Source organism: Amblyraja radiata, chromosome 3 (assembly GCF_010909765.2).
Source record: "Amblyraja radiata isolate CabotCenter1 chromosome 3, sAmbRad1.1.pri, whole genome shotgun sequence".
NCBI classification, from domain to species: domain Eukaryota; kingdom Metazoa; phylum Chordata; class Chondrichthyes; order Rajiformes; family Rajidae; genus Amblyraja; species Amblyraja radiata.
In genome coordinates this window covers 77,131,869-77,203,957 of record NC_045958.1, presented here as the reverse complement: position 1 = coordinate 77,203,957, position 72,089 = coordinate 77,131,869, and the positions used below count along the sequence as shown (strand labels likewise).

The following is a 72,089-nucleotide window of genomic DNA, read 5'->3' as shown; positions in this document are numbered from 1 at the left end:
GGTGCTTTGGCTTGAAGTTGAAAGTCACTACTTGCTGCAAATGGCGGCTTGGGTGCTTTGGCTTGACGTTAAAAGGCACTACTGCAAATGCACTTACTTCCTGTTTGCACTGTATATTGATTTAAGATAAAATGCTACCACTTACGACTGTGATTTTTGGCCATCTTACTCAGTCCCCCTCCGCTAAGCAGGTGCAGAGAATTCTTCCCATCAATGAAAAATAAAAGTGTTATTAGTGTTTAAAAAATGTTGAGAATCTCTCCTGTCAATCACGCCCTGAAAGCCACACCTTTTCCGGTGGGAGGGGGAGGGGTTATAAAACCCGGAAGTGTGGGTGTGGCTCAGTCTCTGCATGATGGGGGAGGGAGAGGTCATGACTCTGTCTGAGCTGTGAATCAACTGAACACACTGAATGTCTACTGAACTGTGAGTTTGGTGTTTTGTGTGTTTTTATGGTGGTTTCAACCAGCTGAAAGTGGCATGAAACTGCACTTGAATTCGGTGGCATTGCACCCTGCTTGAAGTGGTTGGAAACTGCACTTGAATTCAGTGGCCTTGCACCCTGCTCATAGTGGTAAGAAACTGCACTTGAATTTGGTGGCCTTGCACCCTCCTTGAAATGGTAGGAACATGGATTTGAATCTGGTGGCCTTGCACCCTGCTTGAAATGGAATTTCAAGGAATAGTCATGAGTCAACTGCCAGCCCACCAACCGTGAGTTAGCTGCCAGCAGATCAGGCTTGAGGGACTGAGCTGCCACCCCAAGAACCCATACCAGCACTCCAGAAAGCCCCCCCACTGGCCACCAATATTGGAATTGGTGGAGAGGTGGAATATTGCGTCGGGGACCAGCCCTCCCGTGTGAACATGGGACCCAACGGGTCCCACTTAGTCTAGTTTTATCTAAATCTGTGCCAAATTTCAAGTAGATACCAGACATGGGTCAAGAAAGTTACATTTTCGATGCTCGGCCTACTAGTACTATCCACGTTCAGATCAGATTTCCAGTTTAAATGCAAAGTTTTAGCTTTAGATGGTCTATTGCCATATGTACTAGAATTTGGCACTGGTGTTTTTTGTAGATTATCTCTTTGGCAAATGACAAATGTTGACCTTTTGATGAAATGCATTGAGGGGACTTACTGTTTTGTGAAGCTATCATGCATTTAGACCTAATTGGTAATTTAAGAATCTCGTAGTTGCATTTTCCTGCAGACCAGCTTTTTATTGTTGCCAGTATCTTTTTGTCATTAAACCTTCCTGCTGTCCACCTGATTGTGGGTATTGTACTTGATCAATACAGTCCCACAAAGACAGTGTCAGTGCTGTGACTTTTCCTGTTCAGTTAATCCCATGCTCCTTCCTAAATTTGGGTGGAAAAGAGAGAATGTGGGTACATTATAACAAATTAAAAACAAGGGTAAACTCGTATTTACAACGGCGAAGGAAACATTCATATTTAATAAACATTTGATAGAATAGTGTAAGGTATTGTCATTTGAATGTCACTGAATCAATCCTGTGATGCTTTTCAGAAAGATTTTGAAATGGTGATAAAGGAAGCAGGATGCAAATTGGTCGTCATTGACTTCCAAGCAACATGGTGTGGACCTTGCAAAATAATCGCTCCCACCTTCCACGTAAGTATAAATAAAATCATAATGTTTCCAGAACGCCTTAATAACAATTCAGAGGTTGCTGCATCATGAGCTCTGTTTTACAATAAGAATGTCCCATGGCTGCTTAGAGGTATCCTTGATCCTGGCACCAGAAAGGCAACACATCATTCTGGAGTCTGACTTGCAGCCACAGAAACAACTGCGCGCCCCTGATTTAAGAGTCCCCTATCACTATTGCTGACCTGACCAAACCTTTGATGTTACCAGCTCCGCTAAACTACTATCTATGAAACACACTGCCTCTTGTAGAAGTTTATAAAATCACTTGCTTGTCATAACCACTGCCGTCCCATGAGTCCCTTCACTTGCTGTTCCAGTTTCCTGTTCTAATTGTAGAGGGGTAAAGAGAAAAAGTGACAGAACCAGAATGGACAGGAAAATAAATGGGGTCACCCATTGCATATGATATTTGATATCTTCTTTGTTCATTGTGTTACAACTTTTGACTTTGGGTTATGTACTGAGAATCATCCTGTCTGTTGAGAGCACTGCATTTTAGAGTACAATTTCTCGGTTCTGTGTTTTTAAAGAGAGAATCTTTGATGGTTCAGAAGAAGCATGTTAAAAAATTGAATCGGTTGGTGTTTGACTCATTGCTTTTCACATGCATTTTAACCACACGCGAGTTTTGTGTCACAGGTGCCAGTTGAAAAAAATGTGATAATTCTATGTAAATTCCAAATGTGGTGGAATGCATAGTGGTTGAATATTTGAAGCAGAAAGGCAGAACTAAAGTAGGAAACTGTTTTACAATGTATATTCAAAATATAATTTTTCAGTGAAGTGAGCGGCTAAAAGAGGCTCAAAGATTAAGGTGTTAAGAATCAAAGTATGTTAATGGAGGAATTGGGAACAGGAGTATCTCTTTACTTTCGTCCATTTGGTTGGATCAAAGTCCATCTGCATTTGAATTCTTTGCATGCCTTAGTTCCATAAGTTGTATTGCACTTGAGCAGTAACCTCTTCCCATGCTTCAATGGCCTTGCGTTTGTGTTTCTGCCCAATGCAGTGAGCCTATATAAAATACCTAGCAGTTGGGGAGTGGGGGATGGGATAGGAGAAAGAGTTGTCTTATCTTCACTTCGACGTATTTCCTGCAAATGTGGTTAACTGAAAATATTTTATTTCTACAGAAACTGGCAGAAAACAATCCAAATGTCATTTTCTGTGAAGTTGATGTGGATGATGCAGCTGTAAGTAGGAGAATACCATACTGGATATTTCAAATATTTTAGATTAGATTAGATTAGATATAATTTATTGCCACACAGCCAGGCTGGTGGAAATTTGGGTTGTCTGCAGCGATACAATAATAAAGAACACACAATCACAATAAAACTGTAACACAAACATCCACCACAGCATTCAACACTGTGGTGGAAGGCACAAAATTTGGCCAGTCCTCCTCCTTTTGAATTTAGATGTACAGTATACTATGATGAAAAGATTCATTGTCAAATTTTGGGGGTGTAGTATGGAAGGCTACATAATAACAGCTAATATCCCTTTACTGCAGTAAGTGTGTCAGAGTCCCTGTAAATCCTGATCCCAAACGATAAGAACAACCCGAAACGTCTCGACCCGAAACGTCACCTATTCCTTCGCTCCATAGATGCTGCCTCACCCGCTGAGTTTCTCCAGCAATTTTGTCTACCTTCAATTTTTCCAGCATCTGCAGTTCTCTCTTAAACAGAACAATAGCAGCAGTGGCTAACATCACCAATGCCTCAAAGTCTGAACCATACTTGTATATTTAAGACTGCCAAAAAAAAAAAAATTGTGCTTTTTTTTTTTTAAAATTTGTTCACCTTGCAGTATCTGAATTAGAATGCTGCTTAATCTTCTGCACTGTTTGGGGATTGGATACATTTACAGCATTGCAACTTGTTAGTAGATGCAAGGAACTGTAGATGCAGAGCTGGTGAATGATGGGTGAAGGTAGAGAAGGGAGGGATGATGGAGTCAGGTATTTGAGGGAATAGAGAAGGTGAACCACGAGAGAAGAAACCCTGGTAATGGATATGCGGGTGATGGGATAGGTGGGAGAAGGTAATAAGGGGGAAGAGATAGAACAAATGGAGAGAGAACTGAGTGGACCAATATGAGCAAGAAAGGAACACCAAGAATGAGTTATCAAAAATAGGAACATTTAGCGTTCATACTGTTGGTATGGAGGTATACAGTACAAGGTATAATTCTGGTATAATGTTTGGCCTTGCCATGACTGGTGAATGACCAACAGGTCAAAATGGGAAGGGGGGTTGAAATAACATGCAACTAGAAGCTCAAGATGGCTGATGCAGACGGAGCCAAGTTGCATGGCAAAAATGTTGCCTTGTCTACACTGGGTCTCACCAACGGGGAGGATGCAACATTGAGAACATCAAATACAATATCTATTTGATAGATGAGCATCGACAGGTGTGCACTGAATCTCTAACTCACCTGGAAACGTTGTTTAGGTGATGAGGGAGATGGTGTAGAGACAAGTGTTACACCTTTGGTTTGCTGGGGAGAGTACTATACTGTATGGGGAGAGGGTAATTAATGAGAGCTAACGCATTAAATGGAGGAAATGTGTGGCTCCAACCATGACAGCACATTTTAGAAATCCTCATGTAAATCTTGTCTTGAGAACAGATGTAGTGGAGAAACATCACCCCCATGCCCATCACCTGGGTTTACCTTTCCTATTCCCTCCCACACCTAGTCTCATCTTCCTATCATTTAATTCCCTGTCCCCCATAACATTATCTGGTTCTATCTATCACCTACCAGCCTCTGACTCCCAATCACTCTCACTTCCACATACTGGCTATCTTCACTCTTGTCTTTGCAGGGACTTGACTTGAAACCTCAACCATGCCTTTGCCTCCACAGATACTGCTTGACCCCATTGAGTTTTACCCAGTATTTTTTTTCTTTTTGTATTAAGCTCTGTTGAATTAATGTGTGCTTTGTTCTTTTCAGGATATTGCCGAACACTGTAAAATAAACTGTATGCCAACGTTCCTTTACTACAAGAATGGAGAGAAGGTAACTAGATTTTGAATGAAGTCGTTAAAATTATCATAATTGTCACCTGGGATTTGCTATAACTTGAGCACTGATATATAAATGACTTGGATATAAACATCAGTCTGAAGAAGGGTCCTGGACATAAACATAGATGGGTTGGTTTAGTTTAGTGTAGAGTTACAGCGTTGAAGCAGGCCCTTCGGCCCACTGAATCCACGCTGACCAGTAATCACCCTGTATACTAGCTTTATCCTACACACTACGGACAATTTACAGAGGCGAATTAACCTACTAACCCACACAACTAGGATGTGGGAGGAAAACTGAGCACCTAGAGGAAACCCACACAGTATTTGGCCAACTGGTGCCTGTACTGGGTCTATCTGATGCAAAAATCCCTTTTAATCCCCAACAAACTCCACTCCAACAGGAATCCCATAGGTTTACCATGGGTTTGCCTTTGCAAACTTAGCCAGAAGCTTTTGTGTCCTGTTCCACTGAAGGTTTATCACTGACCATTTTGATGCTATTCATTCTGTTCCCCTGACTTTTTTAACAATAGACTCTACCGATAAGATAGTTGAGAATTTCGAGAGCTTCCATAGTGCAGTTTAGTAACCCTTAAAGTGAAAGTAGCGCTGTAAAATGTCCTTTTGGCCCTGAATATCTTAAGATGAAATCATATTAAGGTGATTGAAATGCAGTCTTATTAGGTTTATTGAAATGCATGTTTTTAATGTTAGTTTTATTTTCTCTATTTCTTTAGTTGTTCGAGTTTTCTGGAGCAAATCACACAACTTTGGAACAAAAAGTTAAAGAGTTGCAGTAATGGTCATGCCCGCTATGTGAAAATGTTTCAGTCGAGTTTCCAAGTGCAAAAGATTTGCTTCCTCTTTGCAAGAAATGATTCTAAAATCAGATTTATTTGTCCCGATTTTTCTTCAGAATATATGATCATTGATCACATCTAATCTGATACAAAAAGTTCCAGGTGTGCATAAGCATAAAATACCAGCCCAACTAGTTGAATGCTGAACAAAAAAAAACGCCTGCTTAGCATTAGTACCTACACATGTCTTTAAATTGGATCACTGTGTAATTTGTTTTGAACTAAAGCATTGCAAATTTTTCTTTTTGAAACAGATCAATTAACTAGACTATTTGAGGAATCTTTTTGAATTGTAAATTGGTCTCCAAGGTATTTGCTAAACATGCAATATAACAGTGTGCGCTGGATCTGAAACTGTTCTATTGACTTCCATGGAACTAAATTTGAGGTGGAGTAGCAGCCTTTGTTATATTAAATGTGTTGTATGCGCAATGGGACCAATTTCTCTCCAGCTTACACACAGTCCTTTTTTTAAGGAATTACTTTCTGTTCTATAATTTGATAAATCACCGATCTAATTTTGAAGAGTCCTGTCTTGCAAATCACAGCTGATATTTTGCTTTTTTTTTTGTGCATTTCCCCCCCATAAACTCTATTTCAGCTAGTTTCTATTTAATGTAAGTCTCTTGAAGGATAGTCAACTGCAAGAAAAAATCAATATAAATAGTTGATAGCTGCAGTTTCCACCTGATTTAATTTTAAAATATTGGGTTGGTTGCCATTTACTGTTTCAACATTCAATTATTTCTCTGTGAAACAATTTGTATTTTGTTCTATTGTCCTACCTTTGGGGTGCTCTTTTCTGACAAATGCATAGATCCTGTTAGAATTTTCCCTTTCTTTAGTTGGCTCATGCACAAACTAATATTTAATGTAAATTTGATGTGCAAAATCTACACATTTATTCAAATACTACACATATACCCAGTGTCTCCTGAGAATTCCACCAGATACAGTTGAAGATTATGTGCCTGCAGCAAATGGATAAAATAGTTTATTTAAATGTTGTTTCCTGCCTCATTCTCTTTGTTGTGGGTAGTTTTGTGTTTATACACATCATCTATTTAAGAATGCAAGCGTCACCTCAGAACTTCAATAATTTAAATAGTGATCATTGAATGAGGCTCTTAGTCATCAGTGTCCTGTTCTGGTCAAATAGAATTGTCATTGCCATTTTCACCTAAGCCTGTACCTTCTGAATGTAGCCAGCTTATTGGTAAGTTTATTTAGGACCAGTTGTTGAATTTGCCCATTGCATTTAATATGATGTATGTTATTAAACACAAACTTGATTCACATTGTGTAGTTCTTAAACATTTTTAACTGAATGCTGACGTATATATTAAAGGATATTTAGAGCATTTTGAAAAGTGTTTTCAAATTCCCTGCACGGCCATTCATAAGTTCAGGATTCCTTGTCTGCACCTTTCCCTCCACTAGCTTCAAGGGGGGACTAATTTTTTTGTTATCCATCTTGTGGCATGCTGTCAAGTTTTGTTCAAGCTCTGTGGGTTGGTTTACACCATGTTAAAGATGTCAAATCTAGCTGGCATTAATATAATGAGAGTCAAATTAAGCCATTTTGGGAGTCAAATGAAATAATTTTGGGAATCAAATGAAACCATTAGCTCAAGCCAACACCATATATCCAGATTAAGTCCCTATACAAGCAGTTTGCTTGTCTGTCCCTTTTTAATAATGAGAATAGTGTGTGAAAGGCTTAACTTACAATTAACACAAAATTTGTAATGCATTTCCAAAGACTGATACAGTATTATATAAGCAGAGTATCTGTGACAATTGTTTATTCATTAAATTCCAAACATGCGATCACCAGAGGTTGTTACATCATGTAAAAAACTGATATGAAAAACTTGGGTTTCTTGTTGTTGGAGTTCAGTCTAGAGATGCAGCTCAGAAACAGGCCCTTGTGGCCACCGAGTTCACGTCAACGACCAATCACATGCACACCAGTTCCATGTTTTCCCCACTTTAGCATCCTACACATCAGGGGCAATTTACAGAAGCCAATTAATGTACAAACCTGCATGTCCTTGGAATGTGCGAGGAAACCACAGCACCCAGAGAAAACCCACACAGTCACAGGGAGAACTCACAAATTCTGCACAGACAGCACCTGCAGTCAGAACAAACCTGAGTGTCTGTCGCTGTGAGGCAGCAAGTCTACTGCTGCACCAGTTGAAATATTTGAATTGTGTTCAGTCTGTTTTAAAATGATGTCCAGTCAACTTGTAGGTAAACAGGAAGAAGAGTCCCATCCAATTTAAAACGATTACCGTAAAGGTAGCTACCAGCATCAGTATTGGGGATCTGCTGCCAATCTTTTTTCTTTTTTTTTTTTTTGCCAGAAGCAAATTTGTTTCAGTCTGTTCATTTTAGTGCTTAAATGTTTCCATTCTTCTAGTTTCTGCTTTCAAATTATCTTCTGTGTTCCTTCACTATAGTTGATCATGCTCTTGACTGTGTTGCATCTCATACATCTGTCCCCCACCTCTCAATTGGAGCAGGATAGATTTCCTCCTTGTGGTCCTCTTCCAATCCATCGGTCTCCATGTTCATCACATCATCCTCTCCAACAATCTCTGCTCTTAATGTGTTAATACCAGCAGCCATATTTTCTCCTCCAATTTCAGAAGAGAATTTTCTGGTTCTCTGTCATTGGCACCAATACCCACTCCACATCTCCCAATATCTTACTTGTGACCTCAGAAGATGTAATCCAACCGCTTCCCTTCTCACCACACGGACCCAGATGGTCCTTCCAGGACAAGCAGCCATTTTGGTGCTCACTATGTGACAGTCTCTGTGTTGAGGAAATCCCAAAGGCAAATTGGGTAACTGCTTCACAGGACACCTATTCGGTTTGCAAGGTTGAGTTTCCGTCCCTAGCCACATTTCAGGAAATCTGATCACCTAGCTGTGCTTTTACCCCTTGCCTACAAACAAAACTGAAGCGGGAAGATCCAGTACAGAAAGTTCTTCAGTGCTGGTTTACAGAAAAAGATGACATCTAATGAGACTGCTTTGAGTACATAATCGGGAAATCTGCCACAAACCCAAATGAGTACACCACTGCCATGACTGACTTCACTGGTAAGTACAAAGAGGAATGCATGCTGAAGAAGACAATCTGAGTGTTCCCCAATTGGAAATCTTGGATGAACCATGAGATCCATTGCCAAGTGAAGGCTAAGACTGTTGCGTACAAGTCAAACGATCCCGAGCAGTACAATAAATCTCGCTACGATCTTTGCAAAGACATCAGGCATGCCAAGAGACAATACTGGGAGAATCTCGAGTCCCAGTATAATCACTCATAGGCACCCATTAACTGTGGCATGGCCTGAATACTATAACTGGCTGCAAAGTCAAGTCAGGCAGTATTGCTGATGATAGTGTGGCCCTGCCTGATGAACTTATGTTCGCTCTGAGCAGAAGGCCAACAGGACGATTACATCTGTCCAATCAGACTAGTGCGCCTTTTCCCTTATTCACTGATGCAGAAGTTAGATCGCCTTTTCTGAGGGTGAACCCACAAAAGGCGATTGAGTCCCTGGCTGCGTTCTTGGGAACTATGTGGACCGAATAGCAAGAGTGTTCACAGACATCTTTAATCTCTCCCTACTCCGTTCTGAGGTATCCACCTACTTCAAGAAGACATGTTTAAGAAGGAACTGCAGATGCTGGAAAATCGAGGGTACACAAAAAGGGTACACAAAAATGCTGGAGAAACTTAGCGGGTGCAGCAGCATCTATGGAGTGAAGGAAATAGGCAACGTTTCGGCCCGATTTCTCATTTTTTTAAAAAAGACTCCATAAAGGGCACCATAAAAAGGTCCTAAAAAGATAACTTTTTTTTTATCAGTGAGAGACCTCACTCACATTTACCACATTTTAGTCCATCTGTCACGCCCTGGCTTGTTGACTTAACCTGTCTATTCCTCTGATGCGTCATCCTCACAGACTGCATTGTCATTTTGCTTAGTTGTGGGAGTAGATGTGCATATGTTTCACTTGACCCCCTCATCCAAATCAGTGACCTCGAATGTGAATCGCTGGGACCCCCACCACCAACCTCCATAGTACCCATATGTCACATCCTATCCAACACAACAATGAACCATTTATTTCAAATGTTTCTGACCATTAACCAATCCAAATTTTGTTGCACTCTTGTGTGACAGCTTATCAAAGGCCATATGAAATTCCAAAGTAACTGGCTCATTCTTAATCATTTGCAATCTGAAAGAAACAATAGGTTTCTCAACGACACAATTTCCTTTGCCAGTCATTGTTAGTTTCAAATATTTTCTTATCACTTGCTTAATAATACATTCCAACAAATTCGCTGCCATTGATAACAGGCTATCTGGTTTAAAGTTCACTGTTCACTCTCTCCCTACAATGCAGACCAGTATAGATGTGTTGAAGGATGAAGGGCAGCATAAAGTTAGCTATTGGGACCAGAATCAATGGCTTATCTTTACTGATATTTAACTTCTCTCAATATTTAACTTCTTAATCAATTCCTGGCTTCAACTGGCTGCTACGACAACTTCCAGTCAGGATTTCGACCTCTTCATAGCACCAAGACCGCTCTTATTAAAGTTGTAAACGACATCCGTCTTAACACAGACTCTGGCAAAGTTTCAATATTAATGCTATTAGATCTCAGTGCTGCATTCGACACTGTTGATCACTCAATACTTTTGGACAGGTTGGAAAAATGGGTGGGGCTCTCAGGCACAGTCTTAAGTTGGTTCAGGTCATATTTACAAGATAGGAACTATTTGTTTCCATTGGCGACTTTGTATCAGAACCAACCAACGTGACGTGTGGAGTACCGCAAGGTTCGATCTTGGGCCCTCTTTATTCAACATCTACATGCTCCCACTAGGGCAAATCATGCGATATAATAATATTGACCACCACTGCTATGCCGATGACACTCAAATCTATGTAGCGCTATCACCAAATGACTATCGCCCCATAGATCTGTTGTGCCAGTGCATTGAGCAAGTCAAAGACTGGATGTGCCAACATTTTCTCCAACTAAATAAGGACAAAACGGAGATAATTGTTTTTGGTGCTAAAAAAGAAAGGCTTAAAGTAACCCAACACCTTCACTCTCTGTCCCTGAAAACTTCAAACAAAGCCAGAAATCTTGGGGTCATTATGGATTCAGATTTAAATTTCGACAGTCACATCAAATCAGTAACAAAATCGGCCTACTATCACCTCAAAAACATAGCAAGATTAAGAGGACTCATGTCAGCTCAAGATTTAGAAAAACTTGTACATGCCTTTATTAATAGTAGGCTAGATTATTGCAACGGTCTCCTTGCAGGTCTTCCAAAAAAAAACTGTCAGGCAGCTACAGCTTGTTCAGAACGCTGTTGCTAGAGTTCTAACAAAGACCAAAAAATTTGAGCATATTACACCAATTCTTAAATCCTTACATTGGCTCCCTGTATGTCAGATAATTGATTTTAAAATCCTGCTGCTCACCTATAAATCACTACATGGTTTAGGGCCAAAGTATATCACTGACATGCTTCCACTATATAAGCCTTCTAGACCGCTAAGATCTTCTGAAACCAATCTGCTAGTGATTCCCAGAGTAAATACAAAACATGGGAAAGCAGGATTTAGTTACTATGCAACAAATAGCTGGAATAAACTTCCTGAAGATTTAAGACTTGCCTCAACTTTGACCACTTTTAAAACAAGACTGAAAACTTTTATGTTTACTTTAGCTTTCAGCTAAATCTTAACTACATTGCACTTTTAACTTTTGCACTTTTTATAATGCATTTTTAATTTTGCTTTTCTTTTCTTTTAGTTCTTCTATTTTATTTCATTTTATTATTTCATTTATTGTATGACATGTTTTTATGTGAAGCACTTTGAGTCTGCCTCGTGTATGAAATGTGCTATATAAATAAAGTTGCCTTGCCTTGCCTTGCCTTCTCTCCCAGGAATCCTGACACCTCTCCCAGGAATCCTGACACCCCAGAGAGTAAAGGCTGAGAGGTAAACCAAACAATTGTCTGGTAGATGTGGAACTATAAGCCCATGCCTTTCGATGGTGAAGCAGAGGTAGACAGGTTTAAAAAAATAAGATAGTCTCGGGGTAATACTTCAGTGATACAGCATATCAAGCAGCCTTCTCTATGGCTTTAATCAGTGGAGAGGGTAAAATTAAGTGTAGGCTGACCCACAAGCACAAAGGCATTGGGCTGCATCCAACTGGAATGATGCATCATCTATCTTATCTATATTACTAAAACTCTGTTCTTGACCGCTTTTGGCGATCTGTGCTTCGATTTCCGAGAGAACGCCGCCACCTACGGCCGTCATTTTTGGCCATCTCGCTCAGAGCCCCCCTCCGCCGCATGTGTGCCGAGGATTTTTCCAGTCGATGAAAAATGACAGAGATATTAATGATTTTACAAAATTCCACATTATCTCTGCTGCCCCCGCTGGCGGCAGGGGGAAGGACTATAAAAACAGGAAGTGGTGTGCCTCAATTAGTCTGCAAGCTGGAGGAAGGCAGAGGATCACGTTTCTCTGAGCTGTGAATAACACTGAACACATGTCCACACAACTGTGAGTAAGTACCCTTAATGTGGTTTGAAAATGAAAATATGGTTAAAGTAAAAAAGCACTGCCTGCAAATGGTTGTTTGGGGGGTTTGGGTTGAAATAAAAAGGCACTCTCTCCCCCCCCCCCCCTCTCTCTCCCCCCCCCCCCCCCTCTCCTCTCCCCCCCTCTCCTCTCCCCCTCCTCCTCTCCCCCCCTCTCCTCTCCTCCCCCCCCCTCTCCTCTCCCCCCCTCTCCTCTCCCTCCTCTCCCCTCTCCTCTCCCCCACTCCTCTCCACTCCCCCCTCTCTCTCCCCTCTTTTTCTCCCCCTCCTCCCCTCCATCCCCTCCCCCACCGTCCCTCCCCTAAACCCCCCTCCCCTCCACACACCCCTACCCCCTTCCCTCCACCCCCCTCCCCCTCCCTGCTCCCCACCTCTCCCCCTCCCCTCACCCCCCTCTCAGCACACCCCCTCACTCTCCTCTCTCCTCTCCTCTCCCCCCTCTCCTCTCCCCCCCTCTCCTCTCCCCCCTCTCCTCTCCCCCCCTCCTCTCCACTCCCCCCCTCTCTCTCCCCTCTTTTTCTCCCCCACCGTCCCTCCCTAAACCACCCTCCCCTCCACACACCCCTCCCCCCTTCCCTCCACCCCCCTCCCCCTCCCTGTTCCCCCTCCCCCTCCCCTCACCCCCCTCTCAGCACACCCCTCACTCTCCTCCCCTCTCTCCTCTCCCCCCCTCTCTCTTTCTCCCTTTTTCTCCCACTCCTCCCCTCCATCCCCTCCCCCACCGTCCCTCCCCTAAACTCCCCTCCCCTTCACACACCCCTACCCCCTTCCCTCCACCCTCCCTGCTCCCCACCTCTCCCCCTCCCCTCTCCCACCCTCCCCCTCCCCCCTCCCCCTCCCCCTCACTCACCCTCTCTCTCCTCCCCTCCACCCCCACCTTTCCCCTCTCACCCACCCTCCCTCTTCTCCTCCTCGCCACCCCCTCTCCCTCTTGCCCCTCTCTCTGTGTCTCTGCCCCTTCTCTCTGCTCTCACTCTCTACACCCCCCCCCCCTCTCTAGATGTGACTGCAAGTTGGGGGCTATGCGTCAGTAGATAGGGTGGTTATGCGGTAAAAGGAGCAAATTAATAATATTAATATAATATCAAGGGGGGTAATTAGCGTGAGTGCGGGGGGAGGGGATAGTTAGTGTGTGTGATGCTGCATGCCGCCTCCCCCCCACAACCGCACGTTGGGGGAACAGACCCAACGGGTCTGCACTTGGTCTAGTATATTACTAAAAGTCTGTTCTTGACCGGTTTTGGCCATCAGTGCTGCGATTTCCGAGAGAATGCCGCCACCGACGGCCGTCATTTTTGGCCACCTTGCTCAGAGCCCCCCTCCGCCATATGTGTGCCGAGGATTTTTCCTGTCGATGAAAAATGACAGAGATATTAATGTTTTTACAAAATTCCCCATTCTCTCTGCTGCCCCCGCTGGAGGCAGGGAAAGGGACTATAAAACCAGGAAGTGGTGTGCCTCAATTAGTCTCTGCAAGCTGGAGCTCTGTCAATTAGTCTCTGTCACTGAGCTCTCTCTCTCTCCCCCCCTCTCCTCTCCCCCCCCCTCTTCCCCCCCCCCCCCTCCTCCCCCCCCCCCCCCCCCTCCCTCCCCCCCCCTCCCCTCTTCCCCCCCTCTCTCCTCTCCCCCTCTCCCCTCTCCCCCCCCTCTCCTCTCCCCCCTCTCCCCCCCCTCTCCTCTCCCCCTCTCCCCTCTCCCCCCTCTCCTCTCCCCTCTCCCCTCTCCCCCTCCTCCTCTCCCCCCTCTCCTCTCCCCCCCTCCTCCTCTCCCCCCTCCTCCTCTCCCCCTCCTCCTCTCCCCCCTCCTCTCTTCCCCCCTCTCCTCTCCCCCCCTCTCCTCCCCCCCCCCTCTCCTCTCCCCCCTCCTCTCCTCCCCTCCCCCCTCTCCTCTCCCCTCCCCCCTCTCCTCTCCCCCCTCCTCCCTCTTCCCCCTCTCCTCTTCCCCCGCGCCTCTCCCCCTCCTCTCCTCTCCCCTCCTCTCCTCTCCCCCCCTCTCCTCTCCACCCCTCTCCTCCCCCCCCCTCCCCTCCCCCCCCTCTCCTCCCCCCCTCTCCTCTCCCCCCCTCTCCACACACCCCCCTCTACCCACCTTCTCCTCTCCCCTCCCTCCCTCTCCTCTCCCCCTCTCTCTCCCCTCTTTTTCCTCCCCTCCATCCCCTTCCCCACCGTCCCTCCCCTAAACCCCCCTCCTCCTCCACACACCCCTACCCCCTTCCCTCCACCCTCCCTGCTCCCCACCTCTCCCCCTCCCCTCATCTCACCCCCCTCTCAGCACACCCTCTCTCTCCCCCCTCTTTCCTCCCCCTCTCTCTCTCTCTCTCTCTCTCCCCTCCTCCCCTCCATCCCCTCCCCTAAACCCCTCCCCTCCACACCCCCTACCCTCTTCCCTCCCCCCTCCCTGCTGCCCACCTCTCCCCCTCACCCCCCTCTCAGCACCCCCTCTCTCTCCCCCTCACTCTCACCCTCTCTCCTCCCCCACCTTCCCCACTCACCCACCCTCCCTCTTATCCTCCTCACCACCCCCCTATCCCTCTTGCCCCTCTCTCTGTGTCTCTGTCTCTCTCTCTGTCTCTGCCCCTTCTCTCTCTGCCCTCACTCTCTACCCCCCCCCCCCCCCCCCCCTCTCTAGATGTGACTGCAAGTTGGGGGCTATGCGTCAGTAGATAGGGTGGTTATGGGGTAAAAGGAGCAAATTAATAATATTAATATAATATCAAGGGGGGTAATTAGCGTATGCGGGGGGGGCGGGGGATAGTTAGTGTGTGACGCTGCATGCCGCCTCCCCCGCCTCCCCCCCACAACCGCACGTAGGGGGAACAGACCCAACGGGTCTGCACTTGGTCTAGTATTCATTAAAACTGAGTTCATATTGACTTGGGTTGGGCCATTTCAATGCAATAGAAGGTTTGCATTGGATTGGAACAATTTCAAGGAGTGGCAGGGCAAATTCTGAGATGGCGACACCCTAACCTCCGTGTTTCAATAGCACTTAATTGTCTCTGCGCTATGTTTTTAGGGTGATTTGAAAGGTGCCACATGAACACATGCACTTCGGTTAATACAAATTTATAACAGAGTTAACTACAAAGTTGCTGCTTCATTATTCCGAGTTTTAACAAATGTGATCTACATAGAAAGAGTACAGTACAGGAACAGACCCTTCAGCCCACAATGTCTGCTGAACATAATGCCAAGATAAACTGACTTAATCTATGCCTATACATGATCCTTAGTTCTCTCCGGTATATCCACGTGCTTATATGAAAGCCTCTTAAACGTTAGTATTGTATCTCCCTCCACCACCAGCCCTGTGTACAAAACTTTGACGCTCTCACTTTTAAGCTATGCCTTCTAGTTTTTGAAATATACATCCTGGGGAAAAGGATCTGATTATCCACCCTATCTATGTCTCACATCAATTTATATACCCTTTAGCAGGTCTCTCCTCAGGCTCTGGCATTATAGAGAAAGTCCAAATGTATCCACCTCTCCTTAAAGTTAACACCACCTAATCCAGGCACCATTCTGGTAAACCTCCTGAACCCTCTCCAAAGGCTCCACATCTTTCCTCTAATGAAGTGATTAAAATTTTAATCAATATTTTAATCAATATTTTAATGAATAGAAATGTGCGTGATTCTATTTAATCAATAGGCATACATGCTATTTTTAGACATTGGCACCAACAAGCCATTTCTAACTGATGTTTAACCATCAACAGACTTCATGGATGCATTTTTTGTCAGATTTTGGTGGTTACCTGTTTCAATATTGCAACACCCAAATTATTAACAGTGAGCCTCTAAAGATTAAAGATACCCAGCTGTGATAAAAGTGTATGAATTCAGTAAAGTCTGCCCAATGGTTGTAAACTTAGAAAAACATTCCTGGATGTTTCATCACGGGTTCCAGCATTGACCCACTCCTGCCGCTGGTTGACTGGTGTGTTGGGAAGGGAGATTGCAACCTTCACGTAGTCCGCCCTGTTTCAATGAATGCAACCAACCTGGCATAGACAATCAAATCAGATCAAATAGAACAAGTTGTCCTACAAGTTTAGGCTGTGCACGCCACACGCAAGAAGAAGAAGACTGGTGTGTCCATTTTCATGGTGTCCCGCCCACTTCCGGACAATGAATGCGCTGCTTTCCTAATCGGATGTTTGTTGACACATCAGTCAAAATTCCCTCTCCCTCGCTTCTTCACTCTAATGGATTTTAAATCTAAATAAATCAAAGCATTTGAACCTGTAAAAACTTTGTTTTCATATAAAAGTCCCTGCATTTATTATCTCCTAAGTTTGCCCTGAACATGACCTGGACTTTCGCCTTCGTTTCATGAGCACAGAGATCGGTCGCTGCAGAGTGGAACACAGCCAAACATTTCACTGATGGTTATAAATCTTGCAATGCAATATAGTTGTACATCTTGCTTGTACGTCTTACTCGTGCTTTGGATGTTGCAGCTCGCTCTCCTTTCCTCTAAATCTAAATTCCTTCAATTCCACCGTGCCTCACCTTCGCAATAAAGAAGGAAATTGATGCAGAATCCTTCGGGTCTTGTTCCACTGCGCATATCTTGTTTGCATTACATGATCAGCGGCCAAGCCACATGCAGGTCAAATTCCAGTCATTGAAAGGGATCGGCAGAATAAATTAATTTGCCTGACAACCAAAGGTCAGTCTCTGAAACTACAGGCAAAACAGTGGCCAGTGCTTTTGAAGCATTAGAGCAAGCAGAAACTCTAGAGTATTGTGGAATTCCCCTCTAAAAACTCAAGAGCCGGATATCATTGCCAAAAGCCTCATACGTACATGACCTTTGATTGAAAAGATGGCGCCACGCATTATTTTAATATAAGCAATTTGAGAAACAGAATTGCCAGTGTTGCCAGGATCCGGTGCCAACTTTCACTTGAAACTCTTGTTTTAGAGATACAACACGGGCTTTCAACCCACCAAGTCCGTGCCAACCAGCGATCCCCGTACACTACCACATACTACACACTAGGGACAACTTACAATCTTTACCTTCTTACTCTTGCGTAAGGTGTGCACAGCCCCATGTAAGACAACTTGTTCTGTTTGATCTTCTGTTTGTGCACGCCAGGTTGATTGCATTTGTTGAAACAGGGTGGACCATGTGAAGGTTGCAAGCTCCCACCCCACAATCTTTACTGAAGCCAATTAAAGGGCCTGTCCCACTTGCCGATTTTTTTGACGACTGCTGAAAAATGTTTTGGACATTTCAAAATCCAGCGACGGCAAAAGAAATGTTGCGACACTTGAAAAAACACCACACGTCATACGTCATCACGCCACAAATATTTCGGTGACCTGATACGTCAGTCAATGATGCTGGCGGTCGCCGAAAAACTAGCTAAGTTGGACAGGCCCTTTACTCACTGGGTCAGGCATCGTCTCTGAAGAACATGGATAGGTGAAATTTTGGGTCGGCACCCGTCTTCCGGTTAATTGTAGTAGGGTGGGAGAAAGCTGGAAAAGAGACGGGAGCAGGATTAAGCCTGGCAGTGCTCAGTAGAGGGGAGGGGGTTGATAAGCAGATGGATGGACAAAGAGCAGAGATACAAATAAGACAGAAGCCTGCAGGAGCAGGTGAAAAACATAAAGTTCCTGGGAGTGCATATAACGGATACCTTAACTTGGTCTACAAACATCACATCTCTGGTAAAACGGGCACAGCAGCGTTTGTACTTCCTCCGCAGGATGAGAAGATCACACCTCCACCCTTCCATCCTCACCACATTCTACAGAAGCACCATTGAATTAGTCATGACCAGCTGCATCTCTACGTGGTGCGGCAGCTGTACAGCTGCGGACTGGAAGTGCCTTCAGAGAGTGGTGAGGACAGCGGAAAAAATCATTGGGACTTCTCTTCCCTCCATCATGGACATTGGTTACAAACGCTGTCTGACAAGAGCTAAGGGCATTACCAGAGCCCCCACACACCCACAATATGGACTGTTTACACTGCTGAACTCTGGGAGGAGGTACCGCAGCATGAAGAGCGGGACAACCAGGTTCTGCAACAGCTTCATCCCCCAGGCCATAAGACTATTGAACTCACAATCAAACCGATGCTAGAACTTTCTTATACATTGCCACTTTTAAAAAACTTTCCTACATATCTATTTTACAGAACTATGCACATGAAGCATTTTTTATGGACACACTAAGCACTTTTACTGATCGCTTGATATAAATGTTATATTCTGCTGCTACTTTGAAGAGTCAATGCAACGAAATTTCGTTCAATGTGCACTGTGTCTATGTGTATACCTGAATGACAATTAAAGTTAATCTATCTAATCTATCTAATCAAGGATAAGGAAGGAGTGAAATGTGAAGCAGAGGAAGGGATATTGGGAGAAATGGGTCCTCATGGGACACAGGGAAAAAGTGGGGAAAAAGAAGGGGTGGGTGGGTGGGCAAGGGGAATGTGTTGATACCTAAAATTGGAGAAGACAATGCTCATACCATTGGGTTGAAAACAACCCACGGAATCTGAAGTGCTGTTCCTCCAGATTGCATCTATCTAGCCTCACTCTAGCAATGGAGGAGGTCCAGGACAGTATGGGAATGGGAAGGGGAGTTTAAATGGTTAGCAGCCGGAAGATCCAGCAAACTGAGTGCATCTTCTAGGCAAACTGAGTGCATCTTCAGGAAAAATGGCACCTATGCACCTGGTCTGGCCAATATAAATGGGGCCGCATCAGAAGCACCAAATGCAGTAGCTGAGTTTTGACAAGGTGAATGTGAATCTCAGTTTCACCTGGTGGGGCTGCTGGGGTCCCTGGATGGATTTGAGAAAGGGGGTGTAGGACAGGTGTTAAAGTAGCCGGGGAGTGGGTGGTTTGGGTGCAAAGGGATGTGTGAGACAAAGAGTTGTGGAACAAGTGGTCTCCAGGGAGAGTGGAAAGGAGTAAGAATGCAAAGATGTGACTGGTGGTGAGGTCATGTTGAAGGTGGTAGAAATGTTGGGGAATAGATACATAGATATAGTGGTGTAAACGGTAAGGAGCAGGGGACTCTATCCTTGTTCCTCATGGATGGAGGGGGAGCAACAGCAAAGCTACAGGACCTAGAGGAGTTCATGGGTGAGGGACCCATCTATACAGTGGGGGGAATCTATGTTTACTAAACTAAGAGGACATCTCAGTTGGCCTAAAGTGGGAAGCCTCATCTTAGGAGCAGATGCAGTGGATACAGAGAAATTAGTAGGGGGTGGCATCTTTGCAAGATGCAGTGGTGGGAGGAGGTGTGATTTTGTAAATAACCTGCCCTTGTGAGGGAAACAGAGAGATCGAGAAAGGGGAGAGAGATGTCAGAGATAAGGAGCTGTACTTGGGCGAGTCCAGAAGAGTGCCTTCGACCTTCAAGCTCGAGAGCACTCGCCTGGAAAGCCTCGAGCTGAATCGACCGGCCGCGTTGAAACCGCGAGTTGGATCGACCGAACCGTGAGCTGCATCGACCGACCACGCACGCACGCATGCACGCACGCACGCACGCACGCACACACACACACACACACACATCCACGCACGCACGCACACACACACACACACACACACACACACACACACACACACACACACACACACACACACACACACAAACACACACACACACACACACACACACACACACACACACACACACACACACACACACACACACACACACACACACAAACACATCGCGAAGGCGGGGGCCAGGGAAAGGGGAGGAAGAGAAAGGTAAACGGCTGCCACAGTGTACAGTACATGGGCTGTCACACTTGGGTGACCTAATCTGCGAATTTAGAAGAGTGTCTTCGACCTTCAAACTCACAGCATGATCGACACGTGGTCCTAGGAGGTCCTATGAGGTCGCTGGAACTCTCCTTCATGCTCGAGGGAAGTTCCCGAATACTCGTGGCCTCAGCTAGGTCGCAGAATGGTTCTTTTTAACTTGTAGTGCAGAGGAGTGTGGTCGCTATTTACTTTCAGGCAGTCAAGGGCAGCCGTAGGCAATCTCCTTCGCTGACTGGCTTAATTTTGATTGGCTCATTGGAGTTTCAGGACCCAGGAAAACCAACCGGTAGGTAAAATGCCCGCTAAACTTTATTATACTTCTTAAAAGTGTCTCCACTCCTGTATAGAAATATAGAAATACCATCGTCAGATGCAATAAGAAGAGAATGGGAATAAGAATTATCTATAAAAATTTCTAAAGACAGATGGGATAAATACTTGCTATATGTACATAAATACTCGATTAATGTAAGACTAATCCAATTTAAAATTTTACATAGACTATATTACTCGAAAACCAAACTGAATAAAATTTTTCCAAATGTTTCCCCCATCTGTGATAAATGCTTATCTCAAGAAACAACTATAGCACACTCCTTCGTCTCTGCATAAAACTTCATAAATTTTGGAAAGACATTTTTGAAATCTTTACAAAACTATTTAAAATAAAATTGGACCCCAACACAGAATTGATTATTTTCTGAACAATGGAAGCCTGCTCTGAGCTAACTTCATTTCAAAATTGTTTCCTTAACTATGGCTTGATAACGGCAAAAAAACTAACACTCAAATTTTGGAAAAATGCACCCACCCCAACGCTTAAAATGTGGATCACAAGCATGTCTGAAATGTTACATCTCGAAGATATGAGATGCCGACCAAATTTTTTTTTTTTTTTTAATTTTATTTTTATTAGAAGTACGGTAAATTACAATAACACACAACACATATATCTTAGTACATTTTTTGTACCGCTTCATTTTTTTTTTTAAGCTTTAAGAAAAAGATAGAAGTAAGGAAAGTAAAGAAGGTGCGCAAGAGTCGTGAAGTGCAAGAGAGTGTTGGGAAAAGAAAGCCCCTTAGAAAAGAAGTTAGAGAAGGAAGTAAAGTAAGAAAGTAGACCCTAGAAAAGAAAGAAAAAGAAAGTAAGGACAATCGCTCTATTATAACATTAAACTCCGCAGAAAGACTACCAACCAAGTCTGTTTTTGTTGTTTTACCTCCCATTACCAGGTCCTGATACCATTTATTTATTTATTTATTTTTAAAATTACTATTGCACCTCATGCTTGTAATAGGTCCATAAACGTAGACCACGTCTTTTGGAATTGGTTTTCTTTTCCTGCTAAGAGGAATCTCATCTCTTCCAGATGTAATGTTTCAAACATATTTGATGTCCACATTTTTATTGTTGGTGTGGGCGCATTTTTCCAGAATTTAAGTATGAGCTTTTTTCCCATTATTAGCCCGTAATTGAGTAAATTCTTCTGATACACGTTTAATTCAGGGATACCTTCCGATATCCCAATAATGATCCATTCTGGTTTTGGTACCAGTTTTATTTTAGTTAATTTTGAAAAAATATCAAATATTCCATGCCAGAATTTTTGGATTTTTGTACAAAAAACAAAAGAATGCGCTATGGTAGCTTCTTGACACAGACATTTATCACAGATTGGTGAAACATTAGGAAAGATTTTATTTAATTTAGTTTTTGAATAATATAGTCTATGTAATGTTTTGAATTGGATAAGCGTATGTCGTACATTGATCGAGCATTTATGCACCTGTAGTAAATGATTATCCCAGCTCTCTTTTGAAATTTTTATAGCTAATTCTTGTTCCCAGTCTCTTCTAATTCCATCTGTTGTGGGTATTTCTATGTTTAAAATGATATTATATAAGTACGATATTAAATTAGCTGATTCCGCCTTTGTCTTCATTGCTTCATCCAGTAAGTCGGAAGGCATATTATGATAGTCTTTTGTGTATTTTTTCAAATAATCACAAATTTGAAGATATTTAAAATATTAGTTATTTTTCAAATTATATTTCAGTTGTAGTTGTTGAAATGATAGTAATTTTCCCACTTCATACAGATCTTCGAGCGTTTTGATTCCCATTCTTTCCCATTGCCGACCAAATTTTACATGCGGAAAATTCTTCAACATGCTGAAAATTTTTCCGCAACCTAGCTGAGGCCACGAGCATTTGGGAACTTCCCTCGAGCATGAAAGAGAGTTCCAGCGACCTCATAGGACCTCCTAGGACCACGTGTCGACCATGCTGCGAGTTCGAAGGTCGAAGACACTCTTCTAAACTCGCAGATTAGATCGCCCACGTGGGACAGCCCCTAAAGTCCAAGTGAATTTGAGGACAGGGCGGAGGTTGGTGGTAAAGTTGATTAAATCAACAAGTTCAGCACAAATGCAGGACGTAGTCCAGATGCAGGCATCGATGTAGTGGAGAATGAGACGAGGGTTGGTGCCAGTGTATATAAAGAACATGGACTCCTGAATCACTGGTGAGCAAATAGGTGGTAAATGAAATGAGAGAGTGAACAGAATGGAAAATACTTTTAAAGATCTGCCATGCGCATAATTCATATAGGAATGAGACTACAGGTCATTGAAGCTGAAATTAAATGGATTCATACAGCGTTATGTGTCAGCACCATCTTCCTGCCAAACATTAATGGGTGTAAATAACATTGAAACCTATCAGTTTTTAAGAATGTTTGGGTTAAACGCAACTGTGTGAACTGGGTTAAACGTTAACTGCCAACTGTGTGAGCAATTTGTGATATTTTCCGTTTCACACCGTGGCACTTCACTGCTGACGCATGAGAGTTTTTTTAAATCTGAAAAATGACTTCCTGAAGTAAACCACGAATTTTACAGATTAAACTGTGTGCCGAAGTTCAATTCATTTATGTGACCTCGGAAAATGCACAATCTCATAAACATTGACTTCTCTAACTTCAAATAGCCCTTGCTTCCCCTCTCTATCCCCTCCCCTTCCCATTCTCCCACCAGTCTTACTGTCTCCGACTACATTCTATCTTTGTCCCGCCCACTCCCCGCTGAGTTACTCCAGCATTTTGTGTCCACCATCGAACAGTACAGCACAGGAACAGGCCCTTTGGTCCACAATGTCTGTGCTGGACATGTATGCCGTGACAAACTGTTGTCTTTCTGCACATAATTCATATCCCTCCATTCCCTCCATTCCCTGCATTTCCGTAGGCTCTTAAATCCCACTATTGTATTTGCCTTCACCACCACCCCTGGCAGTGAGTTCCAGGTACCCACCACCCTCTATGTAACTTGCCCTGCACACCTCCGTTAAACTTTGCATCTTTCACCTTAAAGCTATACCCTCTTCTGTTGAACATTTTCATACTGGGTAAAATGTTCTGGCGGCCTAGTTTTATAAGACTTTGTGTGCAATGTTCAGGCTTGGTCGCAGTTTAGTTGTTTTTGTTTTAAACTAGTCCAGTGAAGTCTGAAAGTCAGTTTCCTACAATGTGCTGTTGGACAAAATGATTTCATAACATCTCAAGGACCCATTGCATTTAGAAGGAGTGGTCTATCTTGCTCGCTATAGGATCTTTGATCCTCACCACACTCACCACATTTCTTGCCAAGGAGTGAGGGCCTGTTCAGCAATGATAGTTCCAGGACCTATCTCAACACAATTAAGTAGAGTTATGAACATCAATTTTAACATGTAGGATAGATCTTGCTAGCTAATGCCAGTACTTCTGCAAGGAACTGCCAGTTTCAACCTTTTAAAAAGCTGGAGGTCCAAGATGCATGTATTCCCTCCACGGAAATCCTAAACTCAATGACTGATTTGGAATGTTGAATGTAGAAACACGGAAAAAAAACAAAGAACTATACAGGTCATCCTCAGCATTGTTTCACCCTAAGCAAACACCATCAAAAAATGATTAACTGTTCATCCATCTCATTGCTTTCTATGTGTAGTAAGGAACTGCAGATGCTGGTTTAAAATGAAGATAGACACAAAATGCTGGAGTAACTCAGTGGGTCAGACAGCATCTCTGGAGAAGAGGAATAGGTGATGTTTCGGGTTGTGGCCCTTCTTTTGGTGTTGTAGCAATGCAACCTGTATCTCTGACATGATGATCATGAAATAGCAGCCAGCAACCCCCTTTATATGCGAAAATGACGTCACGCACTGTGTGACGCATGTAGATGCGTGAAGGTCGCTCGACCTTCGCACGACCGCCACTTCTGGCCTGTCGCGCCAATCGCACGCAAGTGGTTCAGGCCCTTTACTAAAATCAACTGTTTGGAATATCATTAAGAAGATTTGTCAATGACCACTGTCCGCAGAAGACTTCATGAACAGAAATACAGAGGCTAAACTGCAAGAAGCAAACCACTAGTTAGACGCAAAAATAGGATGGCAAGGATACAGTTTCCAAAGAAGTACTTAAAAGAGCAACCACAGTTCTGGAAAAAGGTCTTGTGGACAGATGAGACGAAGATTAACTGAATTTACTGAAGCCAATTAACCTACAAACTCACACAACTGGAATATGAAAGTGGAGCATCTGGAGAAACTGGAGCTTCCAGAGAAACCCATGTCGTCACGGGGAGAACGTACAAACTCCATACAGACAACACCCGTAGTCAGGATTGAACCCATGTCGCTTGCACTGTGAGGCAGCAATTCTACCGCTGCACCACAATAGACAATAGACAATAGGTGCAGGAGTAGGCCATTCGGCCCTTCGAGCCAGCACCGCCATTCAATGTGATCGTGGCTGATCATCCCCAATAAGTACCCCGGTCCTGCCTTCTCCCCATATCCCCTGACTCCGCTATTTTTTAGAGCCCCATCTAGCTCTCTCTTGAAAGCATCCTGAGAACCTGCCTCCACTGCCCTCTGAGGCAGAGAATTCCACAGACTCACCACTCTCTGTGAGAAAAAGTGTTTCCTCGTCTCCGTTCTAAATGGCTTACTCCTTATTCTTAAACTGTGGCCCCTGGTTCTGGACTCCCCCAACATCGGGAACATGTTTCCTGCCTCTAGCGTGTCCAAACCCTTAACAATCTAATATGTCACAACATCTGGAGCCTGGATCGCCTCGGCGCAGAGGGAGAACAAAGAGGGAAGAGACAGAGACTTTAAGATTTTGCCTTCCACCACAGTGAGGGGGCGTTTGGTGAACTCACTCTGGTGGATGTTAAATTTGTGTTGATTGTGTGTTTTTGTCATTTTTATTATATGTATGACTGCAGGGAAATGAAATTTCGTTCAGACCGAAAGGTCTGAATGACAATAAAGGAATCTAATCTAAATCTAATCTAATGTTTCAATGAGATCCCCCACCATGCCATCCCTGTGATGGGCCAGGCAGTGCCCGGTCAGTGTCCTAATATGGAATATGTTGCCTGAGTAAGTGGTGGGGATGGGCACAAGTACAATGTTTAAAATACATGTTGATAGATACATGGATAGGAATGATTTAGAGGAATATGGGTCAAAAGCAGGCAAACGGGACTGGTGCAGGCAGACAACTTGGTCAGCACGGTTAAATTGAGCTGAAAGGCCTGTTTCCACGCTGTATAACTATGATTCTATGACCTTGCACAGCAGCACAAACTATTTTGTGAGACTTCTAGGGTTGACACAGGGAACTGAAAATGCTGGTTTAACACAACGGGGGAGATGCTGCCTGAAATTCTTATGTTGCTTTACCTCATCTCCAGTAGATGGCAGTGGGGAGCTTCAATCCGATCACAGATCAAGTGGAGAACTATGTGGGAAGACACAAAATGCTGGAGTAACTCAGATGTTCAGGCAGCATCACTGGTGAACATGGATAGACAATGTCTTGGCACAGGACCCTTCTTCTGGCTGATTTGCAGGGGCGGGATAAAAGAAGTTAGAAGACTGGTTTTCATCCCACATCTGCAATCAGTCCGAAGAAGGGTCGCGACCCGAAACGATGCCTCTCCAAGTTCTCCAGAGATACTGTCGACCCACTGAGTTACTCCAGCACTTTGTATCTTTCCGTGGTAAACCAGCCTCTGCGGTTCCTTGTTTCGGTTATGTATATTGGACCTGGATGTGTTTCAGAGCTCCTTCAGTATTGATGGCTTATCCGTAGAGCAACGGTAACTTCACGTTTTGCCGTTTAAGCCTCGTCGTGTAGGGTCAACAACAGAGGCACTGCATTGATACTTTTGCTGTGTTTGTGTACAAGTTGACATTTGCTCCATTATCTGCTACCAGAGTGGTTGTCCTTGTTGGCGATAAATGAACTCAGCCCCAGCACATAGCCGCAGCGGTTCCACAGGGCAGTGTCGCGGAGCAGAACCATCCTCAGCTGCTTCATCCATGACCTTCCTTCATCACACAGTCTGAAGTGGGGGATGTTCGCTGAGAGTTGCACTATGTTCAATTCCATTTACAAGCGGCTTCTTCTGCTTGACAATGAAGCATTAACCAAAGGAATAGTTAGATCTCAAGCCAGGTGTTGAGCAGCCAGGTTGTTATCTCTGCATCAATGTCTGCCAGGCTCTAATCTCCATTTGGTGGGTGGTAGAGCCAAGAGGGGAACTCACTATCAAAACATGCGCACACTCACTCACACACACGAGCGAGGCTTCGGAGGCTCAATCCAGCGCTAAAACTGCGATTTTAAAATCGGGATCACAAAGACTTGGGGGGGATGTCCCCCACCTCTCAAAACATGGGGGGGACGTGTCCCCTCTGCCCCCCCCCCCCCCCCCCCCGGTTTTCCGCCCCTGGGTAGAGCGGGCACCCAGAGATGACATGGTTGGCTGTCTGTTGTTCTGCACCGCTGGGCTCTGGCGGAGCCCCCATCTCCACATGCTGGCATTAAAACGCCCAACTCCAGTACGAAGTCGAAGATATCTCTTCAAGGTATGCCTACTTTGAAGAAGTTCTCCTCCTCTCTCCGGAGACAGTTTCACAACCTCCTCTCTAACTATTTCCTTCGCTCCATAGATGCTGCTGCACCCGCTGAGTTTCCCCAGCAATTTTGTGTACCTCCAGTACGAAGTCTGTTGAGCTTCACCTCTCCAAGACCTGGAGAGCTTTCAGGCAAGGAATATTCATTCCACACATGTGCCAGTTCATGACCATCTATCTCACCATCTCCCTATGCTTGGGATTCAGTTGTGTTACTATTGCCAAGTCCCCCAGCACCCACATCTAACAGGTTAACATTGAGAAGAAACTTACTTCAACCACCTATATAAGTTCTGTGCTGACAAAGTTAAGTTAGAGGCAAGGTATGTTGTAGTGAGCAACTCACATGTTGATCCACCAAGAGGGGGGGGGGGGGGGGGGGGGGGGGAGAGAAGATTAAAGCAAAGATGTGCAGTAGAAAGTAAAACTCGAGTGAGTAAAAAGTAGTATTGGTAACAAGATGGATAACAATACGAAGAGTAATATATGTTACTAGTTACGTGTCCATGTCACTTCAACTGCACCTCCCAAACCCACACCTCTACCACCAAGGAGGACACCTTTAGCAGGTGCATGACAATAGCATAACTTAGAAGTTCTCTCCACATCACTCGGCTTCCTAACTTGGAAATATCTCCTTGTCCCTTTGTTTGCGCTGGGACTAAATCCTGGAGTGCTCCCATTTGAAGGGCGGCAGCAGTTGAATAATTCGGCTCACTGCCATCTTCTCCAGGGTAATGAAGGATAGGCAATAAACATTGGTTTTGCCATTAATGGTTAGATCCCAATAACAAGTTGAAATATGATTAAGGGGAGGGGGGTCCTACTATCCTGCTCCTGTGAGGAGCTGTGATTTGGTATATTATTATCCAGCCCACGATGACTGTAGAAAATGGTTTGGAAGTCCAACCAAACTCTCCCAACATTTTCCCCAATCCACGTGGTTTTGGTGAGAAACCTGTATAGTCCAGTGAAGCCCGTATCTGCCATGATCTGTGCTTAGTGGACACCCATCTCCCTTCTCTGGCTGAATTTTAAACGAACTTCACATCTGATGAACCACACACTAACAGACTTTGGGTTGCCACTTCGAAGGGGAGTGTGGGTGAAATGGTTGGATCTCGTGATCCAAGTGCCGGAACTGAACTGAAAAGGCAATTATCGATGGATCTACAATGTTCCGTGGATCTACACTGGTCCATGGATCTACCATGGTACACTGCCTATCTCTCTCTCTCTCTCTCTCGCCCCCTTCCCAACCTCTGTTCCCGACTTCGACGCATGCTCCTCCGAGCCGGGCTGAGCTGCATCGCACGGTCAAAGCAATCGCAGGTTTATATGTTGTTTTATTTTTAAATGCAAACTGTCCATCACCGATAACTGGATTCATGTGGCTTTACACAGCGCTGCGGAGAGTTATGCCAGCATCGAAGTCGGATAGATTGTCTTATTTCGTTATTTCCTATCTGCTGGTAGGTATTCATTCATTTAAGCAAAATTCAACGTTATATCCCCTCTACAGAATTCCAAGGCTCTGCATCAAAATATGTTTTTTTTTCAATAAATGAACCCAGTGGGTGTAAATTAAATGTACCCGTAAATATAGATTGCCATTGAAAAGTTAGGAAATACATGTATTTCGTTTGCAAAAGTAATCGAAATATCATACGATTATAAAACTTTCAGCTGAGCAACAACTAGAATAGATTTCAGTCCCTTTCGCCGGGGACTGCCATTGGAAGAAGAGACATTTATAACCAGATTGTTTCAGCTTCCCTTTTCTCTCTCTCTTTCTCGATCTCCCTCAAGGCCATCCGAACGACAAGTACCCGAGGATGGCATGATTTGGACAACACCGACTACGACTGCTGGCCTTTGGAAAACCCGCATGAGTACAACATGATAAATTGCCAGGGTGAGTTTCCATTTTATTTTCATCACCGTCGGCAATTCAACAGAATGGTACAGCGTTAAAAGAGGCCATTCGCCCCATTGCTCACCTGTTGGTTCTTCTGTTAAATCCGGCCCGTTTGCCCCCGCTGCCCACTCCCCAAAGCCCTTCAAAAGTTCCTCATTGAACCTGCTGCCGACTCTGCCTTTCAACTTGAAGCCTTCAAGGGCAATGTTTCCGGAACGGCCACTGATCGACGTTTCTTTTAATTCCCCTCTCATTATATTCAGAAAATGGCTTAAAAACGCCAAGACACAACTTGAGACAGGCCGAAAAATGATGATGCTAGGTATATCTCTAGGATATGCATAGAAGGTCATTCGGCCCATCAGAACTCTGCTGGCTCCTGGTATGTATATATATATATGTATACCAGGAGCCATATCTATATATAGATATATATATATATATAGATCTATATATAGATTATATATATGTATATAGATAGACCAACTATCTATATATATAAAGATAGATATACACATGCACACATACGTACACACAAAAATAGTTCAGAGCTTATTTGAGGTTGTAGTGTTTAATAGCCTGATGGCTGTAGGGAAGAAGCTGTTCCTGAACCTGGACGTTACAGTTTTCAGGCTCCTGTATTTTCTCGTTGGCAGTGGTGAAATGAGTGTGTGGCCAAGTTGGTGTGGGCCTCTGATGATGCTGGCTGCCTTTTTGAGGCAGCGACTCCTATAAATCCCTTAGACGGTGAGGAGATCAGAGCCAGTGATGGACTGGGCAGTGTTCACAACTTTTTGCTATCGTCTTCGCTCCTGGGCATTCAAGCTGCCGAACCAGGCCATGATGTAACCAGTTAATATATTCACTACTGTACAACTGTAGAAGTTCAAGAGAATCCTCTCTGCCATACCAAATCCCCGTAATCTTCTCAGGAAGTAGAGGCGTTGATGTGCTTTCATCATAATTGCATCAGCATGCTGGGTCCAGGAAATATCTTCGGAAATATGCATGCCCAGGAATTTGAAGTTTTTGACTCTCTCCACCATCGTCCAACAATGATGGTGTCATTGGCGAACTTCCATGTTCCCACTGCTCCTTTCTAAGTTTTTCTCTTTCCACCTCCCTGACAAGCAGATTGAAACTATTCTTCACATTAAAAGCATTTCTACTTATCCCCTGTGTGTTACTTGTCCAACATTTTACAACCTGTCCCTGGCAGATGAATGTGCGCTAATAGAGAAATATTTCATCTATTTACCCTGCCCGAACCCATCATGCTCTTGCACAGCTCTCTCAAATCTCTCATTCTTTTCCCCTTTGGTGAAAACAGCCCCAACTCCCCCAGACTAACCTTGAAGTTGAACCCCCCCCCCCCCCCCCATCCTTCTTTGGAATATTTCCTGCATCCTTTCCAGGATGTTCACATCCTCCCTAAACCCCCTTTAGTGGAATTAGACAGAATATCCAAGTAGTGCCCTAACTGGAGTTTTATAAAGATTTTCAGCATAATCTCCCTGGTTTTGTAGCTCATCACCTTCCCCTTTATCATGTACCTGTACACTGTGTATGGCTCGGTTGTAATCATGGACAGTCTTCCCACTGACTGATTAGAACATGACAAAAAGCATTCCACTGTACCTCGGTACACGTGACAATAATCTAAAACTATACCAAAATAAAATTGTGATTCCTAAGATTTGTTCTGTTTTACTCACCATCCACATAATGCCCCCTGCGCCTTTTAAGGTTCCTAAGCCCTACACTGTTGCCTGTTCTTTGTTTACTGCACTGTAACCTGTTGATTTATTATTCATTGGTGCATTGATAAGTGAAAAAAATCGGGGATGTTTTGAATGTGGGTTGTTGCTACCTGACAAACAGTCTGTTGCAGGGAGCTTTTGTGTGCCTTCTGAATGCTCAGTATTTTAGCTTTAGTGCAATTTTTTAAATATTATTTACATGGAATGATTCTGCATTGGTGATAAAAATTGAGATTTTCAATTCAAATTAAACAATATATTTTACAAGTAAAATATTATAATAATTAGACAGAAGAGGCAGAACATTAAATTACACCCTGGATGTTGATTCTTTTGGTGAAAGGTTTATGTTATCCTTGGCATCGTTGATGCACATGAGTTAAATAATAGACTGTTTATGATGGTTTTACACATTAAGAGTCAGTGAGGCAATGACATATTTTTAGGAACAGTGCTAATTATTTAATATTCTGTCCATCGAATGATTCTGATGATGAATTTTGATGCAAATTTCAGAATTTCATTTCGAGGCAAATCAAATATTTTACCAAATGTAATATTCAGATTGTAATAACAATTAGGCTGTACAACTACTCACAATAAAAACACAAAATGAATTAATTGTAATTTAAACCCCAGATCTTGTTTCTTTTGGTTAAAGGTTGATGACTCTGATGAGTTATCCTTGGCATTGTTGGTACACATGGGTTAAATAATGGTCTGTGGAGAGTATACAAAATTGAGGGACAACAAACCAAAGACAAAGAGATGAGTGTAGATCAGTGAAGCTTGTACTCACCTTCCACACCATCGGCTGCTTGTCTGTTAGCCTCTATATAGAACATGAGTTCCCAACCTGGGGTAGGTTTACCCCCAGGGGGTAAATGTCACCTACCCAGGGGGTAAATTTGTTGATTCTGGACTTGTACATATTTGTTCTCATTGACTGACTGTGTTTGGTTCTGGTATACTGGTATCTGTTCATCATTAGTTGTTCATAAATGAGTGAAATAGCATTGTTATGTGCTATTAAAGTTGCCACGGGTAAACAGGACGAAAAAGTTTGGGAACCCCTGATATAGAACATTGAAACTACAGCATAGGGGCAGGTCCTTCGACCCACAATGGTTGTGCCAAACATGATGCCAAGATAAACTCATCTCAAATGCCTGCACATGATCCATGTCCCACCATTCCCTGCATATTCATGCATCTATCCATAGCCACTTAATTGCAACTATCGTATCTGCCTCCACCAATACCCCTGGCAACACGTTCCAGGCACTCACTAGCTTTTGTGTAAAAATAAATTGTCACACACATCTCCTTTAAACTTTGCTCCTCTTACCTTTCTGGAACACTCTGGATTAAGCTTTGTGTCAAAATGTGGGCTGGAGGGGAGAGGGTTTAATGATCATTCTCTTTCTTGGTAATGCTCAAATAAATGTTGCAGTGTAAAATCTTTTGTTTCTCATCTATTCGTGGGCATTTTGTTTTTCTCCAGTAACTGTTGATTCTTCTTCTTGCATCTGTTTTCAAGGTAACATCTGCCTTGGTTGACAATACACTTGGCAATTCCTGTGTGTAGGTAATAATCAATGAGGTACAATCCCCAGGGGCTCAGACCCACAGGTAACGTACAAGGTGCTGCAATCCTTTGTGTAAAACCCAAGGATATCAATCCGAAGTTTGAATCCTCCTTTTGCCAGGGTTACAGATCTCATTTGGCAATCTATTGGTTATAAACCACAGAAATTAAAGGTGGCACTTTTAATCATCTACAGGGAAAGTGAAAGGGGAAAAAATGGGATGGAATGAGAAGTTTTGGTGGTGACGATGAGGGAGAGAATAAACTGGTGGAAGAAATAAAATGAATGAGAGGAGAGAAAACGTTGCATTCGAATTAACTCCCAGAGTATAAACCCACTCCTCCACACATGGCCAGGACAGAATGTACTAAATTTCCTCCAATTAATCTGTTCTCTTTGAGACTAGTCAACTGGGCTGTGAACAAGCTGAGTTAGACACTAATCCAGAACAATTCAAAGAACAGATGCGGGACTGCCAAAACTGAAAATAATCTGGTGAAGAAAGAAACAAAAAGCTGGAGTAACTCTGCGGGACTAGCAGAAACACCACCCATTCCTCCTCTCCAGAGTTGTTACTCCAGCTTTTTGTGTCTTTCTTCGGTTTAAACCAGCATCTGCAGTTCCTCCCAACACAATAATCTGGTGAAAATAGCCACTATTATCTCACGATCTGCACTTTCTACTCTCAATCACTAATTTAGGATCAGAAGTAGGCGAACGAGCCTTGCTCTGCCAATAGCAAAGTACATCAATCTTCCTACTCAGCACAAAGTTCCCTGCATTGACTGCATAAACCTTGAATCTTGTAATAATGTCAAGAACGGGTTCCATATTTGAGAATTCCTAAAGTTCATTGACCAGAGTTTGAAGACATGTCTCGGTATCTCCATCCTAAATGGCCTTTCCCTCATTCTGTGACCCCCTGATCCTGAAGCCCTCAGGCAGGGGGATCTCCCTTCCTACACCCAACCTGTCATGGCTTTGAGAACTTTGGAAGTTTCGATAAGATCTCCTCTTATTCGTCTAACCTACAAACTTCAAAATGATCGGCTGAGAATTGATTTGGGGCGTTCTGAAGAGCCTGTCCCACTTGGGCGTCATTAGTGCGTCACGCAGATGGCGCGCAAAGATGTTGTACATCTCAAAATCCTGGGGCGCCGCACGCGACCACGCGTCACTGTCTACGTCACCACACACCATGCGCGCGCAATGTGCACCATGCGCGCATCACGTGCACGTCACGACGTGAATGATGTCGCGTAAATGACACGCTAATGGCGCCCAAGTGGGACAGACTCTTAAGGCTTAAGACTTGAGACTTAATACTTCAGAGATACAGCGCGGAAACAGGCCCTTCAGCCAAGCTGAGTCCACGCCAACCTCACACTAACCTCCACACTAGGAACAATTTACAACTTTACCAAAGCCAATTTACTTTGTACGTCAATGTACGTCTTTGGAGTGTGGGATTAAACCTGAGCACCCGGAGAAAACCCATGTAGTCACAGGGAGAGCGTACATACAGGCAGCACCCGTTGTCAGGATCGAACCCGGCTCTCTAGTGAAGTAAGGCAGTAACTCTACCGTTGCACCACTGCACTGCCTAAATGCTGTGTAAGGCATTTTCGAACTGCAGGATGTCCTTCAGTGAATTTTGAAGTTGTTTATTTAACATGTATCAACCCTTGACATCATTAGCTAGTTCTCGTCTTTCTGCTGTAGGTCTGGAGATGGCTTGGGTACAGAGACCTTCAGAGAGGGTGCTGAGTGGTGAAGAATTCAGCGTGACCTATGCGGTGACAGTGAATGATCGTTTTTACCACTGGGCGGTGGAGAGTGGTATTCTCTCATACGGGTGGGTGACACATTCCTGCCGCTTCTATGTGTGTCGACATTGATTGATGTGTTTGCGGGATCCCACAGGTCAAGTTGCGAACCAGGCAGGAAAGAGAATGTGAATGGGCCGGACTATCAAACCAGCTGGCTTTCATCTGTCGCCCTCTGGGATTACAGGAGGAACAACTCACCCCTTTCTGTCAAGCTGGTTGTGGCGCGCTAATGTCATGTCTGAGAGTCAGGGTGTACAGTGGTTCATGTATTGACTGCATGGGCTCTATGTTTGAGAGTCGGGTTGGTGGAGAAAAACCATTGCCTTAGGATAATGGGGAGAGCTTCGCTGAGGTTGACGAACATAGAAAAATAGGTGCAGGAGCAGACCATTCGGCCTTTCGAGCCAGCACCGCCATTCAATGTGATCATGGCAGATCATCTAAAATCAGTACCCCATTCCTGCTTTTTCCCCATATCTCTTGATTCCTTTAGCCCTAAGAGCTAAATCTAACTCTCTCTTGAAAACATCCAGTGCTTTCTGTGGCAGAGAATTACACAGATTCACAACTCTCTGGGTGAAAATATTTTCCCTCATCTCAATCCTAAATGGCATACCCCTTATTCTTAAACTGTGACCTCTGGTTCTGAACTCTCACAACATCGGGAACATGTTTCCTGCATCGAACCTGTCTAATCCTTTAAGAATTTTCCATATTTCTATAAGATTCCCTCTCATCCTACTAAATTTCAGTGAATACAAGCCCAGTTGACCCCTTCTTTCATCATATGTCAGTCCCGCCATCCTGGAATTAACCTGGTGAACCTACGCTGCACTCCCTCAATAGCAATAATGTCCTTCCTCAAATTAAGAGACCAAAATTGCACACAATACTCCAGGTGCTTTCTCACCAGGGCCCTGTACAACTGCAGGAGGACCTCCTTGCTCCTAAACTCAAATCCTCTCGCAATGAAGGCCAACATGCCATTAGCTTTCTTCACTGCCTTCTGTACCTGCATGCTTACATTCAGTGACTAATGTACAAGCACACCCAGGTCTTATTGTACCTCTCCTTTTTCAAATCTGACACCTTTCAGATAATAATATGCCTTCTGTTCTTGCCACCAAAGTGGATAACCTCACATTTATCCACATTATACTGCATCTGCCATGCATCTGCCCACTCTATCCAAGTCACCCTGCAGCCTCATAGCATCCTCCTCACAGCTCACATTGCCACCCAACTTTGTGTGATCCACAAACTTGCAGATGTTACAATTAATTCCCTCGTCTAAATTGTTAATACATATTGTAAATAACTGGGGTCCCAGCACTGAGCCTTGCGGCACCCCACTAGTCACTGCCTGCCATTCTGAAAAGGACCCGTTAATTCCTACTCTTCGCATCCTGCCTAACAACCAGTTCTCAATCCATGTCAATACCCTACCCCCAATACCATGTGCTCTCATTTTGCACACTAATCTCTTGTGTGGGTGCTTGTCAAAGGCTTTTTGAAAGTCAAGATACACCATATCCACTGGGTTCTCCCTTATCCATTCTACTTGTTACATCCTCAGAAAATTCCAGATGATTAGTCAAGCATGATTTCCCCTTCATAAATCCATGCTGTGGAGAGTGTGAGAGGAGCTGATTGTAAGTTTTAACATGGCATACGCGTCTATAAGTGCTTAACACTGAGTATTGAAGGGTGTGAGGGGAGCTGATTGCATGCTTTACCATTGGATACACGTCTATAAGTGCTTAACACAATATTAGAAAGTGTGTGGGAAGTTGACCGTATGCTTTACTGAGATACATGCCTGCGTGCGGAACACTGAACCTTTGAAACTTAGGACTTCCACAACTAGGCATTAAAACGCCTTACTAGAAATGATTTGAAAATGTGGCTGTATGGGGCTAACGGAATTCAGTTGAAAGGCCACTTTTCCATATTGCCAGCTTTTAATCAAGATTTTAAATTTAATTGTCAAAATGAAATTTTGGAAAAATAACTTCCTGTCTTCTGTGATTAACTGGAGCTATTCATTTTGCCTCACACAGAGATGCTGACGAAGCAAAGATATTTTGTGAGGAGAAGGAGTGCCCACTGAATTGGAAGGATGCAAATGAAGACAACTGCTGTGTGCATCATGCTAACATACATTCCTGCCCTCTGGCATTCATGGTTAGTGCCTAGTTTCCCACCGAGTGTGAGATTCTTTGGGTGGGGATATACTGTGTGCATGTTATTAATCCTTGCCTTGCACTGAAAAGGTGCAATGTGCCATCAGTCGATTATTGATTAATCTGTTGCACCTCAGTAAATAACCGCCATTATATTATTATGATATTATGATATTATTATGCTGATGAAATGCACAGTAGTTAATCCCCTATCCCATTGTTCTGAGAGTCTAATGGCTCGGCATCAGACTCACCAAGGCACTCACATCCTGTGCTCCCTGTAAAAATATTGGGGACCTACGTTAAACACACTGGCTTCATAGAAAATTTGTTATACTGCTATGTATAACAAATTCTGTTTACGTATTCTGATGTGTTGCGACGAGTTTGAATTTCATTGTTCTGGGACATATGACAATAAAACAGTCTTGACTTTTGACTCTTGATGTAACATCTTAAAAAAAAGAAACTTAGAATTGTACCGTTGTATATTCACAATGATATTCAATAGTCTGAAAATTCTGCCAAGCCAGCACACCTACGTCCATTGTGCAAGAGTATTTTACTGTCATGTTTATTCATTGACGATGAGATCAGGAGAGTAGTCATTTTCCTCTTGTGGCCATTGGTGTGAATATAAACATAACTCAAAAGAACAAAGATTGGCATTTACTTAGTACCTTACACAGTCTTGGGACATCCAAAAGTATCCTATCATCAATGGAATGTTTTCTCACCATTGTATGAATCATACACTATTGGTTATCTCATCGATATTTGTGAGAGCTCGCCAGGTATATTTGACCCCCTGGTCCTGGCACTAAATGTTAGTAGACAAAAGTGCTGGAGAAACTCAGCAGGGTGCGGCAGCATCTATGGAGCGAAGGAAATAGGCAACGTTTCGGGCCGACACCCTTCTTCAGACTGTTTCTCCGGTACTTTTGTCTACCTTCGATTTTCCAGCATCTGCAGTTCCTTCTTGAACACTAATTGTTAGTAGCAGCTGATTGCTGTACACCACTTACAAAATACGGTTCAGTTGGGAACTTAAATTGAAGGGCCTTTTCCAAAAAAAAGACCAATTCGTAACAAGACCTTTGGCAAAATGAGCTTATATATTTGAAATATTTCTAAGTATCCCAAAGTACTGAAACAACTTATTATTCTTTTACTATTCATTCTCTTTTCATGACTGAAGGTGAAAGAGGGCATTTGTGGTCCTTGGATCCCAGATGATGGTCAGATAGTAACTCATACGGTGTCGACAGCAGGGAAAATGAGTCAAATTAACTGGACCGCCAAGGTAAGTTATGAGTGTTAAATAGAATGAGCACTAAAGTGAAGGGAAGGATCCCTCGGACCGTGAGACCTTTTGCGGGAAGTTCTCAGAATGATATCAAGGCAGTGGCCCTTCAGTTAGAGAGGGTCTGACTTTAAACTCCTTTGTAGAGGTGGGCAAGGGTAAAGGGTATGATTTAGAAGAATGTAGAGTCGTACAGCAGTACAGCAGGGAAACAAGCCCTTCTGCCCAACTTGTCCTTGCCAACCAAAGTGGCATATTGGGCTAGTCTCATTTTCCTGCATTTGACCCATAGTCCTCTGAACCCTCCATATCCAAATGTCCTTTAGTTTAGTTTAGAGATATAGCCTGGAAACAGGCCCTTTGGCCCACTGAGTCCACAATGACCACTGATCACCCATTCAAATTAGTTCTATATTATCCCGCTTTCCCACTGACTCCCTACACAGTAGGGTCAATTTTACCAAGGCCACTTAACCTACAAATGTGCATGTGTCTTTGGGATGTTGGAGGATATCAGAGTACCCGGTGGAAATCCATGTGGTCATGGGGAGAACGTGAAACATCAGCATAGCCAGAACCCGAGGTTAGGATCGAACCCGTGCCTCTGGCGCTTTGAGGTAGCACCACAACCAGCTGTGCTCTCAAAAGCATGAATTTTATTTGCTTCTGTAGCTTCTTCTGGCAACTCATTCCAGATGCAGACTATCCTCTGAGTGAAAATGTTGCTTCTGAGGTCATTCTTAAATCTCCCCCCGCCTCCTCTCACTTTAACCCTCTAGTTTTAGAATCTTCTGCAGTGGGAAAGACTGTGAGCATTCACTTTATCCATGCCCTTCATGGTCTTCTGCACCTCAATAAAGTCTCAGCTTCTTACGCTTCAAAGAAAGAAATCCCAATCTACCCAGTCTCTCCCTATAACTCACGCCCACCAGCTCAGGGAGCATCCTGGTAAATCTCTTCCGCACCCTTTCCGACTTAATGACATCCTTCCTGCAGCCGGGCGACCAAGATCCAAGAACTATCCCCAGCATCCTGGATCCAAGATTTGGTCTTCGTTCAGCATTACTAAGACTGATTATCAAATAGCAGTTCACAGAAACCTGCTGCACAAATTGCAAATTAACTACTGAATTCCTTACTTTACAAGAGTGACAAGAATATAAAAAGAAGATTTGCAACTGTGAGGTGTCTGGAATAATAAATTCATAAGTTCATAAGTCATAGGAGCAGAATTAGGCCATTCAGCCCATCAAGTCTATTCTGGCTGATCTATCTTTCCCTCTCAACCCCATTCTCTTGCCTTTTTTCCATAATCCTTGACATCCTTACATAGAAACATAGAAACATAGAAAATAGGTGCAGGAGTAGGCCATTCGGCCCTTCGAGCCTGCACCGCCATTCGATATGATCATGGCTGATCATCCAACTCAGTATCCCATCCCTGCCTTCTCTCCATACCCCCTGATCCCTTTAGCCACAAGGGCCACATCTAACTCCCTCTTAAATATAGCCAATGAACTGGCCTCAACTACCTTCTGTGGCAGAGAATTCCACAGATTCACCACTCTCTGTGTAAAAAATGATTTTCTCATCTCGGTCCTAAAAGACTTCCCTCTTATCCTTAAACTGTGACCCCTAGTTCTGGACTTCCCCAACATCGGGAATAATCTTCCAGCATCTAGCCTGTCCAACCCCTTAAGAATTTTGTAAGTTTCTATAAGATCCCCCCTCAATCTTCTGAATTCCAGCATGTACAAGCCAAGTCTATCCAGTCTTTCTTCATATGAAAGTCCTGCCATCCCAGGAATCAGTCTGGTGAACCTTCTCTGTACTCCCTCTATGGCAAGAATGTCTTTCCTCAGATTAGGTGACCAAAACTGTACGCAATACTCCAGGTGTGGTCTCACCAAGACCCTGTACAACTGCAGTAGAACCTCCCTGCTCTTATACTCAAATCCTTTTGCTATGAATGCTAACATACCATTTGCTTTCTTCACTGCCTGCTGCACCTGCATTCCTACTTTCAATGACTGGTGTACCATGACACCCAGGTCTCGTTGCATCTCCCCTTTTCCTAATCGGCCGCCATTCAGATAATAGTCTACTTTCCTGTTTTTGCCACCAAAGTGGATAACCTCACATTTATCCACATTATACAGCATCTGCCATGCATTTGCCCACTCACCCAACCTATCCAAGTCACCTTGCAGCCTTCTAGCATCCTCCTCACAGCTAACACTGCTTCGTGTCATCTGCAAACTTGGAGATGTTGCATTCAATTCCCTCATCCAGATCATTAATATATATTGTAAATAGCTGGGGTCCCAGCACTGAGCCTTGCGGTACCCCACTAGTCACTGCCTGCCATTCTGAAAAGGACCCGTTTACTCCTACTCTTTGTTTCCTGTCTGCCACCAGTTCTCTATCCACATCAATACTGAACCCCCAATACCATGTGCTTTAAGTTTGTATACTAATCTCTTACGTGGGACCTTGTCGAAAGCCTTCTGAAAGTCCAGATATAACACATCCACTGGTTCTCCCTTATCCACTCTACTAGTTACTTCCTCGAAAAATTCTATAAGATTCGTCAGACATGATTTACCTTTCATAAATCCATGCTGACTTTGTGCAATGAATTCACCACTTTCCAAATGTGCTGCTATCCCATCTTTAATAACTGACTCCAGAATTTTCCCCACCACCGATGTTAGACTAACTGGTCTGTAATTCCCCGTTTTCTCTCTCCCTCCCTTTTTAAAAAGTGGGGTTACATTAGCTACCCTCCAGTCCTCAAGAACTACTCCAGAATCTAAAGAGTTTTGAAAAATTATCACTAATGCATCCACTATTTCTGCGGCTTCTTCCTTAAGTACTCTGGGATGCAACTTATCTGGCCCTGGGATTTATCGGCCTTTAATCCATTCAGTTTACCTAACACCACTTCCCGGCTAACCTGGATTTCACTCAGTTCCTCCATCTCATTTAACCCCCGGTCCCTTGCTATTTCCGGCAGATTATTTATGTCTTCCTTAGTGAAGACAGAACCAAAGTAGTTATTCAATTAGTCTGCCATGTCTTTGTTCCCCATGATCAATTCGCCTGTTTCTGACTGCAAGGGACCTACATTTGTTTTAACTAATCAAGAATCTGTCAATTTCCACCTTAAAAAATACCCAATGACTTGTCCTCCACAGCTGTCTGTGGCAATGAATTTCACAGATTCACCACCCTAAATTTGTTTGGGGTAGAAATGTAGTAATCCAAATGTAGTGAGACAAACATACACGTTGGAGATTAACTGTACATTACGAGCCAATAATTTATTTTATCTGTTTCTATTGTGAGTTTTAAAGGATTGTATTTTACAAAAGAAAGTTTTGTTTAGTATTTGCTTGCTAATTCGGAAGGAATTCATTTCCATTGGAATTAGAGAAAGAGAATGCACTGATTCTGGCTCCTTGTGTCCTCTGTACATAGGTGGTCCTTTTCCATCTTGGTGTAACCTCCCTAATAGCTCATATCAAGGTTGGACAAATGCAAGCAGCATTGGAGGCAAAAACCTTGGTGCTACCCGCAAAAGGTAACTCAGAGGGACATGGACTGTGCAATACCATCATCAGAGTTCAAATAAAGCAGGGCCCAATAAATTGGAAAAAGCATTAGAGGAATAATGTCATATTGACAGAACCATCTTCCCTGCAAATACAATGTGGCTGCAGGTGTAAGTTCACTTTAATTTGGTTTACACTGTCCAAGATACGGTACAGTGGCGGCGCCTAACGGCAGCGGCTCGACTACAGTCGTCTGTCTTTTTTTATTTTTGTCTTGTTAAATGTATGTCTTGAGTTAGTTTTTATTATTTTTTTTAGCTGTGTATATGTGGGGGGTGGTGGGGGGGCTGTGGGGGAAACCGTTTTAAATCTCTTCCCTGTGCGGGGACCCGACTATTCCCTGTCGGGTCTCGGATGTCGTTGGGCCTAACATTGTGGAGCCTCCGGCGACCTCTGGCCGGGACTAACCTGAGGGCTCCTGTTGCAGAGCCTGCGGAACTGACATCGCGGAGCTGGCTAACTTCGGAGCGGGAAGAGCTGTGGTGGCGTGCGGCTGCGACCCGACTTTTGGAGTTCGGAGGCACCGGCCGCAGACCCGGTGGACGGGAACATCGGGAGCTCGCAGGTCCCTGGTGGGAGACCGCTTTTCCGAGCTCCACAACGGCGACTTCTCCCGCTGGAATCGCGGGTTTAAGGACATGGAGCCGGGGCCTAACATCGCCCGGCGTGGCTTAAACGGCATCAGGACTTACCATCGCCCGCCGGGGGCTTTAACATCGGAGCCCCAGTTCGCCTCGACACTGCAGTTGGACTGCTGGACCACGGGAGAAGGAACAAAGGGAAGAGATAAAGACTTTGCCTTCCATCACAGTGAGGAGATGTTGGAGACTCACTGTGATGGATGTTTATGTAAACTGTGTTAAGTGTGGGTCTTGGATTGTTTTGTAATGTTAAAAAACTGTAGAAATGATATTTCGTTCAAACCTAGGTTTGAATGACAATAAATTGCATTCTATTCTATTCTATTCTATTCTATTCTTCTAAGATCCCACCGACATTCACCGGCAGTGAAGCTTGAGGCCCGCCTGCCTTCTCAGTGGCCGTACTACTGCTTTAAGTGACAGAGTTTAACCCTCAGCTAAAACCAGCAGCCTAATGCATAAGGCTAATACCTCAGCTAATACCATCTGATCATTCTCACATTGGTATTTGTGGGGGCTTGCTTTACACATATTGGCCACCACCTTGGTATTTATTAAAAAAATAACATGCAAGAGTAACTCAAGGTCAGGCAGCATCCCTGGAGAGAATGGATAGACAATGCTTAGCATCGGGACCCTTCTTCAGACACTCCATCCCCTCCATAGATGCCGCTTGACCCATTGAGTTAAAGCAACACTTTGTGTTCTGCTCAAGGTTCCAGCAACTGCAGACTCTTGTGCCTCCACATTGGTATTGATATTGTTTTATTATTGTCACATGTACCAAGATATAGTGACAATCTATTTGTATAGTATCCTGGCAGATCATACCAAAGATGGACACAACATACCTTGCAACTTCAAAATATGACTTCCTGAATTGATGATAAATGCTGTATCTTTGTGAATATAGCTCTTCAATGTGCCCTTTGAGACTAGAAGTTTTCAGTATAAACAAGGGAATCGCCATTAACAAATTGCTTTTCTCCTGTAAATCTATGCATAATTCTCATCCTCAGTTACTTTGATAGACATTTGATGAGCCTTGGTTGTTTCTGATAGGAATTATAAGAGAACCGCCTAAAGATCCAGTGGGAAAACAAAACTACCCTGAGGCAGAGCGTGGTGGGAAAGTAGATCTCACTCCCATGGGTATTGGTTGAAGCAAAAAGCAGAGATACTGTAGATTTCAAGGAGGAACATTTGTGAAAAAGAAAAGAAAGATCCTGCCAGTGGGATGAGGTGAAGAAGGATGGGAGGAGACCGTGGATCAGATGGTCTGAGTGTCCTGTAACTGCTGTAAATTCTATGTAATACCTGATGCTATTGCCCAGGATTGAGCCGTGTATGAATAAGTTTCTCTTTCTGTGTTGAGTCTGCGGAGATGATAACTGCGATGAAGATGAAACGTGTTCCACCTGTCCTGCAGACTGCGGTGATTGCACTGCCACCATCAAAATTGCCATAAGTTTCCCCATCTCACTGGTCTGCACCGGCCTGCTCCTCACCATTGCGGTAGGTTTTACTCCGATGTTCCACACAACCTTCTGCTCGTTTCCATAAAGAAAAATGTGACATTAATGAATGCTCATCTGGTATCAGTCAATGAACTGGCTGGGAAATCATCGAGCAGCTGCTTCTTCAGGCCTGGGTGTCGAATACTGGCGGAGTGTAGGGGTGGGGATTGGTTTTAGGATGAGGAATCAGACATAGAGGAGATTTGTTTTAATCAGCATGTTGTGGCCCTTTGGAATTCCTTCCCTTGTAGGTGGATGTTCAGTCATTGACTGTATTCAAGGCTGAGATCAGAAGATTTGGGGGGGGAGGGGAGGAGGGGGGGGGGGTGGGGGGAAGGGGGGGAAGAGGGGGGGGGGGGAGGGGGGGGGGGGGGGAGGAGAGGGGGACACCAAGGGAATGAAAGGATATGTGGACCAGGCAGAAAGGTGGGAGATAGCAGATCAGCATGTTCTAATTGAATGGCAAAGCAGGCATCAGGGGCTGACTGGCCCACTCCTGTTTGTATTTCTTGTGTTCTCTCATTGCAGTGGGTTCAGTACCAGAAGCAGAAGATGTTGTGGGATGAAAGCTGGATCATTGACTTCAATCAAGTTAAGCAAGGTCTGTAGCACGTCACAAAGCTGGAGGAGTAGAGCTGGTGTTATTGACTGGGTGTTTTGTCACCAGTGATAGTATATGCATGAAATAGTCCATGTAATTTGCATAGAATGCAAGCTGAGTATAAAAGATATAAAAATTGACAGACATTGTGTGCAGCGCGAGGTGACAGTTAACTGGTTGCCATGCAACCTTGCAATGATGTTCCAGAAAAAAGGCTGGTCTTGGTTTACAGGAACTAAATGTGCAAGCATGTGGGCCCTGACTTCCTGTTGAAAACACAGGGATGAGCATGACTGCCGATTATTCAGCGCTGTCGATAACGTCAAAGTCTTTAGACTTTAGACTTTGGAGATACAGTGTGGAAACAGGCCCTTCGACTCACCTAGTCCACGATAACCAGTGATCACCTCTAGCACTATCCCACACACTCGGGACAATTTACAATTTACAGATCCCAATTAATCTACAAAGCTGTACATTTTTGGAGTGTGGGAGCACCCAGAAAAACCCCATGTGCTCGCAGGAGAATGTACAAAATCTGTAGTCAAGATCGAACTGGGTCTCTGGCGCTGTAAGGCAGTAATTCTACCACTATGCCACTGTGCCACCCCAGTCATCCTCTTATATCTCTTCATTACAAGTCCAGTTCAGATGGATCCTGAGTCTTCGCCTGTGAAGTCATCAATCAAGCATGCATTGGGCACATTCCCAGCATAATGTCTGCAATGGAGTTTCTAAACCAAAACTGACAGTTGCAGTTAATGTCAACGTTTTAGATTGATTCTCAGAGAATGGGCATCTCTGGGAGGGTTGGCCAAAGATGAATAGGTATGTATGGTAATTGGCTTCTGTAAATTGCCCAAAGTGTGCAGAACATAGAACCAGTATACTGGTGACCAATGAGGGGTGTAGACTCGATGGGCTGAAGCACCTGTTTCCATGCTGTATCTCTAAGCTCTAAGTTCCAATAAGTCAGCCCTTCATTATATCTCCATTATGCTGTCGTAACGTTCTTGACTTCAGTTAACGGTTTCAATCAGGTTCATCTGTAGGTACTTGTTGTGATTTGTTTTGTAGACCATGCCATGCTAGGCAGTGCCATTAGCATTCCTAATGGGGCGAGTGATTCCAACACCAGCTGTATCACCACCGCCAGCTCATGCACAGGAGCTCTCAATGCGTCAAGGAGACAGCACTTCACCCAGACAGGCATTTTGTAAGTGAAGCACAACTAGGAATTTATCCATGACAGTAAAGGTAGCCATGTTTGTCTTTGGTTTCCATCGTGACTCTTCATCCACTGACCAGTTGTTTTTGCCTCTCGTTTTATTTCAAGAAAATAGTAGGTGTTGTCTGTATTTGGAGTACTGGAAGTTAGAGATGCCATCTTCAAGGTGAGATTTTAAACTAAAGCCCCACCTCTCCACAGACTAATGTTAAAGGTCACTTGGCACAGTTTTAAGAAGTTGCCCACCGGCCAACCATTGGCAGTGCAGATACGTTGCTTATTAACATGCTGTTGTTTACAAATAGGCTGCTGTATCTCCCATCTTATAACTGTGACCACAGCTCAACAAGTCGTCTTAAGGTATTGCAGGAATTCTGGGATTATAAAGGAATTGCTAAAATGGAGAGATTAGTTGACAGAACCAATTGATTAAAAGATGGATGGAAGGCGAAGGGGCTGATAGTGGACAAGTAAAGCTACAAAGGATGGATCTGAGGAGATGGAAATGGCAGAACCAGAATCACCATGGTCGGGACAGTGTGAACAAAACAATTGGGAACATGGTTTGATCTGAAATTGTTGTATACCTCATCTGGGGGGCTGCATAGACTCGTAAGAGAAGTGTGTCGGAGTGAGGTGAGAGTGGACAACCTGTGGGACATCACGTAATCTACACGGAGACATGAACACTATACCTTGTTCATTTGGAAAGAATGAGTGCACTCACGGGAGCAGTTCTCCACTGAGACAAGTTTAGCCAGGTGTGGACGGTGCTGCTGGACCTGGACTGCATGAGGCTCAGTTCAGGGAGACCAGGCAGACCCTAGGATCAAGTTATGTAATTTTTCCCTGCACCAGGTTAATCTTAACTTTTCACTGTTTCAATATTTATTCACTGGTGGGTGATGCATGGATCATTTCTCTTAGACTAATTAATAAGCCTTAGTCTAAATATATAGGAAGGAAGTGTAGATGCTGGTTTAAACTGAAGATAGACACAAAAAGCTGGAGTAACTCAGCGGGTCAGACAGTATCTCTGGACAAAAGAAAAAGGTGACGTTTCGGGACGAGCCCCTTCTTCAGTGAGAGTCATGGGACAGGGAAAGGAGAGATATAAACAGTGATATAGAGAAACAGAATAAATGAATGAAAGATATGCAAAAAAGTAACGATGATACAGGAAATAGGCCATTGTTAGCTGTGGACTTGGTGAAAACAGGTTACAGACAATGAGACTCAACAAGATGACTTTGATGCTGGTACAACTTGGGTGGGGGAGGGATGGAGAGGGAGGGGATGTAAGGGTTACTTGAAGTTAGAGAAATCAATATTCATACTGCTGGGAAGGGGGATTAAAGTGTCCAGCAACCGGGAGATCAGTAGGTTCAGGTACCTGGGGAGGGGGTGGTTTGGATGAGAAGAGTTGATTTAACCCGGGACTGACAGCCTTAGTCTAATGTTTAGCTGAAGCAGGAGATGACCAACAAATACTAGCACTGTCGAAGACACCCACGTGGAATAAATCAGTGAAATATCAGTTATTCCCCACCCCTTCTTACTCTGAATTTGCAAATACTTTGCCTTTCATCTGAAGTCTGTGACAAGCCTCACTGTCGGCCCCATTGATATGTACTAGTGACCTCACAAACTTAACAGTAATCTTCCATGAAGCAGCAATCCATCACCGTTACTCTTTCTGTCTTTACAGTGATGGTCGAACCGTTGCCATCAAGAAGATAAAGAAGAGAACATTCACCCTTTCAAAGTCCATTCGCAAAGAGGTGAAGCATATCCGGTGGGTTGCAAACAATGCATTTCTGTTTCAATTGACAGGGATTGGTCACCTGGGCAAATCCACACATTAAGGTGCTTTTGGGTAGTCTACACGTTCCTGTCTATGCACTCACCAACCTACATTGGGTCCCATTTAATCCCCAAATTCATTTGCTCCACGATCAGCTGCTGAGCCTTCAGCTCGTCACCCTGAGCCTCTGGAATTCCCAGTCATTCCCAGTCATTATCTCCATTCCTCTAAAAAAAGGCACAAAGTGCTGGAGTAACTCAGTGTTCCATGTTCCATTTTCCAGAACATGGAACACGCCTGCCCCATGTTCTCAGGCAGCAAACCTGGAGAACATGGATAGGTAATGTTATGGGTCGTAGAGTCATACAGCTGGAAACAGGCCATTCATCCCAACTTGCTGACCAATAATTTTCATCTACAGTAGTCCCACCTGCCTGCGTTTAGCCCATATCCTTCTAAACCTATCTTATCCATATCCTTCTAAACGTATCCAATCCATGTACCTGTCCAAATGTTTTTAAATGTTATGATGGATAACTACCATCAACTACCTCCTCCGCCAGCTCATTCCACATACCTACCATCTATTGTGTAAAAAGAAATGTCCTTCAGCTTCGTATTAAATTTATTCCCCCACACCTTAAGCCCCTATGTTGTCTGGTTCTTCATTCCCCTACTCTGGGTAAAATACTTTGTGCGTTTACCCTTTCTATTCTCCTCATTTTATTATACACCTCTATAAGATCCTCCTGTGCTCCAAAGAATAAAGTCCTAGCCTGCTCAACCCCTCCCTATAGCTCAGGCCCTTGAGTCTTGGCAACATCCTCATAGGTAACTCTTCTCTGCATCCTTTCCAACTTAACATCTTTCCTATAACAGGGTGACCGAAACTGAACCCACTACTCTAAATGTGGCCCCACCTATGTCTTGTACAGGATAAAGGAAGCTCCCAACTTGAAACGGGATGCTGCTTGAGTTGAGTTACTACAGCACTTTGCGTCCTTTTTTTTGGTAAACCAGCAATTTTGTTGCTTGTTTCTACATCTCCATACCTCTTTTTAATTCTTTATGACTCCTTGGCTCCTTCCTGGTTGACCACGGTTTTGGTCAGCTGACCAAATATTTCCACATCTGCTTTGGTGGACAATGTTTGATGACACTCATCTTCTCGGCTTTGGGATTCTTCTCCAAATGAACGGTGCCTTATAACTGGAAGCAGCAGCAGTTTTTGCAGATGCTCTTGCCATTCTGCTCTGCTGCTGGTGTTGAAAGAAGGCCACTTGCCCCCCTTATTCTGAGGTGTTTGGAAGAACCCAGGGCAGTGGCGGAAAGACCCTTGATGGATTTGAGTTCGCAAGAGCTTCAAAAGATGAATGGTTGGTTTGTCCATTAGACAAAGTTTTTAATGTTTCATGTGCATTCAAAAACAAGCTCCAATTGACAGCCAATGGAAGTTGGAGATTGGGATATCTTCCTTGAACATCATTTTAACTGTGATGGTGGCTTCTTATTCACTCCAACAGCAGAGAATCCCAGTATCTAAGAAAATTGATGCAGTAGAAATATTCATATGAATTTTAGTAATGGGTTGACAAATTAAGCTAATCTATGTACTTAAAGCAAGTCATGGGGACAAACTGAGTACAAAACAAGCTTTGTGCTAGGAAGCATAGGGTAGCGGTGGATGATGTTTCTCAGACTAGAAGCATGAAACAAGTGGTGTACCGCTGCAATAGGTGGCGGGACCTTTGTTATTCAGAATATGCATAAAGGACCTGGAAGAGAATGCCAAGGATATGATTAGAATGTTTGCAGATGACACGATAACTGATAGAATTGTAGACAGCAAAGAAGATTGTTTAAGGATACACCGTCATCCTTATAGATACTGATAGAGATCCACTGGAATGTTGAGCAGAGCAGTGGCAGATTAAACTTAATCTAGACAAGTGTGAGGTAATACACTTTGCTAGGACATGTAGAGTAAATGGCAGGGATGTACAGGGAGAAATTGGGGTGCAATTCCATAGCGCCGTGGAAGTGGGGACACAAGGGGATAGGATGGTGAAAAGGTGAGGAGTGACTTTATTATAAAATTATTAGGTGCATTGATAGGATAGTCAGAGTGTTTCACCCACGGCAAAGGAGTCTGGAGCTAGAGGGCACGGGTTTAAACTGAGAGAGGATGAATTTCAAGGAGATCTGAAAGTGAGTTTTTCTCAAAAGAGGGTGGTGAATATCTGGAACAAGCTACAAGATGGAGGTGGAGGAAATTACAATGACATCATTTGAAAGGCATTTGGACGTAGGGATGGGAAAGGCCTATAGGAATATCGGCGTAATTTGGGCAAATGGAATCAGCTTAGATAGGCATCACTGTTAGACAATAGACAATAGTTACAGGAAGTAGGCCATTCGGCCCTTTGAGCCAGCACCGCCATTCATTGTGATCATGGCTGATCATCCACAATCAGTACCCCGTTCCTGCCTTCTCCCCATATCCCTTGACTCCGCTACCTTTAAGAGCTCTACATTTCTATGATTCTATGAACATCCTGCAAACAACACAAATATTGGAGGTCTTATGCTGAATGTGGTTATCTTGCAAGTTAACTTATTGTGCATGGCATGGTATTATGCTCGCTTTGTTGGAAAAAGGTCTACTCACAACCCCCGGTGTGAGTAACATTTTGATAAAACTAATTTCTAGAAATCCAGGTGCAATTAACGCCTTTCAATTAATCAATCAAACCACTTACATATCTGTTCATCTAAAAGCTACAGTACATTTGGATCAAATGTTTAATTCTGAGGCTTGAGCATTGATCCGCACTGTGCTGAGGGAGTGCTTCATGTCCTTTGGGTGAGATGTTGGGCCATCTGTGTTCTCAAGTGGACCACTGATCCAAAGAAGAACAGAGAAGGTTCTCCACGAGTCCTGATCAATATGTACCCCTCAATCAACAACTAGAAACAAATGTGCAGGAAGGAACTGCAGATGCTGCTTTAAACCGACGACAGACACAAAATGCTGGAGTAGCTCAGTGGGACAGGCTGCATCTCTGGAACAAGTGATCTGGCCAAATTCACTTTGCTGTTTGTGAGATCTTGCTGTGTGTGTATATCAGTAAACATGCTTCCTACTTTACAGCAGTGGTGAGCCTTCAAAAGATGCTTTGTTGTCTATAAGGCATATTGCCAAGTCCTGAGGTGGTGAAAGGTGCTATTGAAATGCACTGTTTTTCTTTCCTACATACAAGTCTTCTGGTATTAGGAAGTGAAAGAAGCTTTACACTGTGCATGTGTTTGGATTTGACAGGGAACTTGATCATCCAAACCTCTGCAAGTTTATTGGTGGCTGCACTGAACTTCCTAACGTGGCAATAATAACGGAATACTGCCCGAAAGGCAGCTTGAACGATGTGTTGCTCAACGAGGACATCCCATTGAATTGGGGCTTCAGGTATGGATCGAACACATTTCTGATCTCTGATTATTTCTCCCCATTTCCCTTCTCCTTGTGTCTTTAAGTTAATGTGTTTGATCAGCCTGCAGTGTCTCTTCTGAGTGACAGATGTGGACCGTGACAGGTTGAATTCTGCATTTATCATAACTAAGCCCATTTCTGTCTAAACCCAGTGTCCACACACACATCAGGCACACCAGTCTCACGCACACTCACACATACACCAGTCTCACGCACACTCACACATACACCAGTCTCACGCACACTCACACATACACCAGTCTCACGGGTGCGCGCATACACACACACCAGTGTTTCACACACACCTACACACCCCTGACTCTTTCTCTCTTTTTCCCTCCCTCTCTCTCACCCCTCCCCTCACTTCTCATTCACATGAGCACACACATACACACGCACACACATGGACACATTGAGCCATGCACACAAGACACACTCACTCACTCTCACTCACTCTCACTCACACCAGTCACAACTTGAACGCAGGACTGAGGGAGAGACAAATTATTGGAAGTGCTTCCCCAGGAATTTACAACCAGGCAGTTTCGGTAATCTTTTTTCTGTAGTAACATTTCAGTGTATTATGCTTTGCCTTGTATATTTAATGCTTTTGCCTCTTATGTGCTGCCCTGCCCTGCCTCCAAATAACATTTGGAGACAGGGCAGCACACAATGATGTGAGTATGTAATGCTTCCATTGCTTCCAACTGAGAGTGAATTTCAAAGCAAGAGTACTTCAGGTGAGACATTAATCAGAGTCTGAGAATGATCCCTGAGTAGAAAAGAACGGAGTCCGAGCCAATGTTTATCCTTCAGCAACTATATTTAACATGAATTATCCAGTATTCAACACAACGCTGTTTGTGCAAACTTGCTGGCATAAACCTGCTGCTGCTGCCTTCATTTCAAATGTGACTACACTTCAAGAAATGCTTTATTGATGTGCTTCACGGGACGGTCAAAAATGGGAATGTTCACTGGTAATTGCAGAATGTAGTCCCAGCATCTGCAGGTTGCTTTGTGCAGCAATTAAGTTTATGCAAAATTAGCCTTAGTTCCTGTCCCACTTAGGAAACCTGAACGGAAACCTCTGGAGACTTTGCGCCCCACCCAAGGTTTCCGTGCGGTTTCCGGAGGTTGCAGGTGGTTGCCGGAGGTTGCAGGTAGTGGAAGCAGGTAGGGAGACTGACGAAAACCTCCGATAACCTCCGGGAACCGCATGGAAACCTTGGGTGGGGTGCAAAGTCTCCAGAGGTTTCCGTTCAGGTTTCCTAAGTGGGACAGGGGCATTACACAACAAAAGCTGCCCTGGTGCATACTTTGTAAAACAAGCACAGTGATATGTTCATGAAGCACAGCGATATGTTCATGAAGACATTGGACTGAGTCTGAAGAGTCTTGTCATTCCTTCAGGCAGTGTGGCATTTATTGCCCATGCTAACGGCCCCTGCACTGCTGTCCTTCCAGGCCATTTTGGAGAACATATAAAGAGTGACCACAGGACTGTGATCCTGGAGGTACGTACTGGCTCGGTGGGAAATGGACAAAACATACACTTCCCTAAAGGACAGTGAATGAGATGGGTTTTGCAGCAGTCCAGAGGTTTTCCAATCACCTTTACTGCTACTAATTTCTTATTGCACATTTTTTTAATTAACTGTGTTTTCATTCCCCCACTGCTTCGATGGGTTTTGATGGGTCTCTAGATTATTAATCCAGGCTGTTGGATAACTAGCCCATAACCCCACCACCAGCAGGATAATGAAACAGCTTGGAAAATGGATAGAATTGTGTTAGAAACCTTTCTCAGTTTCTGAACAAATGTTGGGTAACAGAGTGTGTTTTTGCCCCAGATTCTCTTTTGCGACTGACATTGCCAGAGGGATGGCATATCTTCACCAACGTAGGATTTACCACGGCCGGCTAAAGTCCACCAACGCAGTGATCGATGATCGGTGGGTTTGCAAACTTGCAGGTAAGCATTGGCCATTCAGTGAGTGAGAAATAGATGGACAATGGGTTACCAAATGCATGTCAGCCCTGCTTTTATGGAGTTACACAGGACAGAAAAAGCCCACTCCATATATCACAGCAGGGTCTGCACTTTGAAAGACCCATTGATTTTGTCCAATTCCACAACTCTTTTCCATTGGCACTGTAAATATTATTTTTTCATTAATAAGTCCAGTCCACATCCCTCAAAAAAATGTAATATTGAATCAGCTTTACTGCATTTTCAGGCAGCACATCCCAGATTATTTAATCATGTTGCAGCTGTATAAAACTTGTTAGGCCGTAATTGGGGAAATGTGTGCAGTTCTGGTTGCCCGATTACACGATCGATGTGGAGGCTTTGGAGAGGGTGCAGAAGAAGTTTACCAGAACGCCACCTGGGTTGGAGGGTGTTGGTGTTAAGGAGAGATTGGACAATTTGGACTGCTTTCTCGAGAGCATCTTGATAGTTTAGCACTGTATCCAATTTTGAGAGGCGTAGATAGGGTAGACAGAACTTTTCTCCCAGGGTGGAAATGTCAAAGATTAGAGGGCACAGTTTGAAAGTCAGAGGGGACCATTTAAAGGGGATGTGCAGGGCAAGCTGTTTATACAGAGCAGTGGATGCCTGGAATGCATTGCCCAGGGTGTAGCTGGAAGCAGAGAGGGTAGTGGCATTTTGGAGACTTTTAGATAGGCACATGGATATGCAGGGAATGGAATGATATGGATCATATCCAGGCAGAGGACATTAGTTGAACTTGGTATCTATCTTTGACACAGACATTGTGGGCCAAAGGGCTTATTCCTGTGCTATACCGTTCTATGTTCTATCACCACAATTCCTACTTAAAGAAAACTTCTCATATGTTATCCTTTAGATCTGTGTCATTTGATGGTGTTTCCTGTTTTTTCCACCAGACTTCTGCTTGCCAATTTACAGGAAAGAGGACATTTTTGATCCCCCTACTACCTACTGTCAGCGGTTGAATCAAGTATACTTACCCCCTGAGGCCCAGATGGCATCAAACTTTGACCCCACCCCCGCTGCAGACGTATACAGGTAAACAGCAGAATAATTTCAGTGGGCATCAAGTCACATCTCAGTGACTGGCACTCCTTTACGTTAGAAGGTTCAAGTCCTGCCCGAACTTTAATTAATTTTATTTTTTTAGTTTTATAATGCTAAGCTAACTCCAATGCCACCTTTTGATCATCATCCCATGATGGAGAGAAATCCACCCGGATACTGCGTGTACATACTGTCGGTGGAGGCAATGGCCTTCAAATGAGAAGACAGTTTTAGTCAGTTAGCTCCCAAGACACCATTCAAAGAAAAGATGATGACTTCTTGAGTATAATGGCCAAATTACTGAAGGTTTTGTTGCTCAGGGGGTCTACCCTTTAGTGAGATGTCAGATGGGCGTAGACAACATGCTTCATACCAGCAGGCAACAACCTTTCTCCTTCAGCTTGTTGGTCTATTGGTCAATGATGAGAGCGATGAAGTCCAACTGTGGAGGGGAACAGGACAATTACTATGAGTCAAGTTCCTCTCCAATTTTTACTTCTCCTAACACCGCGTCCGGAAGTTGTTCCTGTTTCCAGGCCCCTGTGTGTGAGTCTGATGTGTGTACCACCTGAATGGAGACTGCAGTCCCAGTAATTGACCTTCAGTGCCCAGTTTGTGCACTGGGAGAAGGGAAGTTTGGACCCTACCTGAGCTGGGACAGATCATTACCACTTGGAGGTGCTTCGAACTAAACCAAATGTACCAAAGATTGTGATGGAATACAAAAGGACTCTCAACTTAATAAGCTCAGCGACAGTGTTTAAGCTCACTGATCATAATTGTTAAAGGAATATATGTTTTTTTTCATTTTTACAGCTACGCTATAATTCTACTGCAAATTGCAACCAGATGTGACCCTGTGCCGGTAAGCATTTTTATAAAAAAGTCAGGCAGACTGCAAAGGTACTCTTCAATCAGAATCGTGCAATGACCTGTTTGATACTCATATATCTGTAAGCAGCATAGGACCAGAGGAGGTCAGGCAACAATGTCTGATCTAGAACACAGAATAAGGAAGTGTACAACACAGGACCAGGCCTTTCAGCCTACAATGATATGATTCTTTTGATATCATCGTGGGCTCATTTTTCCACCTTGGTTCTATGGCGCTCAACATATTAACTGAACTAACATCTGAGTTTTTACATTTTCTGTTGTCTCCTGGCTTCAGCTGCTATTTGAGTTTGGTAATCGGATGGAGGGGGTGGGAGAGAGGTGAGTTCCACATTACCGCTTCCACATCTGTGAGGAATTGCTCCCCTTTGCCCATTATGACTGAGAGCCCTTTTTTTAAGTGAGAATTTGATGGGTTTTTTTATGTGAGTATTTGCTGTATTATTTTGAACATCCCAGAAGAGGAAATAGAGTTTTCTACCTACCTGGTCAGGTCTTTTAATCACCTCCCTTAATCTCAATACCTGATGGATACAACACTGGTCTGTCTAATCCCTTCTCATTACTTAAACCGTTCAGCTCCAATATCATCTGCGTATAAGTAGTCGTTGATAACTTGAACAAATCTATTCCAAAATATTCTTTAGAGAAGGATAAATGCAGATAAATTTGACCATGGTGTTTTTTTCTAAGCTATCCGCTTAGCTATTTGCTAAATTTGACCCTCCACATGAGTTGAAAGATCAGCACTAGTAAAGCTGAACACATAATTCAGGAATTAAACCATGGCTACTGGAAGAATGGTCACTGAAGCATCTGTTGTCAGAAAACAAGAGAAGATTTTATTGTTTGGTTTAAGTAAGATGGAGGTAATTACTCTCTGGGGATATTTCATTTAAAGGGCAGAAAATCCAGCAAATCTGCACATAAAAATAGAAACAGGAGTCGACAATTCGGCGCTTTGAGCCTGTGTCACCATTCAATGACCATTGCTGCTCCTCTAACATCACTAGATTCCTGCCTGATCTCATATCCCGTAATTCCCTCAGTATCAAAAGTCCATTAGTTTCATTCCTGAACATATCCAATGACAAAATATCTACAACCGGGAAATGAATTCACACCCTTCTGAGTCAGGAAATTACTCTGTATATCAGACTTAAATAACCCACCTTCAATCATGTGGCCTAGAGCTATGAACATTCAAAGGATGACGGACCACACCTCTCATCTTAAGACCCACATCTGCTTCAAATTTCCCACCATTTGTATTATTACCTTCCAGTAAATTTGTAATCCCTCAGGATTCCTCTTGGGATTTTTTCTTTTGCAGTTATTGATAACTCAGGCCATTTTTGGCTTAATTCCTTTGCATAATACACTTTCACTGTTTGTTGGTTCACCCCGTGCTCCTAGACACAAAACGCCTCAGTAGCACCGACTGCTTCTCCACGTACCAACAGTGGAGCAATGGCCGAATCTTTTATGTGAGAATTTGCTGGATTTTCTGCCTGTTAATTGAAGGATCCCCAAGAGGATAATTACCTCCACCTCACTTAGCCAACCAAGAAAATCTTGAAGAAACAGGCAAGTCTGATGAAGGGTCCCAACCCATAACATCAATCTGAAGCGGGGTCCCGACCCGAAATGTCACCTACCATGTTCTCCAGAGATGCTGCCTGACCCGCTGAGTTACTCCAGCTCTTTGTGTGGTTTTTTTTGTAAACCAGCGTCTGCCGTTCTTGTTTCTTGGGAAATCTTCTCTTTTGATTTCTGGCAACTGATGTCCAGTCACCATTTTTGAGGTAACCATGATATAATTCATGATTAAACTTATTCAACTTTACTTGTGCTAATCTGTCATATCATAAGGAGGGTCAAGTCTAATGCATAATGTAGTTTAATGCAGAGCCAGCTGTACTTTTTAAGAAGGCTCCATTGCTTCAACCTCTGCAGTAATCGGTGGTAGCCAGTGCCATCTTCTTTGCTGCCATGTGCTGGGACAGCAGGGCAAAGGCTGCGGAAACCAATAGAATTAACAAACTCATCAGGAAGGCTGGCTACGTCTTGGGGGCGGAATTGGATTCAAAGGAGGTGGTCTTGGAGGTGAGGATGCTCCTCAAACTGCGGAGCATCCTGGACAATCCAGCTCACCCCCTCATGACACACTGGTCAACCTGAGGAGCACCTTCAGCAACAGACTGGTTCTACCAAGATGCAGGACAGAACGCCATAGGAGACCCTTCACCCCTGTGGCAATCAAACCGTACAACTCCTCCCCCTTCTGTCGTGGGGTGGACTGACACTGACTTCCCCCCGACTGCCCCCAATCTTTGCACATCCCCAATCATTTCCACTTTAATTTCATGTTTCATGTATTTTGTGTTTTTGTGTTTTTATGACTGTTGGCAGATTAATTTCCCTCCTGAGATACATAAAGTTCTATCGTATCGTATAGTATAATGCAGACTGGCCTCCTCACTGCCCACAGTTCATCAGAATAGACATTGGATGTTGGGCATATCGCAGCACTTCCCTGCATACTTTGTTATTTTTATCTTGCCATGGTGGTTGTCTCTGGATCTCTATCCTTTTGATCTTCATATCCTTGGTCTATTTTTTAAATTATGTTGTTAAACTGAAAAGAATGCAGAGAAGATTTCCGTGGAGAGAAGGTTATGCAACTTTGAGGGGAGGTGAGTGGCTCTTCATCTCAACCTCTTCATCAGTGGTTTTTGAATCGGGGGTTAAGCCGATTTCAAAGTGGACATCAAGGAAACTCTGACGTCTTTTAAACAAAATGATTGTGTTTAAATTAATATTCTTGAATTATACTCCAGAGAGAAGATGGAAATTTGGCTGAATTTGGGAGGTGTCCACCTTTGCCAGAATTAATAAGTGGAAAATCAGAAAATGCTTGTCCTTGTCCCTCTGAATATGTCATGGTAAGTGAGCCAGTACATCAGGAACAGCCACGTTTGCAGCATATCTGGGAATTAGTAAATGGCCTTGCAGGTAAAGTGATGTTTTGTTTACAGACATATTTTCTGTTTCTTGCTCCACAGCTGATCAGAAAATGCCGAGCACAGACTCCAACTCACCGACCCTCCTTTGAACAAGTCAACAAGTACCTGCACAAGATCAATCCCAACAAAGTCAGCCCTGTGGACATGATGATGACTCTGGTACAAATGGAAATAATTGCAAACACCATTATCCTTTATAACGGGAGCAGCAAAACTCCAAAGATATATATTTGCTTGTATTTTAGTTTATATTATATCACATTCCATCCAGCTGCTCTGTGCTGGTCTTTAAACTCCATACAGGTCAACTCACACCCCTCCTCATCTCATCCTCTCAACTTATCCTTCTATTTCTGACCCCATTCTCCAGTGAAACCCCTGTCCATTCCTCTTTTACTGATAACTCAGCTCTTCAGACCCCCTCCTTGCTGCTCTACCTCATTCTACTCTCAATAAACGTCAGGTCATTCAAAACTCTATTGCCCATCTCACACCAGTCCCCATTTATTAAATACCCTGTGTTCGCTGATGTAGGTTGGCTCCCTGCCTGACTCCATCTGGATTCTAACTTTCTCATTTGTTTTCAAATGCCTGTAAACTTTACAATATTCTGGCATCACTGAGCTTCTCTGCTTCAGGCTTCCTGCTCATCTGGATTGAATTGTTCCATCATTGACAGCTGTGCCTTCAGCTACTAGGGGCAGAAGTTCCATAATTTCCTCTCTAAACCTCTCCACCTCTCTCCTACATTAAGCTGTTCCAGAGAATCCTTAATTATCAAGTACAGCTGAGGAACAAGACCTTCGGGCCACAATGGCCACACCGACCATAATGACAGTCCCGCTAATCCTACCCCCCTCCATAACGTCTGTATTCTTCTATCCCCTGTCTGTTCATATGCCTTCTAAATACCTCTTAAACCTTGCTATAGTATCTGCTTTCATTGTTTCCACCACCTTCCCTGGTAGTGTGTTCCAGGCACTTACCACTCTCTGTGTGAAAAAAAACACCTTACAGATAATCTGTAAACTTTCCCCTCTCATCTTAAACCTATGACCTCCAGTATTCCACCTTGGGGGGGAAAACAATATCTATCCTATCTGTGGCACACATAATGTTATATCTGCAGATCATCCCTCAGCCACTGACACTCCTGAGACAACAGCCTAAGTTTGCCCAACCGATCCTTTTAGCTAATACTCTCCAATCAAGGTGAACCTCTTCTGCACCCTCTCCAAAGCCTCCACATACTTCTTATAGTGTGCCGATGAGAACTGCACATAATACTCCAACTGGGGCCTGACCAAAGTGTTACACTGCTGCAGCATGACTTCCCAACTTTTATACTCAATGCCCCAACTTACGCCTTCTTTAACACTCCATCCATTTGTGTTACGACTTTTAGACGAACCATGAAATAACTCAATTATATGTTTGTGCTCTAGATGGAGAAGTACAGCAAACATCTGGAAACATTGGTGGCTGAGAGGACTCAGGACTTGGTCCATGAGAAACAAAAAACTGACCGTTTGCTTTACAGTAAGTCCTTGAGAAAACCCATTCACATTCCTGCACAAATGGAATCAAGATTATTAAATGTGGTTTTAAAGGAAGTTCTCCTCAATATACATCATTCTGACTAAAACAGATTATAGACCAGATTAAAATTAGTAATTATCGATAACAGTTTTATGAGCTCAAATGATGCCCAATGATACCAATGTGTTCTCTATTCTGTGAAAATAATTAACTTATGGATGTTAATATGGTTAGGACACTGGCTTATGTCTCGTATGAGTGTCACATTACATTACATGCCTAGAAAGTTAAATAGTCATCTTGAGTACTCTTATTTTTGTCCTATGTACCTATAATCTAATAAACTCTATCTTAATTTATTTACTCAGTACAATAATTCAGTCCACACTGCTTGATTAAGATTTGAAGTAACAATTCTAAACCACTCAGAATGTAGTGGGGAGTAGATTGGGTAGATGTGGGGAAATAGGGTAAATGCGCAGTCTTTTATCCAGCGTAGATGAATCAAGAACTAGGGGACATAGGTTGAAAGTGCGAGGGGAATGATTTAATAAGAACCTGAGGGGCAATGTTTTCCATACAAAGGGTGGTGGGTATATGGAATGAGCAGCCACAGGAGACAGATACTATAATTGCATTTACAATACATTTGGGCAGGTACATCGATAGAAAAGATTTAAATGGATATGGGCCAAACAGAGGGAGGTGGGACTAGCACAGATGAGGCATCTTGGTTGGCATGGGCAAGTTGGGCCGAAGGGCCTGTTTCCATGCTGTATAACACTATGACTCTTAAGTTTTGGTTGATGCTAATCAATCTTTCGAGAACAGCTGGAGAAGAGGACATCATTGACAGATTGGATTGTGTTTTGCATGTAGTTTATGAATGTATCTAAAATATTGTCCATTCCAGGTATGTTGCCAAAGCAGATAGCTGATGATCTAAGGCAAGGAATCATGGCTCAAGCCCAGAACTACTCAAGTGCCACTATATTCTTCAGGTAAATACCTATGTGATAAGTGTGGCAAATGCAAAAATTGAGGGAGGTGGTCAGAAATGAACTTAGTCTTCCTGATGGCCACAGCTTGTAAACTAATCTGTGGGGATATTTACCCTACACTGACAGAGCTTTGTTAAAATTAGAAGGAATCTATAAAAAGAACTAATGTATCCCACGTGAACTGGAATAGCAGAGTCAGCAAGCTGCCACAGAGGGACTTACTTCAGTCTGGGAGATGGGAAGCGTCATTGTACATTTATATACTTGCTGCCGTCATCAGCATCTCTTTCTGTTTGGCAAGTAAGCAATCCTGACAATGTCACTGATGTATTAAAGGGATGTGCAGAGGTTGTGGAGGAGATTGATTGGAATATTTATCTCTTGGAGTTGGACAGGAGGGACTGGAGCTGCTCTATGGAAAAGATTTAGCAGAGAGGTTTAAGATCATGAAGGATCTGGATTTGTAGGAAAGAAACTGTTCCAATTGGGACATCTCTCAGGCAGCGGCGGTGGCAGAGCTCAGCTGGTCGGTGGAGCCTGCCTAGGTCTACCTGAAAGCTTCCCACAGAGCCGTGCGGCAGAAGGCTGCAGCTGCAGTCCGGGAACCCGGCCAGAGGCCTTTATTGAGGTGTCACGATCTCGATGCCACCCCTTAAAGATAGCGAAGTCAAGTGATATGGGGGGAAGGCAGGAATGGGGTACTGATTGTGGATGATCAGCCATGATCACAGTGAATGGCAGTGCTGGCTTGAAGGGCCGAATGGCCTACTCCTGCATCTATTGTCTATTGTCTATTGAAAGTCTCTTAGGCTTGACGAACGGCCGAATCCACCCGCCAAGAGAACCAGAAACAACGTCTCTAGTGAGTTTAAAATAAGATATGGGAACCTGGGCTCCAGCCGGTGAAAGGGAGCAGTGGAACGAGGGTCCTGTGAGTGCCCCGGGCCACCGTGTCAGAAGGAGCACACGGATTAGCACTCATTGAGCCTGGTGCTGAACTATCAGGATTTACGTTTGGTTGAAAAATAATGGTTTGTTTTTCAATTGAATTTTGATTCTTGAGGCCATTTCATTTGGACTTTGGGGCAGGCAATTCTGCACTAACTGTTGGTTGTACTTTAAACAGAGCAAATAAAGCACGTGGGAGGAATTCTAATCCAGTGTGGTTTTAACAATGCATTTTACCTTGTTGCATTTTCATCCTCCATGCAGAGAATACTCATTTTATTGTGCTGGACGAAACGTTCAAGAATTTTGCAGAACTGTATTTACTGCATTAGCAACGAATAAATGATATTTTAAAAAAGCTTTTACTTAATAAAGCCAGTGAGAAGGTCATTACAATAGTATGGATGGTTCTGGTAGTAAGAAGGAGGGGGAAAAAGGGAAATACTATCATTTTCACAGCACCGTTCACAACCAGAGGATGAGCAGAAGCACCTTGTGATGTAAAAATGTCCCAAATCATTTTGCACACACATTCCAACAGCTATGTAGTGGTGAGCATTCCTTCTACTTCCTTGGTGTTGGCTATGGAATAAATATTGTCCCAGGACTCTGGGGAAACTCCCCTGATTATCTTCAAATGGTGTCACTTATGATTGCCCATGGTGTCCATCTATTTGCAGATATGAAAGTTTCCAGGTATTGACAGAATTATAACTAAATATAGTCTTATGTTCTGTCTTAATGTACTTGGAGTAAAGTCAGGATCAGATGGCAAGTAATCCATGTGACAAGTGTGGACATGTGATGTAATGCAAGATTAGTGTAATTGTTTGCAGTGTGATGCACAGATGATCTATCAAAGATTACCAAATGAAAGATTAATACAGTCGCATTAAATTTCTTCCTACAGTATTTGAACTGGTGACACTAATTTTGTGTAAGATAAATGGGTTAACACAGCAGCAACCAGGCAGCTTTAACATTGAGGAATGTCCCATAGGAGCAACATCAAACAGAATGTGAAACTGAGCTGAATGCAGAGATATGGGAACGAGTGAGCAGAAGCTAAGAAATGGGTTGGAAGAAATGCTTCAAGGGAAAAAAGAGAAGTAGGGAGGCAGTGGAGAGGGTGGGGGAGGTGTGGAGCATTCCATACCTCAGATCCTCAAAGCCAAACATCTCACTAATACCATTGTGTAGTGGTTCCCACATTCATATCATTACATAAAGAGGTTTATGGCACTTTTATGTATTTCCCTTTCTTTTTCATAGTGACATTGAAGGCTTCACACAGCTGTCAAGCATGAGTACACCATATCAAGTTGTAGAATTGTTAAATAAATTATACACAACCTTTGATGAAATCATAGACAATTATGATGTCTACAAAGTAGAAACGATAGGAGATGCATGTAAGTATAGCACAAAGATATTTGTTAATCAAAATACTTGACTGCTTAATCTAAAGCAACTGTTGGGACAAAACTTGTTTTCGGTGATATGCCTGGGTTGTGGAATTTTGTTGTATATGGTCCTTGTACAGAAATTTCCAAAATTAAGTTCCACAGAGTCAATGGTAGTGAGCTTTGGAAGTAGATTACAACACACACTTCTGCCACTTAGTTTTGGTGACCTGTGGACTGCACCTGGCTTTAAAGAGGACCGTTAATTGAGTAAAATGGATCATAGCGCTCCACAGAAGTGTCCTGAAATTCAATGTGACAGTTCACTCCACAGTGCGGTAATGGGTCAGATGGTATCCATGACCAGCGGTATTCCATAGAAAGGCATTAGTGAGCTGCGTTAGTCTGGGTGCTGTGGTCCTTCTCCCCTGCACTCTTAAGCATGGAGTCACCGTGCGCCTAACTTCCTGTTAAGCCGCTGAGTCTAGCCGTAAGGTCATAAGGAGTTGGAGTAGAATTAGGCCATTCGGCCTATCAAGTCTACTCCGCCATTCAATCATGGCTGATCTATCTCTCCCTTCTAACCCCATTCTCCCGCCTTCTCCCCATAACCTCTGACACCTGTACTAATCACGATTCTATCTATCCCTGCCTTAAAAATATCCAATGACTTGGCCTCTACAGCCTTCTGCGGCAAATAATTCCACAGATTCACCACCCTCTGACTAAAGAAATTTCTCCTCATCTCCTTCCTAAAAGAACGTCCTTTAATTTTGAGGCGAAAGTTCTAGACTCTCCACTAAAGGAAACATCCTCTCCACATCCACTCTATCCGAGCCTTTCACTATTTTGTATGTTTCAATGAGGTCCCCCCTCTTTCTTCTAAACTCCAGCGAGTACAGGCCCAGTGCCGACAAACGCTCGTCATAGGTTAACCTACTCATCCCTGGGATCATTCTTGTAAACCTCCACTGGACCCTCTCCAGAGCCAGCACATTCTTCCTCAGATATGGTGCCCAAAATTGCTCACAATATTCCAAATACGGTCTGATAGAGCCTCAACATTACATCCCTGTTTTTGTATAGAAGCCCTTTTGAAATAAATGCTAGCATTGAATTTGCTTTCTTTACTACCAATTTGGCTTGCAGATTAACTTTTTGGGAATCGTACACCAGCACTCCCTAGTTCCTTTGCACCTCTGATTTCTGGATTCTTACCCCATTTAGAAAATAGTCTGCGCTTTTATTCCTACTACCAAAATGCATGACTCCACACTTTGCTACACTATATTCCATTTGCCACTTCTCTGCCCACTCTCCCAACCTGTCCAAGTCCTTCTGCAGAGTCCCTGCTTTCTCTACACTACCCCTCCACCTATTCTCGTGTCATCCACAAACTTGGCCAAAAAGCATTCAATCCCATCGTCCAAGTCTGTTCCTGACTTAAGGAACTAGATATGGAAAATTCTGGCAGGGGTTAAATGGCTGGATGCAGGAATGATGTTACCCATAGCTGAAGGAACCAGGGTTTTAGTTTCAAAATAAGATATAGGTCATTTAGGAACAAAATAAGGAGGAATTGCTTTACTCAGAGGGTGGCAAACCTTTGGAATTACATGGCCTGGAGAGCTGTGGAGGCTTTGCCACTGAGTGCCATCAAAACAGATTCATAGAACTATACTGTTGAAAAACAGACCTGATAAAGCACCTGCTTAAATACTGACAACCTTCTTCACTGTCTATGCTACCTCTTATTTAGTGTAATCTTCAAACTTACTAGCCATGCTTGTACATTTTCATCCAAAATGACAAACAACAACGCACCCAACTCTGATTTCTGTGTCACCATCAGTCAATAGACAATAGACTATGTCAGGAGTAGGCCATTCGGTCCTTTGAGCCAGCACCGCCATTCACTGTGATCATGGCCGATCATCCACATTCAGTACCCCGTTCCTCACCATATCCCCTGACTCCGCTATCTTTAAGAGCTCTATCTAACTCTCTCTTGAAAGCATCCAGAGAATTGGCCTCCACTGCCTTCTGAGGCAGAGAATTCCACAGATTCACAACTCTCAGGGTGAAAACATTTTTCTACATCTCCGTTCTAAATGGCCTACCCCTTATTCTTAAAATGTGGCCCCTTGTCATGTTTGGTCATTGTTGTTTTCCCAGTGGATCGGAATTGCAATTGGAATGGAACCTATGCTTGTGTTGGGTCTCACAGCAAAACATTCCCCCGTTTACTTAACCAACATCCCTGAACAGTAGAGAGAACGGTGGGATGGTGTAGCGGGGTTAGCTGAGGAAGTGGGAAAGACCGCAACTTGCGTTCCTGTCACTGTTCCTTTGTCCAAACTTTCCGAGGAGCAGCGATTTCATTGCATAAATTTGACCTCAGTCGCTCACATCAACGTGTAATATCACAGCAGCTATGCTCACTTCCAAAATTCTGCTCCATATAATGTGTCCTTTCTGTTAATGTGGCAGATATGGTGGTTTCCGGAGTACCAAAGGAAAACGGCATTGCTCATGCAAGTCAGATCGCCAGTATGGCCCTGGATTTGGTAGCCGTGTGTAACACTTTCAAAATTCCACACAAGCCACAGACTAAACTCAAGATCCGGGCTGGAATTCATTCAGGTAATGTATCCCAGACACCAATGGACTGGGAAGATACAAGAGTGTGTAGAGGGGCGTTAAAACATTGGGCAATCATGAGCAGGGGATGCTTAATGTGGCAAAATGTGAGGTTTTACATTTTAGTTGGATGAACAAAAAAAAAATTTGTAAGAATTAGTACAGGTAGTTCTGCTATAAAAAGACAATTACTTTGCTAAGAAATCTTGTGTTATAAAAAAAATCACGTCATTAAGACAATTGTGTCAATGAAGGAGAGGGAATGAGTGTAAGAGGCCTCTCAGCCTCACAATAACAGTTATTTAAATAAGGGTATTTCAATAACAATATGTTCATTTTTATTACTGCAAGCTAAAAATACTAAAGATTGTGTGTTACATTGTCTAAAAGAGTATAGTAGTGTCAATAGAAGTGATTGCTTGTCAAGTTTAATGGCCACCCACAGTTAAAGTAGTCTCTTCTTCAGAGACAATGGTGTCTTATTACTGCGGGGTGGTTACATGGAAACGTGTTTTGTTTTCCATTATTGTCTAAATCCAAGACAGCTTTTTTCTACTTGTCAATTTCCAAAGTAACTTTTAAGTAGTTCTCGAGTTTACGATCGAAATTGAGTTATAACCAATTTGGCACACGTAACACAAATAGTGTTACCTAATTCATATGTTGGGTTTTATCCAACTGACATTATGGAAACGCACATTGTAGCAGAATAACATGTAGATATTGATGTATAGCAGGATCTTAATATGTTACTTCTAGAAATGAAATAATTTAACCTGCAGACACATCACAAGTTTAGGAAAGTGGATCCTTCCTACACAAAGTGAATAGTATGTTGACCTTCATTGCAAAGAGGTTTGAATGTGAGGGTAAGGGGAAGTCTGGCTGACCACAACTGTAGTTTTCGGAAACGGTGCTGACGATTGCTTCCTGGGATGAGAAGGTTGACATTGAGCAATGAGTAGAACAGGCCTGCTCCCATTGGATTTTAAATGAACAAAATGATCTCATTGACATGCAAGATTTTGCCAAGTATGGGAGGTGGATGCTGAGAGGCCCATTACCCCAGCTTGGAGAACAAAACCACAGGCTATGGTCAAAGGATAAGGAGCTGACCATTTGGAACTGGGGTGAGTTCTTTAGAACGTTAGAAATTCAGGCCACAACTAGAGCCCATTCAGCCTAGACGTGGATTTTAAATTATTCCCACCTTCTAGCTCTTGGTCAATAGGTCGGCAAGTTCTAACTCTTTAAGTGAACATATGGATGCTTTCTCTCACTACTCCCCCTATCAGTGGGGGTTCCAAGTCTCCACTGAGTGAAAATATTCTTCATTAACCCTCCAATAATCCTTCCCACCAATTAACAAATCAATGACCCCTGGTTTTCTTTATAGATTGTATTTCTCTAATCCAGAGTGATGGATCCTCAGTCATTGAGTTCATCCAAAGCTGAGATGGAAGTTTCTTTCAATGTGCAGGGAATCAAGAAATGTGGGGATCAAATGGATCATTAATAACAATATCAAAAGTATTCATAACAGTGGGAAAATGGGATAGGATAGTAAAATGAACTAGACTGGCAGAGTCAGCTCTGTGGACTATAATTGCTTCTCCTCTTCATATGGTGTAATAAGAGTTTTGCCTGAACAGTCTGTGGTTGATAGCGCTGTGTTTAAAGCCTCATAGTGCTGTGGCCGGTAGTGCTATGTTCAATAGCCGACAGTGCTTTGTTTAAAACTATGCGCGCATTGTTTCCATGTGGGGGGGGGGGGGGGGGGCTCACTCAGATTCAGGCCCCTTCCATTGGTTGCAGTTTGAATTTGGAAGCGGCACTATTAACCAGGACTTAACGGTGGTTATTTCCACAGCTGACTTCTTCTGGTATAAAGGCAGGTGCAGGTAAGCCATGAGTTAGTTCTTGTACGAGAGGGGTTCACCGATGGGCAGAGAGGGAGAGGGAGGTGTGCTCCTGTAAAACGGGCTCCATGCATACTGAGACAAGTATCGTTTTTATTCTCTCTCTCTTGCCAATAAATCTGATTTGTAACTAAACAAATGAGTGAGCCTTTTTTTGTTCTACCAGTCTGATCCTTGAACCTGTTCCCTTGTAACATATGGTCTTGAGATAAGTAGTTGCAGTGTTTCAAAAAAATCCATTATGAATACTTTTGGCATTGTTTTCAGTGACCCATTGACTTATTGGATTGTATCATTGAGACTATGGCTTCCAAGATGTTGGAATGTCACTAAAATCTGCTCTTGTTATGGTAACGTTGGTAACTGTAGGACCTGTGGTTGCCGGCGTAGTTGGGACAAAGATGCCTCGGTATTGCCTGTTTGGTGACACTGTAAACACAGCTTCAAGGATGGAATCAACAAGTGAAGGTAAATTGCATTCTTTGTATGTTTATTTACTAGTTTGTTTCGACATAATTTTTCCGTTATTGATTGTCTCCCCTGGAGCATTGCTTGCAGCTCCATGCAGATCCAGAACCGCACAGTGAGTGATATAAAATAGAAGCTCTGGTGTTCTGCATCACCACAGATCCAATGCACAAAGAGAGAATTGTTAGTACATTGTAACACGTCTCAATCCTGGGTAATAGAAAATCAGGTAAGATATAGAATTTGTAGAGTGCTAACAGGACATTTGGCCTAAATGGGCTATGTGATACTCTACATACCCCACTTTCTCTTGACCTATCACTGTATGCTTCGATTCCTTCATGTGTTTACTAACTTGTCCTCAACTCCATCATTCCTGTTTATCTCAAGCACACCTTAAGGAAGTGAGTTCACATTCTACACTTGCTGGGTAAAGACGTTTGTTTTGAATTCCAGGTCGGACTGCTAGATCTTGATCAACCCTAGTTTGAGATTCCCCCCCCCCCCCCCCCCCCCCCCCCCCCCCCCCACCCTCCCTCCCCCATCCCCTTCCACTCTTAGTGTAATATCCTAGATACACCTCAGCACATTGTGTGCGGATGCTGTGATAGTATTTCCAGGGACTAACTGCAGAGGAATAATTTCATTCAATTACCACCACATAAGTGTGAAAAGTGGAGTAAAGAATGGTAGAAGTTATGGGTGGCTTTGAGACAAGGGACAATGAGATATGTGGTAGAGTTTGGTGAGTGGGACTGACCTAATAACACTTTCAAATGAGTTGAATGGCTTCCTCTGTCCTGCACTAAAGCTGGTTGTTAATATTTCAGCAATGAAGATACAATGCAGTTCCAGCACGTACAGTCTACTGGAGCAGTTTGGAGGATATGTCTTAATATGCCGTGGCACATTTCAAATAAAGGTATGTTCATTTTATGTTATGAAATGAATTTTCCGCGAACAAATTAAATATATATATATTGTGATAAGAAAAAACATTTTTATGAATATTGAGCACTGGTCCAACTACAATTAATCATACTTGTAAGGCAAGAATTGACGCAGACTAATAGCTCTGTGCTTCAGTGTTAACTTTAAACTGGATGATAGAAAAACTCAGAAACAGTGAATGTTAAGAGCACGTTTAATAATTATACTTGCTTGTAAAACTCTGAGAATCCAGCATGCAAGGGACTTTGGTGGCTGAACGAGCTGATTTTCTGGACTAATGGATGTTATTTCTATTAATGCTCCAACACTCTAATTCACCTTTGTTGCATATTACAGGGTATTATAATACATTTCCTGGAAAACCAGCTTCTTTCAAAACCACTGTGGGGATTCGGGACCCTGATAAATGTAATGGGAGCATGGGTAGGGGATTGGCAGTGAAACGAATGGGAGCACAGAACCCACTGTCCCAGCAATTCAAAGGGAGCATGGAAATGGGGCCATGACAAGTTGGAGGGGAATGCAGGAACCAAAACCCCATTGAGCGTGAGGGTGCACAGAAATGGTTACCTGATGAGCCAGACACTGAACCTTCAGAATTTTCAAACTGTCAGAGAGCGATTATCAGAGTTTTACGGTACTTCAGTGGAAAGGACTGTGTCGCCACCAAGATGACCCCTTAAACTAGGGGTCACCAATAAAAGATAATCTGCAGAAAATTCAATAGAGTATTCAGGAGAAAGTCCTTCACCCAGAGGGTGGTGAGAATGAGGAACTGAATGCTTGAGGTGAGCGTCAAAGACTCACCTCTGGGGAAGCTAGATCAGCACACGAGGGAAACATTGATGGAAGGATATGGTGATGGGATGAGAGGAAGAAGGATATGGAGAAGGCTCATGTGGAGCCCAAATACCAACATGGACCAGTCGGGCTGAGTAGCACTGCTTGTTTTAAGTCATTTTATGCCTTGGACCTTCTTGCATTTTGCAGGGGAAGGGCAACATGGTGACCTACTGGCTTGAAGCAAAGCAAAGTTCATCATCAAACATCTCAGCAAGTACACCAACCAAGGCGCCGCTGGACAAAGCATGACCTGAAAACATCCCCCCCATCCCAGAGTCAGAGAGGGAGAGAGAGAGAGATGTATAGTGCCATTCCTGGATTGCTGACCAATAATCTTCAATACACTTCTTGGTAGCCAAACATCTAGAGCTTGAGACCACGAAGCGTACATCGTTTAATGTTTTCAGTAATTCAGAACCAGCAAAGACTCATTCTGCAGGCAAGGTAAAGGGCCTGTCCCACTTACGCGACTTTTCAGCGACCGTCTTCGACCTTCAAGCTCGAGGGCATTCGCCTGAAAAACCTCGAGCTGGATCGACCGTCAGCGATGAAACCGCTAGCCAGATCGACCGTCTGCACACACACACACACACACACACACACACACACACACACACACACACACACACAAACACACACATCGCAAAGGCGGGGGCCAGGGAAAGTGGGGGAGCGCTTTCTGAAATTCACACTCGCGATGAACAGGAAGGTAAAAGACGGCTGGCACAGTTACGGTAAGTCCTTTAGAGAACGCGGAGAGTGGGGGGGGGGGGGGGGGGGAGAGAGAAGAGGAGAGAAGGGGGGAGAAGGAGTGGAGACACTTTTAAGAAGCCAGACAAATTTTAATAAAGTTTAGCAGGCATTTAACATTACCGGTCGGTTTTCCTTGGTTCTGAAAACTCCAATGAGCCAATTAAAATGCCCAGTCAGCAAAGGAGATTGCATACGGATACCTCGACTGCCTAGCGACCCCACTCCACTGCTCTACAAGTTCAAAAGAACCATGCCGACCAATTTTTACTTGCGGAAAAATTTTCAACATGCTGAAAACTTTTCCTCGACCAAACTGAGGCCTCGAGTATGCGGGAACTTCCCTCGAGCAGGAAGGAGAGTTCCAGTGACCTCCTAGGACCATGTGTCGACCATGCTGCGAGGTTGAGTCAAGAGCAAACTCTTCTAAATTTGTAAATTAGGTCGCCACAGTGGGACAGGCCCTTTATGGGTTCAAACCCCACTGCACAACTGTGTGGAGTGAACATTGACTAAATCATTATCTAAAGTACACTACAATGGAAGACACTTTATTAGGAGCCACTTTTCAAAAAAAGAATTGTGTTTAAACTGTTGTTTTCCTGGCTTTATGGCATCCAAAGTGCTTTACAGCTCATGAAATACTTTAAAAGTATGTTTACTGTTATAATCTGTTATTATCTGAATGGTGGCCGATTAGGAAAAGGGGAGATGCAACGAGACCTGGGTGTCATGGTACACCAGTCATTGAAAGTAGGCATGCAGGTGCAGCAGGCAGTGAAGAAAGCGAATCGTATGTTAACATTCATAGCAAAAGGATTTGAGTATAGGAGCAGGGAGGTTCTACTGCAATTGTACAGGGTCTTGGTGAGACCACACCTGGCGTATTGCGTACAGTTTTGGTCTCCTAATCTGGGGAAAGATATTCTTGCCATAGAGGGAGTACAGAGAAGGTTCACCAGACTGATTCCTGGGATGGCAGGACTTTCATATGAAGAAAGACTGGATAGACTCGACTTGTACTTGCTAGAATTTAGACGATTAAGGGGGGATCTTATAGAAACTTACAAAATTCTTAAGGGGTTGGACAGGCTAGATGCAGGAAGATTGTTCCCGATGTTGGGGAAGTCCAGAACAAGGGGTCACAGTTTAAGGATAAGGGGGAAGTCTTTTAGGACCGAGATGAGAAAAACATTTTTCACACACAATGGTGAATCTCTGGAATTCTCTGCAACAGAAGGTAGTTGAGGCTAGTTCATTGGCTATATTTAAGAGGGAGTTAGATGTGGCCCTTGTGGCTAAGGGGATCAGGGGGTATGGAGAGAAGGCAGGTACGGGATACTAAGTTGGATGATCAGCCATGATCATATTGAATGGCGGTGCAGGCTCGAAGGGCTGAATGGCCTACTCCTGCACCTAATTTCTATGTTTCTATAATGTAAAAAATATAGCAGCCAGTTTGCGAACAACAATGCTCCCAGATTCAGCAATATCCTATTTGCCAGATGATCACTTTCAGTAATGTTGAGAAGGGGATAAATATTGGCCATGGTATCAGGGAGACTTTGCTTTAGACTTTAGAGATACATCACAGAAACAGGCCCTTCGGCCCACTGAGTCCATGCCGACCACCGATCATCCCGTACACTAGCACCAACCTACACACTAGGGACAATTTATAGAAGCCAATTAACTTTCAAACCTGCACGTCGTTGGAGGGTGGCAGGTAACCAGACCACCCAGAGAAAACCCACTCAGTCACAGAAAGAACTACAAATTCTGTGCAGACAGCATCCATAGTCAGGATCAAACCCGGGTCACTGGTGCTGTAAAGCAGCTACTCTACTGCTGCGCCACCGTGCCACCCCCATCAACTGCCCTGAGTTTCCATGGGATAGTGCGACTGGATCTTTCAGCATCATCCGGGAGTGCAGATTGAGGTTCTGTTTAATATCTCCTTCAAATGATGATCCCTCTGGCAGTCCTGTGCTCCCTCCGACAGTGAAGTGCTCTCTCAGTACTACATACCACATGTCGGCCTAGATTTTATGTGTAGGTCTCTGGAGTAGAATGTGAACTCCACACCCTTGTGACAATGCCAAGGGCTCAACACACAACTATTCCCTGCTAC

The 72,089-nt window shown here is 43.6% G+C and overlaps 2 protein-coding genes across 2 annotated transcripts in view; both read left to right on the top strand.

Annotated features, from left to right (window-relative positions):
* LOC116971193 (thioredoxin-like) overlaps positions 1-6,947 on the top strand; it is a 14,042-nt gene extending 7,095 nt beyond the window's left edge. Inside the window, exons 2-5 of the mRNA XM_033018154.1 lie at positions 1,536-1,640; positions 2,813-2,872; positions 4,650-4,715; positions 5,464-6,947. Of these exons, the coding sequence (XP_032874045.1) occupies positions 1,536-1,640; positions 2,813-2,872; positions 4,650-4,715; positions 5,464-5,526 (294 nt within the window). The 3' untranslated portion in view covers positions 5,527-6,947. The remainder of the gene's footprint in view (positions 1-1,535; positions 1,641-2,812; positions 2,873-4,649; positions 4,716-5,463) is intronic.
* A 20,970-nt stretch (positions 6,948-27,917) lies between these two features.
* LOC116971566 (atrial natriuretic peptide receptor 1-like) lies at positions 27,918-69,681 on the top strand. The gene is made up of 23 exons (XM_033018800.1): positions 27,918-27,998; positions 28,848-28,953; positions 34,028-34,190; positions 36,195-36,318; positions 37,516-37,620; positions 41,101-41,203; positions 43,251-43,390; positions 43,921-43,993; positions 45,071-45,209; positions 46,930-47,016; positions 50,345-50,488; positions 52,366-52,487; positions 53,426-53,567; positions 54,393-54,441; positions 57,311-57,415; positions 57,536-57,655; positions 58,942-59,035; positions 59,949-60,036; positions 62,257-62,396; positions 64,878-65,030; positions 67,316-67,414; positions 68,245-68,336; positions 69,356-69,681. Exons 1-23 carry the CDS (start codon positions 27,918-27,920, stop codon positions 69,455-69,457), a joined length of 2,571 nt encoding a protein of 856 aa, XP_032874691.1. The 3' UTR covers positions 69,458-69,681.
* Positions 69,682-72,089: the final 2,408 nt, after the last annotated feature.

Coding starts and splice junctions, on each gene's coding strand:
- LOC116971566 (XM_033018800.1), top strand. CDS start 27,918: ATGACTGTAGAAAATGGTTTGGAAGTCCAACCAAACTCTCCCAACATT. Junction 54,442..57,310: donor CCAGATGTGACCCTGTGCCG/GTAAGCATTTTT, acceptor ATTATACTCCAG/AGAGAAGATGGAAATTTGGC. Junction 67,415..68,244: donor GATGGAATCAACAAGTGAAG/GTAAATTGCATT, acceptor TTAATATTTCAG/CAATGAAGATACAATGCAGT.